Here is a 72,089-nt window from a genome sequence, read left to right on the forward strand (position 1 = left end):
AAGTATGTTAAAGATTGGACACCATTATTGAACACGTGAAATCTTGAATGCCATTGTTAAATGTATCAAGGCTTATTTACTCAAGCATATTCCAATCAATGATTAATACATTAGGCCATCCACAAATCCTAAATAGCAAGTTCATGGTTTTTTTATTCAACATAAAAATGAATGAATTTGTTTTCCATTTTATGTAGGGTTTTACAAGTGATAAGCATTTTTTGTTCTTAATTTTAAATATAAGTATTAAACATTAGATGTCATTGTTGAAGATGTTGAATCCTAAACATCATTTTTAAAGGCATCAATGTGTCTAATCAATGACCAAATATTTTCAATTCATTAATGAACAATAAATAGTAAGATCAAGACACTTTGTATGACCAAGTACTACCATTAGATCATCAAGTTTTAGGGTAGATGGTGATGCTTTATCTAATCCTCTACAAGTTTGTTGTAAAACTTCAGTGATGTAAAAAAATTGCAATAAATCACAATGTAGGGTAACTGGTAAAGAAATCATCACTATTTAGGTGTTTAATTCTTGAAGCTACATTTTGAACTATTGATGAAATTTTTATTCATGTTCCCATGAGAATACTCTTGCCAACAATCCTTTGACTCTACCAATATGATTGCTTCAATCTAAGTATTCCATAGAAATTCCTTAGTGAAATCCACCCCCTTTCGAATTTGTAACAATGTCATAGTATTTCTTGATCATGTCTAGGGTTTCTTGTTCACATGATTTGTAATCAAAATATAGTTTAGAAACTCTTCATCCAAATTTATCAAATAAAAAATTCATTTTATTCAAAAGAGTATCAATGTTTTACCATAAGAAACTAGCCAAATAATAATATCATCACCTTAGATTATTTATTTTTTCTCAAGGATCTAATAATAAGATCAAAATAATTTTGAATTATATAAGAGTCCATTATTTTCAATTCATATGGATTCATAACATAATAATGAACTTTTGCATTGGGAAGATTGAGCAAACCCAGGCAACATATGCACATTTTATTGTTGATCCAAAGATCTTGTAATAAGGTCAAACTAAAGCTCAAAGGTTAGTAATGTATATTGTAATGGTGATGTGAAACACTTGTAAGGGCATATTTCTTGATATATATTATTTATTCTTAAAATGTAAAACAAATGATATGTAAATTAAATTTATATTGTTTCACATTTTATTTTACAACATGATTACTCGAATTAGTGGAAGAACAATTGATCAAGTTTAAAAACTAATGTTCACATGACACCAAAAAACCATCCAAATTTTAATATTATATACAATACCTTGATATTAACTAAAAATAATATATACAAAATAATATCTTATTTTAGAAGATTTCTATTATTCACCAATCTTAAATTTTACTTTTAACACACCAAAATTCTACACCCAAATTTCATACAATACATCCAATAAAACAATATAATCATTATCACTTGAAGAAAACGAATATTTATATCTAAATTTTAGCTCAATATTTTTAAATTTTTTATTTTATTATTATTTAGCATGCTAATGTCTAGCCCTTAGAGATAATTGTTTATGGTTAAAACACAGCTTGTGCTAAGAAATTTACATCTTGTATAAAAATATGATTATCAAAACTATGATAGAAAGTATGTGAAGGAAAATGAAACACTGAAATTCTAAATTTAAAATACACTAAAATAATGAATGGTGGATAACTTTTAAATTGTCACCCACCATTCATAAAATTTTCCTTGCATCCCAATAGAAAACACTTTTTGTTAATTCTTACATTTTTTAGAATTTTATATTTATTCCATATTTCGATTCTCAGTGTATATTTATAGGAAAAAAAGGTAATATTGATGGGCTTTTAAAAATCAGATATGCAAAATTAATTTTATACTCCTAAAAACTTGATAGTAGTTATGGAGCTATTTTAGCAAATTTTTCAATTTGGATTTGAAAATTGAGTAGTGGATAATCTTTAATGTTATTGGTGGGTTTCATATAGGTTGAACGATGATATTGGATGCTTACATTAGGATATGGATCATTATGGAGTTACAAGTCAAAGATGTCATCTATTATTAGTATGGAGGTTATTTTTTGCTATTCATGACTCATTGGAAGTTTCATTTCTATTCTTGGAAAATCCTTCATATTGTGAACATTGGGTTTTTGTATTTTAACGTGGTTTGATGATACATTATTTTCATGAACCATTTTGGGTATTACAAATGCATCTCTTCTTTGAAGATGGATGCACCTTTATCCTCTTTATTGTGTGGATTTTTTTCTCAAAAGTGTTTCTTAACATAAATTTAATGTTGATATGGTTTGTTGATTTATTTTTCATTGTTTATTTATTTTAATTAATTAATTGCTTATGGGGCTGCAACCTGTATATTATGTCAAAAAAATTTACATTGTTGGATATGACATAATATACCTTTTTCACCAATTTAGTCCAAACCCTAACCACTCTGTCATTAAAGAGAAAATGTGGCACCCTCACTCCCAAAATGGTGCCTACAGGAGACCAAAGTATGTTTATTTCTCATTATTAATTTGTGTAAACTCTTTAATAATCTTATGGGGTAATACTTGTTTAAAGACACAAATTTTAGATTTGCATCGACTCATAGAAGTTTCACCTCGTTTCTCAACACTTGTAGCAATAACTTTAAATAGTAGAAGATCTCAAAGAGTGTAGTCAATCTCATTGCAGGAGGTACTTAATCGAGAAGTACTTACACATGATTGGTAGGTTTGAAATTTGTCAACTAACCAATATCATATGAAGTATTACCTTCTATCCTATTTCTCTTGAGTACAACCATTGTAATTTTTGGAATATTTGTTATTATCTTTATGATAAGCTTCTCAAGGTTGTGTTTTCCAACCTACACTTAACCACCCCCCCCCCCCCAACCTCAAATGAAATTGTACTTTCTAAGGTTAAAAAGGATAAATAATACCTTTCAACATATATTTTGTTTATAATAAACATAACATTATCCCAAAAAAAAAGTGTGTAAGTTAACAACATTAACTTGCATTACTCTATATATTTAACCTATAGTTTTCCTATTTCTTTGGACTGGAATTTTGCATGTAAACTTATTTTCATTTCATATCATTTGTTTATTGTAAGAGGTTTTAGGATTAAAAAATAAATTTCAAGTCACCCACAAGTGTATAATATTGCCAAAAAATATATATTTTTTAAGTTGAGATGAGTAATTGGAAGCTTTACTATTTTGGAAGCTTTAATGAACTTGAAATAGTAAAGCTAAGAAATACTTCTTGCATTCAAATGAGTAATTAACAAGAAGGGTCTATTGTTTTAGGTGCACCAAAGAATTTTGATGTGGGTTTAGCTTCGATAAAGTTTCAATTTCTAATAATAATTGAACAAATTTCCAAACAAACGAGGATTCCACATAAGAGGTCTAGAAATGTGACAATATATAAGAGAAATATTATGAAGGACCTAATGGGTTTGTCCTTAGATGAAGAAAAGAAAAAAATAGTCCAAAGTATTAATAGATTTTCCAATGACAGAAAACAAAATAACAACTGAATGTCATAATAATTGTCTTCTATCTCAATAAAATAAAGAAAAAATAGTAGAAGAAGATGATTTTGTCGGTGACTCATTGGTTAAGTATGATCGTAGTAAGTGGTGGGACAAAAATAGTGGTAATGATAGTATCTTAGAAGTTGAGGTAGACATGGGTCTAATATCTCTTAAAACAAATTTTTTTTGCACATCAAATGATGTATCTATTCCATATGCTATATGCATTGTGATATTCATCAAACATTATTGCATGCAAGTGAAAATTTCTCAGGAGCCTACAATTAATGGTATTTATGTTTGGTGTGTCGTTATACATGTGTAATATGTCGATGCTTTTTATGTAATAGTTTATTACTAATGCAATTACTTCTTTTGTTGAGATTGTTTGAACATAGAGATTCTATGAAGCCTCAATATGATGTTGAACATATTATTGATCTTTACTTTATCTTCAAACCTCTATAAAATTTGTGGGATATTGGATGCATGTATCAACAATAAATCTTTTCAATATATACAAAAATTATAAATTCATATGGGAACTCTATAAGATCTATGGTATGTTGAATAGTTGGATGGATTGAGTAGTATGAAATCTTTGATTGATGTAATTAATGATGCGAAATATAGTTATTTGATTCTTTTTATTTAATACATGTTAGTTTGGTATATTATGTTTTTTTTTTAATGTAACAAATAAGCATATTTTTTGAGAAAAATGGATGATACTATTTGAGAGGCCATAGACATGGTACAAACTATGTAATGCACAATTATTGGTTGTTGGCATTATATGAAGCCATATATAAGATAAAAATCAATAATTTGTAATAATTTGAAGATGCATATAAATATTTAATCTTTGTAAATGTAATAGTTTTCTATACATTGAAGTATTTCCAACCATTTTGGTCACACATGCTTTGAAATGTAAATGTTATGGCATTTCTAAATAGAACATTGAAGTAAGGAGGACCTCACCTCAAGTGAGAAGTACAATGAAAATTGAGGCAACAACCTATCTAATAGTGAGATGTTAACTTCTAGTTATTATTTTGTTGTAACATGTCAATGTTTTTAATTTATAATTACTTCACTAAATATATGAATCATGTATGACACAAAATAATATATAGAATCATAGGTTTTCTTGAGCATAGGAGGTCAAATGACCTCAAGATGGCAATTGGGGTTTAGGAATAGGCTTTTGGTGAGGTCGATGAGGAGGTTGATGTGGCAATAGATTTATATATTTGTGTGACTGGTCCATATGACATTATAGGGAGTGTTAATTTCTGGGAACTGCAAAAGTCAAAACATCCATTAAATTCTTAAGCTCAACATGTATTTTGTGTCACCACAAAAGTAAGGCCAAAAGTATCAAGGAAAATATCCACCTCCTTCGTTTGTAAGAAAAAATCTATTGAAAAAAGGTAAAGTAACATTAACCATGTCTTTAAAAACTCATAAATTCCTAGGGTCTAGAGTTGGGAATCAAAAGGGTTGTTTTCCAATTAACTAGAAACCCTCATAAACTCCTTAGTGATGTCATTGTCAACTAGAAACCCCCATAAATTCCTTAGTGGTGCCATTGTCAATGCTCTTGCAAGTTTTAGTACAAGTTTGGAAAATGGTAGTAGAAAAGTTGTAGCATGAGCAATCACAAAATTCCACCACGTAATCCAACTAATAACCATTGGTAGGTGTGGCTCAAGGTTTGAGATCTACGTGATGTATTACGCATCTAATTTATGAGAAAGGAGTAGCATAGAAAAGTTGTAGCATGAGCAATCACAAAATTCCACCACTTAATCCAACTAATAACCATTGGTAGGTGTGGCTCAAGGTTTGAGATCTACGTGATGTATTACGCATCTAATTTATGAGAAAGGAGTAGCATGTTCATAATGAATTATGTACTCAAAATTTTGAAGCGTAACTTGTCTTGCACAATTTGAAAAGGTGATGGGACTATGGTCAAACATAATGATTTTTGCATACACTTTTCGTTCATCTCCCATTATTCTTGAGAATATGGAACGTGTTGCTTAGAAATCATGGTACAATCAAGGTGTTTGATAGCATAGGTTGAAATCAATTGGAGATTAGAATGTGTAAATTAAGGATTTGACATTGTGAACCATTGTTGAAACTTCAAGTTGAATACTCTATTTCTTTAAATAAAACCAAGCTTCATGCTCACCAACATAGTGACGCATTGGCAAAATACCCTCCTTGTCCTCAAGAAATTCCATATTAAAGTCACTACATGTGAGCCAATTGGAAAAAGTAAAATTCTTAATGAGCCATCCTCATACCACCCTTGTTTTCGTGGCATCAAATTAGGAAGATAAACATTTATAATGTCGACAAAGAAACCATTAATGCCAATCGTAATCCAAATGACTTGTAGGGTGGGCTTTTCTCTAGAGTAAGTGAAAGAGAGACTTACATGTGTCAAAATTAATATACATACATAACCATGCCCATCCTTATGTGAGCCAACAAACTAAGCAACATGAAATCTAATTGTACGTAGCAATGTTTATAGCAAAAAAAAATGATTTTTGCTCCTTGTAAAGAAAAAACATCAAATGGATCAAGTTGTTGGCACACAAATTGAACAACAAAAATTCTACGAGGATTCTATAAGAACGTGTTCATCTCATGCAATGATGTTCATATAAAGAGGTTCTCCATAAAAATAAAATTGGTTGTCCATTCTCGTAAGTTAAATCCACAAACTTATTACCTAAAACTAGATTCTAGTTTGGCAAAAGATAGTCATCAAGTGAGATAGAGTGAAGTTTACTCCCACAATCTCCCCTTAGTGATGCATTATTTTAGAGTGATTGGCTTTAAAAATGCTTAGAGTGTTGAGTCTTGTGGCTAAATTCCCTATTGAAAATTGGCAACTAGGAGCCATGACCAATTGGGAAGACTTGTCAAGGTTTGTGCCTTTGACAATAAGAATGAGGTGACACTTTCACACATTGTGTTGGTTTTTTATCATAGGAGTCTGTTCATTGATTTTGACTAGCTCAAAGATGGTTATTATTTTACCATCCAAGATACTCTAACCAACATATTTATTTGTGCAAGTTAAAATGTCAATAAAGGGATTAGTCGGATCACATAAGGCACTAGAAAACAATCCTTGATCTTGTGGTTAGAGGATTGAAACTAAAAATAAGTGTTTGAGAGATTCATGTAGGTAACCATCTAAGTAAAACAACATCCTAAATCTCTAGGGGCTTTAAGGTCAAAGGTGAGGTCCACACTTACAAAACCTCATCTACAAAGTTGGGTTGAAACAAACTTTTTAGGCTCATGGAAAATAAAGCACCCTAGCAATTGAGTAATCTACTTAACAAAAGCACATAAAGGGACTAGGAAACCTAGAAGCTCAACCCAAATAGGAACTTTAATTGAAGGTTGCCTTGAAACTTTAAGCATCCTAGTTTAGTGAGACAACACCATCAAAGTGTTTCTCATATCCTAGCAATTAGCTTGATTGAGGAGCATGAGGACCTATTATGGGTTATTAAAAAAACATAAAAAAAGTCCTTGGTGAGATTTTAGACTCCAGTGAACTTGATGCCATGTGGCTCCTAGAATTGCTTAACCTAAGTAATAAAGGACTACTCTAATAAGATACAACCAAAAAAGTGCATAATAAGGTTGTAATTTTCATATCAAATACAAACAAAATCTACATCTACAATCAAAGTAACATCAATTGCAATTTCAAAAACATTACCTTGTAATCAAATTTTGAATCAAATTTCTAGGCCCCTTTTGGTTTTGTGCTTCTTGTCATTTGCAACAATCATTGTAGTAGGCACAATTTGGGCCATTTAAAAAAGCCCTATTTGGCCCTAAGGCGTGATCTAGGGTGAAATAAATGCAAGAAGCCTTGAGATAATCCTACATAAGCGATAAGGGTGAAAGATATGCAAGGAGCCTCAAGATAATCCAACATGAGTGATTTGAGAAAGTGGGTAGGGCTAAATAAGAAACCATGGGCCATATGCACAAAAACCATAAGTTCACACATGCAAGACTAAAGCTCTTAGTCCTTAAGAATTTTTTTCCAACGATCCAGGGCATTGTTACTCTTTACAGGGAAAATCCCCTGTAACTTCTCGAGCAATGCATAATGAGCATTTATCCACACTGTAGGCAAATTAGAAATTGTACTCATGACTTAGACCACCTGAAGTGGCAGCCAAGACTGCCTAAGTAACCCTAGAGTCCAATTCTCAAGTTTTTATCATCGAGAATGTTTGGTTTGATACTAAGTTTATTACAATGTTAAAACATTTTTAATTGGTTTTGGAAAATTGTAATATAAATGTTCAGCACTAAATTTTTTTAAATCGATCTTATAAAATTTAATTTAATATATGCAAAAGTCTAAAACCTTGAGTAGTGGTGTAACTATCAAAATGTTATTGATTAACAAAATTTAAAATCATTTCAAATCAAAAGCATTAGAAAATTAATTCACAATACAAAAGCAGTCTGAGTAGCTAGGAAAAAAAAAAATTGAATTCTAAGAAGCATAAAGCTCTTACTGTACAACACACTACAGTTTTGATCTTTTTATAAAAATATACTATATGAATAGTTAAAAAGCATAAAGCTCTTGCTACAACATACTACAGTTTTGATCTGTTTTTTAAGTAACAATGCACATTGTATGGAAGCATGTCTATAACTCCATAAATTATGAGACTTTGAGTATCTTACATCTATGCATTATGATAAAGTTTAGTTGGTGATTCTCAATTTCTAGTTGTCATTAGAAATTTCTAATTTTTTTATCAGGGCCAACCCACCTACATTTCGAGTATGAAATGCAGACATGGCAATATTTGATAGTTGGAGTTTTGGAAAAACTGTGAAATATGATCTAAAACATTAATGTATATAATACACAATTTTCCAAGTAATTCTTACTATCACACTTGTGAACTGTGATCCAAAACACTGATGTAAGGAAAACTGTGTTCCAAAAGCTCTTACTGTCATTCTTGTTACTATCATGCTTATTAACTGTGAAAATCTAGCGTACACTATGAATTAGTGTTAAAGAATTCAAATTGTCACCATTCTTGATCGCAATGCTTAGTCTATGGGCACCATAAGATTTCATGAAAGAGGATAATTCATGATATTCAATACAGTGCAATGTAGAATCTGTGTTTGAAGCACCATACTCCCATATACCCAAAGTATTATGACCACCATTTGTGCTGTATTTACAAATGCAAGATGAGATTTTTGGTTTAACCTTACTTGGTCATGATTTTCTACTATACCTTTGCATTGTAAACATTAACATTACTATAATGAGTAGTGATGCCTTTTCATTAAGACAGAAAGACGATTGAATCTAAATTCTTAAGAACTTTAAGCATTTTACCTCAAATTTCATTGGGAAAAGACTGTTCTAAAGAGCGAGCAACCTTTGATTTGACGTCATTGAGATATCTTTCGGCTATAGCAACATGCATTGCAGCACCAAGTGGGAGAACGTTTTCATCAATAGTAAAGAATGGAGAGTGCCCTGCATGAGTAGATCCAACTGTCTCATTTTTCATTCCAATGAAAAAGAAAGCTCCAGGTATAGTCTCTGAATAGAAAGAGAAGTCTTCTGCACCCATGCGAGGGGCCATGACTTCCAGATTATCTGCACCCACTAAATCAGCTGCAACTTTACGCCAATGATCATACATATTTCTGTCATTGACAGTAGGTGGATAAAATGGATATTCTTTTTCTAAGAAATCCACACTTGAGGTGCACCTGTGGACAAGGGATTGACCTACAATTATCTGTGATAACAAAATATGTCAGGTCACACTTAAACAATGGGGGAATAGCAGCCTTTAATTTCCATTTGATTATATATTGTAAACAAACATTGATTGACATCTAAATTGTTGATTTTTTTTTAAATTTATGCTGCTATACATACTTCATCTATTCTCTGCTTGAGTCTGTAAAGACTCTCATTTGAATTGGCACGGAATGTGCCACCAATTGTAACTGAGTCCGGAATTACATTAAAGGCATCACCCCCATCGAATGTAGCTACTGTTACCACCTGTAAAAATCGAATACCAACAATAACAAAAACGAAAGCAAATCTCCCAAACACTTTCAAAAGTACATCAACTTTCCAAAGGTGTCAAGGTGGGGAAAGTTTCTTATTATGAAGATTGTTACACATCCATGCCCCTCACAGCAACTTCACCAAAACCCCTCTATGAAAATCAAATTGTAACCATCATATAATATACACGACGTGTGAAAACATTGCATCATACTATCACATAATGTTACCTGCTGAAACACAAATGCATTATTTCATGAATATACAACTTCAAATGTCCTTTTGCATATAGGTACTAAAAGAAGAATTATTATAACTGGTTCTCTTGAATGTGTTGAATGCAATGTCCCTATTTGACCAGCCACAGATTAATATTATCGCAACAGCTACCACACCCAATCCTCTCGAAACCAAATTTTTAACTCTTAAGTTTGGATGAGATTGTGAGCACATTCCCATCAGTGTGCACCTGCTTTATCTGTATCTCAGGATATATGTTCCTAGCTTTCAATACAGACCTTGGAGATTTGACGAATTTCCACTGTTTATAGTGAACTGACATAATAGTATTCTGCCCAAACACCCATAAGCTTGAAATAAAAAGCTAAGAATGTGGTCCCATGAAAGGGTTTGGACTCCTATTTTTACCGTGAAGACAGTCTTCTGGAATCTATAAAATGTAGCTACAAGATTCAAATGATTCTTTCCCTTTAAAAGAGGAGCACCACACATCAGCTATAAGCTAATGAGGAAAAGAAATGAACAACTTAAACTAAACATGCATAGTATTCATTCACCCAATAATCTGATTTTCATTAAAATAACAACAGTGATAATTTTCTTTCAGATTTAACTGGATAAATGAAATGTTAAGTTGACTTTGAACGAGAAACAAGCAAAGAATAGCATACGGGATATAGAATGTGTGTTGAAAATGGCCGCAAGGACTGGAGAAGGCTGTGAAGGATGGAAAAGTTCAATGTAAGGGGTGTTTGCGCCTAGGGCATGTTTATGAGCTTTCCCCAGTCAAACGCCTATTCTACATGTTTCAGCTTGAAAGTAGGGAGGATTTTGGAGTGTGCAGTCCTAGGTGCAGCGGTTGTAGCAATGGTGATGTATGCCATAGTAGATATAACTGGGAAAATCCTGCAGTTACATGTGAGTGCCCGGCGCAGTCTTTCCATGCTGGTTCTGACCGGCATGCCCAGTTCGTTCAAAAAGAAGTCAATCCCTGGTCAAAACCTCGAAAACAAAACACAGTCAAAAAACTGTGTACAGGCGAAAAAACTGCAGTTCAAACATGGGTAATCGATAAATGGTGTTTTTCTCAGGTTTTTCAGTTTTGGCATGAAATAACAATGGCAGTTTTGTTGGTGTATTTTATGAGATTTCAGCCTGTTAATTTGTTGTATTTTTTTCATTTTAAACCATTGTAATTGAATTCCATTTATTCATTAGTATGCTACGCTATTGCTGTGTAAATGTGTTGATGTGTATTTTGTACACGACCAAACACAGAATAAAATACCCAGAGGTATCTTATCCTCTCTTGAATAAAGTCTCTGAATGCTGAAGATGTCGCGAAAAGGATCAATCGGGATGACTTCAAGGTTCTTTGTTCTAGGATCTCTACATGTGGATAAGCACCAGTGGTCATTGTGTATGCTGTTTCTTCAAGGGGCCTTACGTACTTTCAAAGAAAGCTTGTCCGTGTTACTTTCTTTCCAAATGCAGGAACAGGATTTTCCTAATACTAACAGATTTCAAAAAAATGTCAAAAGATAAGGGTTTCAAGGAAAGAATACTTGAACTAATCCTAGGAATGACTCAATGAAGACTAGATAAGATTCTACCAATTTCAGTATCGCCAAGAAATTACAACTCTACTGGAATTGATGCAATCTTCTAAGGGGATTCAATAACTTTCAACTCATCAAGGATATAGATACTATCATAGAGATACATATCAATACTTCCAAGAATGATTGAATTCTTAATCAATCTCAATGTTTCCAGTTGACCACACAAGGCGTTCTTACAATCAGTAAGAAGCTCGTGGTTTGGAATGTGAATCTTATCAAAGATCAAGCTCAACACTTTGTCCTTCGAACTTAAAATTTAAATGCTATTTCAACTGAGAGTGATTCAAGAAGATAAACAATCATGAAGACAGCCACAAGTATTGCAATAAAACACCATAACTTCAATATTTTATTGATCTCATAGCCAAATGGACAACAATTGTTCAAAATTGTTTCTTCACTACTCAATCTTGCTACAAGAATAACTCTCTAACTTTCTTCTATCTAAGCTCTCTCTCTTTTCTCTAACCTTTTCTAACTCTTTAAAATGAAATGAGTGAGGGTATATATAGCATCCTCAAATACAATGAATGGCCCGGATCAAAAGAAGATCAACGGCCGAGATTTTGACACCTAAACCCTAATTAGGGTTTGTTACAAAAAAGTCCCCATTTAGATAAACATCACTAATCCATAGCCAATAAATAATTGGCACAAATACCGAGGAGACATAGACCAATAAGAATTAAGTTGCCACATCATCCTATAACAACTTTTCATCTAAAATTTTGTTCTCTTTCCTATGCTCTTTCTTAGCATATTCAATGAATCTAGACACAATTCCCTCAATCTCAGCAATGGGATTCTCAGGAAGATTCTTCATTCGTTCTTCCAAGTGAAGGACTTGATCAAAAGTAGTGAGAAGAGTTGTCTCCCATCCAGGTTCAAGTTCTTTGGTCTTCTCAATCAGGAACATAGTAGTGTACATTTGATTTCGTTGCTTATCTGTGATGATATTCTCCTCTTTGCAAAAGATGACCTTGATTCTATCCTCCAACTCTTGGATGTCCACATCTGTCTCGATCTCGATTCGCCTGTCAAGAATGGTACACAACACCTCAAACACCTTATCTTGAATTGGATGAATGATACCTTCAACTCGGCTGCATCTGGTGTTGACGTCTTCAAAAAGGACCTCCTTCATCTGGAGCAGAGCTGACCATTGTAGGAGGTTATGGGTTCCTCCATCCATTATCTTTTCTTGTGCCAAAATCCGTCTTGTTGTTTCTCTTATCACTTGTAAGACTGGGATGATAACATCTCTAGTGTGAGTGAATGCAGCTACAGTTATCATTAGATTATGGATAATCTCAAGGACCTGGATAGCTCGATGAACTGTCTTCATCATTTTTGTTGCAAATTCAACGGCTACCTTGTGGGATTTATCAAATCCAAGAACTCATAAGTTGAACCAAACTCTTCACCCTTTCTACCTCACCTACTGATTCAAGAGGGAGTGCTTGTAAAGGAGATACTGCTGGATCCTGACATCTCAAGGGCTGATTAAGATGACTAAAATAGTTCCTCCAAGCACTGACCTCCCTCTCAAGCTTCTTGTTCTTTTCCATTTCTTCTTTAAGTTTGTCTTTAAGTGCTTCAAATGAATCAATTGCTTCTTCCATCGCTTGCTCGGAGGTAAGTGGACCAAGCTCAAATGTATCTAAGTCATACTCTTCTGCAAGAATCTCATCCTCATATTTGTCCACCACTGGTGTAGCTACCTGCACTTTCCTGGATCCTGTCTCATCTCTAATTACCTTAGACAGCTTTGTGGCCTTCTTCTTCTCCATTACCTCATGAGAATTTCCTATAAGGCTTTCCAAGTCAAACACATCTTCTTCTTCTTCAACCACAACTACCCTTGTCAGTCTCTCTTTTAGCCAATCAGGAATGGCAGATCTTGTTTCCCTCACTTGTATTTCTTTAGGTAGTGGTCTATCTTCTCGGAAAGGAGATGTTGCTTCATCATCATTCTTTTCTTCGTGTTGCTCATTAGCACCAACTTGGGGAGATTGACTTGATGAATGCTGAGGTGTCTGTCCTTTCTCTTGTTTATCATTCTGTACCATGGATTCCATAGACTCATCAACTTCATATACTATCTGCCTCTGATCTTCCCCTTGACTCGCCTCCTTTTCATGCCTAGAAGATGTGCTTGGTGGGTGATCAGAATTTGTTTTCTGCTTCTTCTTGGAAGGTTCTCTCTTCTCGGGTCCTTCTTTCCTCTTTGAGCCTTTGGAATGAGAAGTATTTTCACTCACACTTGCTTCTCCTTCTTCTGGTCTTGCCTCCAAAGTGAATGTCATTGATACATTCTGCTCCTTCAACTTTTGATGTTGTACATCCACCCATCTGCGAGTGCAGGATAAAACAGGAGCCATCAAAGCTCTCAAGTCTAAAACCTCGAGCTCATTCCAATCTATCTTCACTTCTTTGTCTTCTTTCTCATAGGATGACTGGAGGTATCTACCATTATCCTGGGCTTGATCGGCTACTCTATAAACTTTACATATCCTGATGAGATCTAAGGGTAGCTTGGAATGCATCTTTCTTTTGACCTCTAAATCACCTGGGAGATTCATCCAAAAGTCCACCTGAAACTCATGCTTGTACTTCCTGCCGACTGTCTCCTCCATATAACCATGAGGATCAAAATTCTCTCGCGAGGCAAAGGATGTGAATGAGTATAAAGATAATTCCTTTTCTGCATCTTCCGCGGCTTGAGTATTAGGACACACTTCAACTGAATTCCCTAGTATGATGGGCAAGGGAATTCCATTTCCATGCTTGTGTCTGGATGCCTTCACATAAGCTGCCAGCTGTCTAGTCACCTCAAGTAGTACTATCCTGTTTGTTGGATATCTTGGCAAAATGTAGGGAGGTGAAGGACACCCATGAACTCTGATGTATGTGAATTTTTGAAACTGAATGAACCATGCACCATGCTTCTTCACAAGCTCTTGTGCATCCAGAGACAGTCGATTGCGAATCCCACCTTGCAATATCCTGGTAATTTCATTGTGAAGGTGTCATTGGCTAACTTGTAGTCACTTCTAGGCGGATGATGCAGTTGAACATAAGAATCACAAACTCTTATTTCTCCGGGTCCTCTTCCAATCACTCCTCTGTGAGGTAGCCCTGCATACTCGAAACTCCTGATCAAGGCATATATAACATATGAGCTCATGTGGAATGATTTGGTGGGTCTTAGCCTTCTCAACTGCACGTCCAGACAATTGCTAATGATTCTGGCCCAATGAAGCATCCCTTTTCCTTGGACTATCACTTGTATGAAGAAGAACATCCACTTGTCGAAGAAGAAGGCTTGAGAAGCACCTCTAACTCGATTGAGCAAAGTTATCAAGTCTCTGTATTCCTCCTGGAAGTCAATCCTATGTGGTGTATTGGGAATCTTGTTCAGGCGAGGCCGACTTTTGAGCAACCAATTCTTATTGATGAAGTTCAAACAAGACTCAAGATCATCTTCATAGATCGACCATGCTCCTTCCAAGCTCTTGTAGATCATGTCTTTATGGTCCGGAAGATGAAGAGCTTCGCCTATAGCTTCCTCTGAAAGTTAGGCTAAGATGTTCCCGTCTTTGGTTACGATCGTCCTTGATTGTGAGTCATAGTGGCGAGCACACTCGATCATCAGCTCATGACACTTGACTGCGGGAGGGAAACCTACAGCCTTGATGATGCCACTCTCAATTATCCTCCTCGCAACAGGTGATGACTTGCCAATGTAGGGGACCTCTCGAAACTTCTTCACATTGAAGTTTCCTAAGTTGGTGTCTCCAATATTATTCCACTTGGACACGATCCTGGTCTCCAATTCGTCGCTCCTCTGATCTTCCTTGATGAGAGCCTGCCGACTAGTAGATCCTCCGGCTTTGGGGGTCGTCATTTGATGCCTACACAAAAATTTAAAATTAGTCTTTAGCATCATACCTTAAAGCATAGAATTTAAGACCTTTCAAGGGAATAATTCAAAACATTAATTTGAGAATGACAAATCCAAGAATTATAAACTTTCAAATTAATTATGAATGGAAATTAGATTTTTTCAAGACTTAGACTTTAAAAGATTGCTATGAAATCAAAATAAGTCTTGAATGAGAACTTCAAAAATTTGATTCCTCATACCTCCTCTTGAATGCTTAACTATCAACCTTGGAAAATGGAAGGAAAAAGATCAGATCTTGCTGGATAAGGATTGGATTTTGATCTCCCTTTAGATGAATTATGTCTTGATTAACCTTCAAAAGAAGTTCGCCTTCCACCAACCTCCAACCACTTGGCAAATTCTGGAAATTTAGCCTCCAACTTAGTAAGAATTAGCCTCCAATCTGCTAGATTTCGCTCCTCCAATCTGCTCCTCAAGATCGCATTTAGAACAATGAATGAATGGTTTGGATTCACCACAAAGCATCTCCCTTAAATAGGGCGCTCACCCTAATCCTCATGAGGCCGACTTAGGTATTTAGCAATAAAATAAGATAAAATCCCACTTAAAAGGAGGCTGACTTGCTTGTAAAAGCAAATAAATGTATTTTAAGCGCTCTCATTTTATTTTTTAAATTTTAAAATTAATTTCAAGGCCTCCAAGGTGGATTTTATATTTGCTTTAAGGCTTTAAAAATTAATTAATTCAATTATAAAGGCCTCAAATTATGCGAACTTAATTTAACCTCCCAAATGTCTTGAATTTGGCAAATTTGGTGAAAATTTAGGAATACGAAGGTTTGATTGAGGCTTAATGAAATTTCCTTTCTCCTTAAGTTTTGAAATATTCCAAGTGATGAAGGTCTAGATTCACTTCAAGACTTGTTTGAACCCCTTATCCACGCTTGTTCTCTTGATGAAATTGAAATTTTCTCAACCTACATTTGCAAATTTCCATGTCTTTGTCTTTACAATCTTGCAATTTGCCCTAAACTTAATCAATCAAGGTTGAATGATAGGTTTTTGATGATTTCGCCCTGGACCCTTTGGAAGGGTCAGGAGCGATTTTTCAAATTAGGTCTTGAATACCTTATTCCCTTCATTCCAAAATCTCCCAGGAGGCGAGTTCATGTTTGTTTTGCCCAGATCAAAGTCTTGCATTTCAATTTTTAGTCTTTCACATGAGGAAATTAGGTGAAAATGTGAATTTCGCCCTGGACCCTCTGGAAGGGTTAGGAGCGATTTTTACATTTTAGGCCAAAATTCACCTTAGTTTGATCATTGAACTCCTCCAAGGCAATCTCCAGGGTTCATTTATCTCCATCACTGGGTTAGTTCATCAAAACTTTGAAGGAAATATTGTATTTTTGGGAATTTCGCTCTGGACCCTCTAGAAGAGTCAGGAGTGAAATTCTCTCCTAAGCTCAAAATTCTTATTTTTGAAGGTCCAAAACCTCTTCAAGGCATTCCAAATAGGTTCTTTCATTGTAGTCCAGGCCTAGTCTCACTCAAATCAGGAAGAAAAAGGTGATTTTAGGGTTTTTCACCCTGGACCCTCTGGAAGGGTCAGGAGCGATTTTTCTTGCTTAGGCTTACTCCTTCATCATTTTGTCTTGAATCCTTCACTCAAAGCTAGGCAATGGTCTTCTTCATTCACTCCACCCAAGCTTGGTTTGTTCTTGCAAGGCAAAATAGGGGATTTTGAGATTTTCGCCCTAGACCCTCTGGAAGGATCAGGAGCGATTTTCTTCTTCTGACGTAGAAGCATCATTTTTTGGAACAAACATCCACTCAAAGGTGGTCTCAAAGGCATCTTTCACCTTGGCCTAGGCATGGTTTAGCATAAATTTGAAAGGAATATGTAAATTTTAGGATTTTCGCCCTGGACCCTTTTGAAGGGTCAGGAGCGATTTTTAGGTTTTAGGGCAATTCCTTCATCCTTTCAACTTCAAATCATTTCCAAGGCATAGAACATCATGCCTTACTCCTCTTTGAGTCCTAAAAACCAAAGTCTTATCTTGAACTGCAAGGAAAATAGGAGGATTTGGAAATTTCGCCTTGGACCCTTTTGGAAGGGTCAGGAGCGAATTTCCCTCTTGGCTTCAAAATTTGCATTCTTAGCAGTCCAATTTCACTTCAAGGCAATTCAAATGTCTTCTCACACCCATGTCTAAGCTTAACTTTGCCCAAACTTTGGAAGAAAGGATAGTTTTGAGGATTTTCGCTCTGGACCCTTTGGAAGGGTCAGGAGCGAAAATCATGTTCTAGGCTTAAATGCTTCCTCTTGACAATCTCAATCATCTTCAAAAGGCAAAACACACTTCCTCACACCCATTCAAGCCATAAAAACTAAAAAGTTGCCTTGACCTTGCAAGAAAATAGGTGTTTTTGGGAATTTCGCTCTGGACCCTCTGGAAGGGTCAAGAGCGAAATTCACCATTTGGCTCAATTCCTTCACTTTTTGATGATTTCTTGCAACCTCAATTCACTCCCAGGGGTAATTCCTTCTATGTTTCACCTTATCCCATACTTGACTTAGCAAAATTTGATAGCAATAGGCGATTTTGAGAAAATTCGCTCTGGACCCTTTCGAAGGGTTAGGAGCGAAATTCTCAATCTTGACCAAAAATCTTCATTTTTTCACCTTAAAACTTCTTTGCCAAGTGGGATTTCATGTTTCATCATGCTAGGATTAAGGTTTCATATCCAAGAAAGGCTAAAAAATGTGTTTATAAGGAATTTCGCTCTGGACCCTTTGGAAGGGTCAAGAGCGAAATTGCCTTTCCTAGCCAGAATCCTTCATTTTCTTCATTTCTAAACATGCCCCAGGTTTTCAACATGCTCATTCTTCCTTTCATCATGCCTTTGACCCTTCAATTCGACCAAACTGAGCAAGAAATGTCTCCTATAGAGATTTTCGCCCTGGAACCTCTGGAAGGGTCAGGAGCGAATTTCTTAATTCAGGCTCAATTCATCATCATTTCAAGTTGATTTCACCTCTCAAGGAAAAGGACACTACTCTCCTCTCATCCAAGCCATAAAAACCAAAGAGTGACTTGATTTTGCAAGAAAAATAGGTGATTGAAGAATTTTCGCCCTGGACCCTCTGGAAGGGTCAGGAGCGAAAATTCTCCTTTTGGGCAAAATCCTTCACTTTCCAAGTTGAAACATCTTCAGGAGGCAAAAGCAAGTTATTCTCATTTCATTCATGCCCAAAACTTGACCTTCTTCACTACATAATAAGAGCTTTTGGGAATTTCGCTCTGGACCCTTTGGAAGGGTCAGGAGCGAAATTTCCCTTCCTATCCAAAAATCTTTCATTTTGCAAGCTTCCAAATCTTCAAATGTGACAAGAACGTTCAATCCTCCCTCCAAGATACCCTGCACATCAAAACTTAGCCAAAGTTAGTGAAAAATAAGCTCTAATAAGATTTTCGCTCTGGACCCTCTGGAAGGGTTAGGAGCGAAATCTCCATTCTAGGCCAAATTGCTCAGTCTTCAAGTTTCAAACCACCTCACAAGGCAAAGTTAGATCATTTTCTAAGCTAGGAACAGGATTGCAAGTCTATCCAAGGCAAGAAATAGTGTTTAGGATGAAATTCGCTCTAGACCCTTTGGAAGGGTCAGGAGCGAAAATCCTCTTTCAGGCATAATCTTGCTCTTCAAAAAACAATCAAATCCCTCTCCAGGCAAGAACATATCAATTCTCCTCCAAACATGCCCCAGGAAGATTAACTTAGTCAAAAATGAGGAGAAAAAGAGATTTACAATGATTTTCGCCCTGGACCCTCTGGAAGGGTCAGGAGCGATTTTGACATTTCCAGGCTAGATGTTACCTTGATTCGCTTCATCCTCCATCAAACTTAATCAAACCACCTCCTTTTCTTCACTAGTTTTGTCCAACTGACTTAGACAGGGAAACAAACAGGACCCTGACAAGAAAAACCCTCTTTCAATCTAGACCTGACCTAAGACCTATTCTCCCTGTTCCTTGATCTAACCAACTTGACTCTCCTGAAAGGCATGCTTCATTCTGGCAATCTTGAGGCTTCAGGCAGACTAGACTTAGCTTGAAAGAAACCCTAAAACGAGCTTCCAAGGTTTAGCCCTAATCTAGCCAGCCCAGGCAGACCACTCACTCACTCAAAACCCTAAAAGCAGAGAGAAAAACAAGCAAAGAGAAAGCAAAACCTAAGGCAAAAAGAGGGGGTCCCCATTCTAATGGGGCGATGTGTGAAATGGTCACAACAAAATGCAATGCTAATATGGTGTGTGCAGCAAGATATATGGTGGCTTTTCCAATAAAGTTTGTGAAGGTAAAAAATGGAGGGAGGCATGGATGGAAAAGATCTCTTTCCAAAATGAATAGTTTCCTTAAGTCTAGTGCAATCTGAGAGTTGAAAATGCATAAGGGTCAGGTTTTAGGGAAAAGCAATCCCTTGAGTGTGAAAATGGAGTTCGAATTGTGGGGACACTGACATGGGGATGTGTTGATGTGTTTTTTATGCACAAAACATTTCAGAATAAAGTACCAAGGTAGTTTACCCTCTCTTGAACAAAATCACCTCAGATGCTAAGAATGAGATCAACTAAAATGATTCCAAGGTTTCTAAATGTCAGGTCTTGACGAGTGGGTAAGTTCAGTGGTTGATGTGAATTGCTGTGTTTCACTTGGGGGCTTACGCAAATGTTTGGATTATCATGGATGATGCGGAATAGGTGTGCTGACAACTTAAGATTTATCAATATGGCTCTGGATTTACTTCTTACTAAAAAAGGGGGAAAAAGAATACGGTTCAGGAAATCTATTCTAAAACTAGGAATGTAGGAAATGATGAATGGATCTAGTGGAATCAAACCAGGCAAGGTCTCACAATCAGGTATTGACACAAGCTTAGTGCAATCGTCTAAGGTATACTTAAATATTTTCAGGCTATCACCATCAAAGGTAGACACCATCAAGTTGATGCTTGTCAATGGACGCGTAATAGCTGAAGTTATGCTTACTCAAGTTCCAGTTGACCACACAAGGCGCACTTACCAGTGGCAAGAAGCTAGTGGTATGGATTAAGGATTCCACACAAATAAATTCAACAAATCTTTCACTCAATCTAACATACATGGAAATAAATTCTAATCTAACTTGGAGGAATTGAGAACCATGAATGCAAATACAACACTTGAAGAGCAAAATCACCAACAATTGAACAATGATTAGGATTCAAATAGCTGCAGCATATACCAACAATTCTACAAAAACTCTCCCTTACAAATGAGAGACAATGAGGCATATATAGAGCCTCTTACAAAAATGGATGGCCCAGATTGATCTAAGATCAACGGTTGAGATCATGCCAACAAAACCCTAGAATTGCCCTAATTAGGGTTACATAAAAAATGGCGCCACCAACATATGGCCCAATGAAAAGATACCTAGTCATCATATAGGGAATCTTCTAGAAGATTCCTTCCTGCATCTCTCTCTCTCCTAGCATACTCCAAGAATCTAGCCAATACTGAATCTAACTCCTCCATGGAAATGCTAGGCAAGGTATCCTATTGTAAATCAATCACGTCCAATGAATCCGAGCAAGCATTCAAAGTGTTCTCCCATTCTGGCATGAGCTTCTGCGAACTATGAACATGAATCAACAAAGAGACCAAGTCATCAATCTGACTCTTCTTCAAAGAGTCCAACTGGCAAAAATACATAAATTTCATCTTGTCTCTTAATTCGGCTAAGTGTAAACCACTAGCATCACTAACATCAACACCCAATAATTCCTCAATCGAGGCAAGGATCTTCATCTGAATGTCTTGAATTAATCCTTCCATCTCCATGCAACTCGATTGGGCGTTCTCATAAGCTGATTTCTTCAAGGCTAATGCACAATACCAGCCATGGAAATCGTATATGTCTCCACTGTGCACAATGTTTTCGCTGACCAGGGTGAAATTAGGAACCTTCTTCAATGCCAGGAGGCGTGGAATAGTCTTGTCTTGAATAGGCCGGAATTCTTCCCAAACTCCCTCCAAATACTGGATTCTGAATACGAGTGATATTGTCTTATCATATGCATGGACAAACTGAGTAAGGAAATCATCTGCCTGCTTTCTTGTGCTTTCAATCCACTTTTCCACTTCTGAGTGTGTACCTCTCGCTACCTCGCAGTGTGAATGTATTCCATGGTCAACTGCAATAGGGGAAATAAGGGTGGGATTCTCACGCCTTGTCCCTGCAATATACTCTTTGAGTCTAATATTTTCTTCTCTGTACCCTTCATTCTCTTCAACTGCTCTGCCTAACCTTGCATTGATTGCTTGGAGGTTGTCACCAATCTCCTGAAATTCCTGTTTACTAGATGTACGACCAAGGGCAACTGAAGTGATGTGGAAATCCATAGGAGTAGCAATGTCCGCTGTCACGCCGGCTCTAGGAACAACAATCTACGCAATCCGCATTCCTGTCTCATCTCTAGCTATGTGCGATTAAATCTCCGCTCTCTTGGGCTCCTTCTCCTTAGCACTCCTAGCTAGGTAGTCATCAATATCATGAAAAGGCTGTACCTCTATCATCTATTTACTTTTCTCCATACTCTTCTTCAACCATTCAGGAATAGCGGCCATCTCCATACCATCATCGAGATGTATTTCGTGATCAAGTCCTTTCAATGCCGAGATAACTTCATCATTATCATCAGGATTATTCCTGGTCCAATCATATACTTCATTTCCCAAGCTAACTTCCAAAAGGACAGTAGGGGATCCCGGTTGGTCATCATTCTCCTCAGGAGGTGCAGATGTCGCTGTGGCATGAAATTCTTGAGTATTCTCTGGTAGTATCACTGTGTTGGAACACTGCTGAGTCTCCTTATTCTGTTCTGTTACTTCAATCACTTCGATTGATGAGACACTAGGAGGGGGTGAAGGAATGATAGGCGGGATGATAGTCTTTTGTTTCTTCTTCACCTCCTCAATCTTCTTCCCTCTGGCTTTGACTTCTCCAGGCGTGTTCTTCCTTCTCTTAAGAGCTTGACTCTCTTCGTCTGCATGAATCCTGACATCACTGACAGTCCTCTGATCATCCTCGGAAGTAGACTCTTCCGGCTTCATCCTTTCATAAGTGAAGGGAACACCCATGTCAACTACTATGTTCATCTGTATATCCATCCATGCGCGGGAGAAATTCAAAACCTCTCTCATCAATGCATTCAGGTCAGTCTCTTCTGACTCTGACCAATTTGGCAATAGGATTGCCTTCTTCATTTCATTCTCATAATGTGGGTGTGTATGATCTCTATCATCTAATACCTGATCAGGAATGAGGAAAAGTCCACACTTCCTCATGAAATCCACTGGCATTCTGGACCACATTCTTCTCTTCACTGCTTGTTCATCCATCAGGTTAGCCCAATAATCTTCTATGTCAATCTTATGAGTGAACTTCTCCCCCCTGATCCTTCCGACCTTCTTGTCTGGATCAAATCTTTCTCTTTTCTTGTATGTAGCAAATCGGTAGAATGCGAGCTCCTCACCTGCAGTGCTGGCAGCTATGGCGGATTGGCAAACCTCTGACGTCTTCCCAACTGAAATAGGGAATGTCATTCCTGTCTTGTGCTTCTCTCTCTGGATAACGTCGAACTCTAGAAGCTGTCTCACCACTTCCAACAATATCATTTTGTCGGTAGGAGACCTAGGAAGTCTGTAGGGTTCAGATTGAAACCCATGAATCCTCAGGTATGTGAAAGTGGGAAACTGTATATACCACGATCCATATTTCTCTATTAACTCTGTTGCCTCTTTGGACAATCTTCTGTGGATTCCGCCTTGCAGCATCTGTGTGATGTACATAGTGAATGCATCATTCACTCTTTTGTAGTCTTCAATTCTATGCATGCTCAGTTGGGGGTAGCATTCATAACTCTTGAATTGTCCTTGCCCATTCCCGACTTCACCTTTGCATATTAATCCTCTGTATGAAACAAATCGTGCAAGCAAGTACACCAGGTAAAAAGTCATGGCGAATGACTTGGACCGCTCTACATTCCTCAGCTGGAAATCCAGGTTGTCACTTATGATCTTGGACCAATTCACTAGTGTTCCCCTAAGACAATCCTGAATGAAGTAGAACATCCATCCATGAAATATTGCTCCCTGCGGCATCCCCATCACTCTGTTGAGTAGAAATATCAAATCACTACATTCCTCCTTAAAATCTATGCACATAAGTGTCTTGGGAGCCTTTGAATGATGAGACCTAGGCTCAATCATCCACTCTTTGTTAATTAAATTCTTGCATACACCCATCTTCTTCATGTATCTGTCTGCATAATCCTCCTTGGTCACATCCTTAATGTCTGTTCCGCGTGGAATTCCGAACACCTCAACAATGGCATCCTCAGCAAGGTAGGCGAGGACAACGCCTTTAGGACTCTTGATCATTCTCGTGAGCGGATCGTAACATCGTGCACATTCCAGGATAAGCTCACTGCAATGTATGGACTGTGGAAACCCAGCGGCATGGAAAATGCCACTCTTCATAATATTCGCATATGCTGGGGAAGGAATTTGATCTCTGACTCCGAACATCCGACGCTGCCTCTGGTCGAAGTCTAGGGAATGCATGTTTGTATTAGTGATCTCCTTCCATCTGGATGAAATCTTAAACTCTGGATAAAATCCAATCTCCAGCGTCTTCAATGGTTCTTTTCTTTCCTTATATCCCGACTTTGACATCGCACCTGTACGAAGCTCGAAGTTAGACTTAGGAAAATATCTGTAATAAAATTCCTAACTTTCTAAAGATTTAGTTAATTCAGAGCATGGAGTCAGGAAAATAATCCATACACTTGGTAAATTTTAGCAATTATGTTCAAAGTGTGACAACACTAAGGCATGGAAGTCTTCCATAAAATTCATTTAATACCTCCCTATGCTTAGAAAATATGCAAGCAAAAATGCAAAGGAGTATATCGGATGAGTGATGACTAAGGAAAGGTGTGAAAGGTTTGTGTTTTCACACAATGAATGTCTGAAGACACCTTCTGCAGTCAACAATGGAGGTCAAAATTTCTGAAGACAACTTGAAAAATCAAACCTTTAAAACATGTTGTAGTCTTCAAAATGTGCACAAAATCAGTTTTATTGATGAAAACAATCATTTTCTGGAATGTAAGTATGGTTGGTAAAAATTTAGTTTTCTGAGGACAAGTCTGAAAATCGGATACTTCAGACTTACCAGCACCTTGCAAAGTGGTTTAAATCCCTGAAAATGATGAAAAATGGCTAAGGAAACAGCCCCAAGCAAATTCGCCAAAATTGGTTAGGTGGCTGAAAATGAAAATTTCTGAGGACAACCGCCTAACAATGGAGTTTAAGACCTACAACAGCGATAAAATGGTCTAAAAAATGCACAGAAAACTCCATAAAACACCTCTGAATGCTAAATATTTAAGTTGGAATTGGCTGGGCAATAAAAACTGAAGTCTGAAAATTAATGGCAGCCATTAATGGAGGTCAAAATCTGAAGCAAACCTCAAATCTGAAGCGAATCAGCAGGCTGGAAATGATGGCAGCCACCAAACATGCATGAAAATCATCAAAATATGGCACCAAATCACCTTCCAAGCAAAATCGAAATTTTCCCAAGTCTAGCGTTGAACTTAAAAAATCTGCAAATTGGTGCCAATGGCAGCCTTGATCTACAACAGCAAGGAGGACAACGATCTGGAAAAAAATCGCCCAAGTTGGGATTGGATACCCCAAACACAAAAAATTTCCTTCCTTAGCAAAAATCGAAGTTTTCAGAATTCTGAAAAATGTTGTTAATGGCAGCAATCTGCAGCAATGAAGGTCTGAACAGCAAGCAAAAATGGTGGAGGAAAAATCGCCCAAGTCTCCAAACATGAAATTGCCAACTTTCACAAAAAAATGCCAAATTTGGAAAAAATCGCCAAACTTAGCAAAATTGAAAATCTGAAACTGGTCTTTAATGGCAGCCAAGGAGGATAGATCAGCAAGCTGGAAAAAATGGAGGAAAATAAATCCTCAATCCCACACTTCACAAAAACATCTTGCTAAAAATTCGCCCAACTTGGAGAAAAATCGCTTTCATGGAGACACCTGGCAGAAATAATAATAAAATAATGTTGAAGTTCCTCTCATATACTTGCTTTGCTTTCACCTCTCACTTTCACCACACAAGCAATGTGGGATAAAACACTTGTATAAATACTTGCTTGGTGAAACCCTAACTTGCTTCTAGAAGGTTCAAACATTTAATAATTATTGCAAGTTAATTAATTTTGCTTTTAAATTTTAAATAATCATTAATAATTATTTAAAAGCAATTAAAATGGGGCTTATCTATTAAAATATTTCAATTTAAATCCAAAATAAAGCCTCCAGGGGAAAATCGCTATCAGTTGGGATTGAGAAATCCCTTTAAAAATCACTTAAGTGTCAAAATTTGCCCCATAAGGGAAATTCGACCCATGCTTGGACAAAAATCCATGCTCAATTTCATCAAAATGCACATAAAAACCCTCCCAGGGGAAATTCGATGTGAGTTTGGACAAAAATCCAGACAAAAATGCACTCAATTTGTAAAAAATCACCCCCAGGGGAAATTCGATATGTGTCTGGACAGAAATCCACACTCAAAACTCACTTAGCTTGGAAAAATATCTCCCTGGTGGAAATTCGACCTTAGTTTGGATGAAAATCCGGACAAAAAACTCTTCATAATGTTCCCAGTGGAAAATCGATCCCTGTCTGGATGAAAATCCGGACAAAAATCCTTACAAAAATGCTCAGGGGAAAATCGATCCGTCTGGATAAAAATCCGGACAAAAATCCTCACTTAGTCGTCACAAAAATCCTGGTGAAAAATCGACCCAGGCATGGAATTACCCTTGCACTCCAGTCCGCACTCCTAGGGGAAATTCGATGGCAGTCTGGATAAATCCTGACACTTAGCCAAATTTTAGCACTTCCAGGGGAAATTCGACCCAGGTGTGGATAAACAGTGGGGGAAATTAGTAGCCAGTATGGATTTCAGGGGAAACCCATGTGTAGTATGGATTTTGAGTGGGGGAATGGGTTGGGTAGTCTAGAATGTGAGGGGAAAAACACCTCTAGCATGGATTTTGACCCTTCAACCCTTGGAATAAGGATTTCCCTTAAGATTTTAACATTTTAACCCCTCAAAATCACTCAGTGACTTTAAATTTAACTGGACTTAGACTAATTTTTCAAAAATATGAGCGAAATGCTAGGAAAATATTGGAATAAAGTGCAAAACCAACTTAAATATTACCTTAGAAGCGAGAAAACAACTCCAAAAGGTCTGTGAATACCTTGGCACATTAAAATCCCTGATGCGCGTGTTTAGAAACACGTTAACGCTCGATAGGTCAAACACTTAGCAAAAACTTAGGATCATTAAAATATCAATGTTTGCAACTTGATCCTAACACTTCAAAAACCCTAGACGACACTAGGCATGATCAAAACTCCGAGACTCGGGCACGAGAAACGCAAAATTGCCCACTAAGCAGCCAAAACCCTAACCTAACAACGCAAGAAGCTGGTAAAGAGGGGGTCCCCGTTAGCAATGGGGCGAAGTGTGAAAAGGTCACAATGGGATGTAATAAGGTTGGAAGAAAATGCTAACAGCAAAAGAGGTCAGGGGACACTAGCATGGAGTGTGCTAGTGTGCTAACAGCAGAATTGGTCAGGTTTTGGTGAAATGTTGTGATTTTGTGTGTTTCAGGCTTGAGAATGGTCAAGATGAAGTTAAGCTATGTTTATTGGTGATGAACGCTACAATAGGTCCAATACATGAAAGGAAAAGTGCGAAGTATGCAATCCAACTCTACAACAACTCCTACAATTCAATTTCCTCATGCCGCACAATTCACCCCTAACCTAACTCACAAATTTTCATATTCCCAACTCCGAAGTACATTTAGGAGTATGTAAGTACTACAATATACATGCGATTAATTACCCCCAACACAAAATACATTGCCAAATGGATCTCAATGCACATACTTCTATTGCCCTATGATGCTTAGTAGGTGGATTCACAAGGTTTGGTTTACTTCCCAGTTTAGTTATAAGGTAGAAACTCGGTGGCAACCTTACGATTTCCAGAATAATTGGAAAAGAACAGGATATATCAGGCAAACTTGGACAAGGATGCAGAAGATAACAGGAATTCTGATTTTGGTCAACATGCATATCCCGTTGAAACTTGAACTTAAACCAGTCTACTCTGAATGCTAAGGGAAAACATATTCAGTACCTGACATATTGGTAAGAGAACATAGACTGATCTGCTTCATAAGCAGTTGGCATTCAATAAGTATGCCAACTACTAACTACTAGGAATGAACTAAAGATATTTGGCATGGGATTTGTTTCTTTACAGTTAAAGTGTACTCATGTCATCTCCATTTGACTAATACTTATCTAGGTGCATATCTCATGTAAAAGGTATGTAAAATACCTGCGAGTCCAAGGGGTTAGCTTCCCGGGAAATAAGTTGCTGAAGACTAACAATAGAAGCAGAAGCTGCCAGAATAGGATCAATTGCATGTTGAGGAATTCCTGAATGTCCTCCCTTTCCAGTTATGACTGCCTTGAAGGAACCACACCCTGCCAATAAAGGCCCAGGCTTGGAAGCAATAACACCAGTTGGATAATGGCTGGCGACATGCATTCCGAACATAGCTTCTACATTCTCTAATGCCCCATCTTCTATCATTCTTTTTGCACCACCACGTCCCTCCTCTGCTGGTTGAAAGATTAGGACAACAGTTCCCTGAAACACCCAACAGAATAGTTACAATCAAAGAAGCTCATGAACAATGTTCAAACAAGAAATACAATTGTAGAATTATAACTACCTGGCCAAAAAACTGATCCATTCTAAGAAACGAGTATATTTAAGTGAGAAAGAGGGACAAAGTGAGCATGTCAGAGTATAAGACCGTACTAGCATGCTCATCCATTGACTGATATAAACTACTAGGCAGAGGTATAGAGCACAGTATAAACCTGCAACATCTGCCATCGCTCCTGTAATATCTTTGCAGCACCCAGAAGCATGGTCACATGTGCATCGTGCCCACAGGCATGCATTTTTCCCGGAATTTTGCTTTTGTGCTCCCACTCAACTGCCTCCTGCATGTACCCCAACTAATTGTAAACCATGCAAAATAGCTTATCAAAGAAAGAACAACTTTAAGCAATGGAAAATACGGTGTAATTGTGTTTGCAAATTCTGAAAGTTGGCTAACTATGAAGAAACAGTGTACAGTGGTTTTTCACTTTTTGGGTTTTATTGTTTGTTACTGTCACAGGTTTGCAAGGTGCGCTGCAAGCATTCCAGTCTTTGAGGGATGCACGTTTACCATGCTCTTTCACTGTATTGGTATGGTAGAACTTCAGGTGAGTTTAGGTGCAGGAACTAGGAAGAGATACAAATTTAACTTCTAGTAATTTACAAATGTTATGACAGTACTAATAGGACTGTTCAGGACATGAAGTGCTGTATATCCCTATGGACTAGGATAGTTGGAGTGGATACGCTAAAGACTGTCTGATTATTTACCAATACGAAAACTTCAAATGATGAGAGTTTTAAGGTTTCCATAATTATTAGCAAAAGGTTTTTTGAGAAGGCCTGTGATTAATTTCAAAATCATTGATATTTGTCACACATTACTTGACCCAGCCAGCCAGAATCAGGATGGGTATGTTTTCTACATGATGGACGATGGAGTGTGATTTGAAAAGATGGTTTCACAATTGATCACAAATCTTTTACAGAAACCTTTAGCTACATTAGAAGCTCTCCAGCTCTGAACAACAGACAGATCTAGAAACTTTCATGTTTAAAATTTCTGTTTTTGAGTAGTATAAATTTGATTTTTATTTTTATATAAAAATCCCTTATCTCATTGAATTGAGTAAGTTTAAACATTCAGTAAGTGTAACATAGCTGAGAAATCTTTTTGATCTCTCATGATAGCTGAGAAGTCCTTTTGATCTCTTATGACTCGTTTTATAAATAAATTGTGTCTCAAATTTTACAGGCTAGTATTACAACGCTTGCTCAGAAAAAATTGCTAGTTTGAACTTTTTGATTTTTCCATTTATGAAAAAATAATGAACTGGAAAATATAGCCAACAAAATTTCACCTGGCTCCAATAGCTCTAAATGTTAAACGACCATTCATTGATAACCAGAAATACAACAAATAACTGGCCCATATCAGGATCCTTAAATTAAAAAGAAATTTGGAAACCGGGCAATCCATGGACCAAGTAGACAAACCCCAATAGCAGTAAATGTTAAACAGCCATTCATTGATAGCCAGAAATACAACAAATAACTGGCTCATATCAGGATCCTCAAATTTGAAGGAATTTGTAAACTGATATGGCAATCCATGGACCAAGTAGAGACCTATGTCCCAATTTAAGTGCTATTACAATACTCTTGAATGAAGGCTTTAAATAGAAACTTTAACACAGGCCTTGAAATAATTCTCATTTCTACCTGTGGTATCAGAAGAGGATGGACTTGCAGTAGCCTACGAACCATTACATTCAAGTAATGGATCAATAGGCCATTTATGTTACAAACAATGAAATCCTACATTAACAAGTGGTGGTAGAGTCACCCAACAGTTTAAGGTAGGTTAATTTGAGTCCCAGCTAACATGGTATTAGGGCCAAGTTAGGAGACCGAATCTCAGAAATGTAGCTTGCGAGAATTAAGAAGATGTTGGAAACAATCTACATTTTTTACTTAAGGCAATTAGTGGCTCAGTGGCAGAGTAAGCCAGCACCTTTGGTCCATGGAAAGAGGTAACATGGTAAGTCAGTGTAGAAATCGCAAGTACCAAATGTAGCTTGTGAGGAGGTGTTGAAATAGGGACTAGCTGGGTAATAGAGCAACCCAGCAGTCTATGGGAAGCCTTAGGTTTACCTTCTAGTCTTAGGTTTACCTTCTAGCCAGGCCATTAAATAATCTAATAACTTATGGGCTAAAATTAATCAGTTAGTGAGGGGTCGCATAATAGTTCACAAATTGTCTTCAATTTGATAGCTCCAAATGTTAATAAAAAGATTCTAAACTTTCCTATTTCCGTTATTCATGGAGCCACTCAGTGAAAATAGGAGTGCTACACAAATGCACGGAACCCCTCCCCAACTGAGATATCTCGATGGGCCCCTCAATGGAACTTCTAAGTTAGCTTTCCATTACCTACTAGTCCCATGAAGGATACAATCTGAAATCTAATCAGCTAGTGTCATAGATTTTAAAAAAAAGAGTAATAGCCGATTGCATGAAACCCCTCCCCAACTGAATATAATTCCAAGACCCCCTCAATGGGACTACTAAGTTAGCTTTCCATTGCCTACCGGTCCCACTGAGGTTACAATCTGCAATCTAATCAGCTACTGCCACACAAAAAGAAATAGTAGTGATAGCCAATTGCATGGAGCACCTCCCCAACAGATATTTTCATGGCCCCTCTCTATGGGGCTACTAAGTTAGCTAACTGGAATCTAACTATCTTGTGCCCCACACAAAAAACAATTGAAAGAAGCTATCCCATGAAATGGCTTCACGACTACTAAATACTTGTTTTGCTGCAATATTTTTTGGAAACAGAATTGAAAAGAAAAGAGGTTCAGATGATCCGGCAAAAATCATCAGACCGCACAGAGTTGCCACTGGGCACAAATTTCATATAAAACGTGAAGTGGGCATAACAAAGTTTCGGCCTCTGACCTTTAGCAATTTTGTTTTCGGTGTTCTATTTTTATTTTACAATTTTAAGCTGATTACTTGGGAGTCGAGACTGCCTGCAGCAAAAATATAATTGTCATAGCCCTCGCCATGAATCCTTGATTCCCCTTTTAACATCTTTTAGGTTAAATTCGTCTGTGGGAACTATTAAAATCTATCCATGACAATTTTAAATAAAAATTCATGTGTTGTGTCACACGCAACAGTTAAAAAAATTCAATCTAAAAAGAAAATGCAAATACCTACTCCCAATAACAATCTTTAAAAAGGGGAAATCTGAAATCAACACAATTTTTTAATAGCACTGCAAATTGGGCACCTGAATAGGGAGAGCATCCATATCAGCTCTGATACCCACAAAAGGGGGACCTCCAGAGCCTATGGAGGCTACCACACCTGTTTCTGCAAGAGGCCACCTATACTTTATGCCCAATTGATCCAGCTCACTTCGTATGAGTGCACTGGTTTCGAACTCTTGATATGCAAGTTCAGGGTTCTCGTGTATCCTTCTGCGTATGCCTGTAAGCCAATTGAAGATCTCTGGTCTTTTTGCAGCCCTCAAAATCTCTTGCATACTCACTTCATCATCTTCTTGATATGAGATGCCGAAGCCATTTGTGGCTGAGGGATATGCATCGTCTGAATTTTCACAATCGAGAAGATCCAAGTTCAAACCCCACGCAACACTACCCACCCATATAAAAACAATGGCAATCCACCAACAGGTAGCCATGTGATTGATCACTTGCATTGAGGAGTATATGAAGTAAAATGAAAGGTCGGATCTTTCTCAGGTTCAACATGCCTGGTGCAATAAGCAGTTTATAAAAGGAAATAGAAAGACCAGATTTTTTTCAGGTTCGCCATGCCTGGTGCCCTGAGAAGTTGATGAAAGGAAAGCAAAGATCAGGCCTTTTCCAGGTGAACCATGCCTGGTGCCCTGGTAACCTCTATGTACTCGGATTACAGTTCGTTGGCTTCGAATTATTAGAAAAACAAAATGTAAACCAGGCAAAATTTCAAATAGGATGTCTCAAATTTAGCTCAGTTGCTTTAATTCCTAGTAGTAGCAGCCAGCCAACATAACTACAATTGTGTATCAACAATTCAATAGTTCTTTAATTATTTGCTTATTCTAGTAAGCGGATTAATTAATATATTCTACGGTTCTAATAATTGTGCATTGTTATTTTTGATATGAGAAAACTTTCATTCCTCGTTCAAGATGGAGTCTATTTTGAGGATGAAACCTACATACCTAGCTATATAGAAATATACTACCTCCCAAAAAATTCAAATGGTGTTCAAAAATTTATCCAAAAAACACCAAAACATCAGTATATCCAAGGACTAACACAGTCCAAACATGACACTTCAATACTTGTCATGAGATAATCTGCCCGAGTAAGCCATTCCGAGACCATAATAAACACCACCAGATAATCAATGTTTTTTGCACAATGTGCATATACAAATATCAACTCCCCTTTATCAGACAAAACTTCTTTATCAGTAATTACTCACCTTTATCAAAAGCAGAACATCAACGAATAAACAATTATCTTTTAAGCTATCAACCGAATTACCTCCTTCATAATTAACAAAATGAGGCTGCCGAGCAAAGCCAAGCCAGGAATAGAGAAAGGGGGCATAAAATATTAGCGCAAAATTCTCTGTGAAATGAAACCAAATTTACTCCTCCATTGGCTGTGAGCTCGAATAAGAGCATTCTCCAACACTTAAAGCAGCAAAAGAAATTACCAGTCCTTCAACAGGTGATTGGTGAAGCTCATTGACATGGTTGAGAGTAAGCCTCTCAAGTGGAGAGTCTCGGTTAACCTGCATTGCAACCTCATTACCCACTTGCAATGGCGGACGAAGAACAAAGGATCCCGATTGCCCATGTTCATGGCCTAATTTAGCTAATATAGCATGTATCTTCGAAAAGATTCAGCTCTTCAAATCTGAACTCAAAACTTTACCCACATTGCAGACAACTAACTAGAAGGGTCTCACATTTTGAAGAGACAAAGACCGCTTGATATTGTTAAAGATTAGGGGAAATTCCTCATGATTCAGCAAGAAATGCCTAGGAAATAGACCTCCAACTTTAGCTTGACCGTTCCAGAGATCATAGTGACGAATAGCTTCTAGAAGTTGATTATCGTCTAAAATATCTGCCCTAACAGTTTTATGGACGATATTTTTTAAAGGAACCCATGACTGCAACACATCAACTATGTTGGACAGGAAAATTGAAACTAGTTGGGAGGGAAAAATAAACCTCTTTTCCTGTCGGTAAAGAATTTCCTCACCAATTATCCTTTGAATGCTACATTTGCAATGTTGGCAGGTGATGTTGAAGGCAATTCCCAAATGCTCATATGTGATATGATCCTCGAACGACATCTCCCAAGCAGCAACCCTCAAGGGAACTCTGTAATTTCGTGGGGAGAACTCCATTATGCACCAAAACAAAGCAAGCGAGAGAGGAGATATGCAACTGAAGCAATGACACTCAGGCAATAAAACAGTCGCTAGCTTTATGCATATAAAGGAAGAAATAAATAATAATAATATTCCCCATCAAAAATCATTACCAATTATTTCCATATGATGTCAAATAATTAATCGGTTTGAATTACATGCGTGAACTGAATCGTGTAATTATAATAAGAACTGGCCAGTAGTGTCTCATGTGTGAGATCAAATGAGGAAATAACGTCGATCTCATGCTTCTCAAAGGTTAGGCCGCCATCGTACTACCAGCAAGGATGGAGGAATAATAGATCAAGCAACCCGAGATAATAAAAGCGAGTATGGAATGTATCTGTTAGCTCGTAAGGTGCAATGCAAACCTTCAAATCAACAGGCTGCAGATTGAAGGTAATCATTATCTAATCTCTTGAAATAAAACAAGAAGCTACTCCATCATGAAGAGTGTGAGATTTTGCCAAGATCAAGAGGCAATGGAAAGCACAAATAAGAGAGAACAAAATAGATGATAGGAATAAATTGTATTCTATCAAGATGCAAAATATGATCAACTGGATCATCAATCGTTGTTCAATAGTTACATGCAATGAATATGAGTCTGCATATATAGGCAAGGCTATATGGATATGTGAGCATACAAACATGACATGTGGCTCAATAAGAAACAAGGGTAGGTAGGAAATAGGTGTGGTAGATAGGAGAAACAATAAAATATTCCACATGAGGTGGATCACCCACCGAAGGTGGAATTATCACTCCACAATAAGTGGATATGATAGAGTAGTAACAAGATCAACACCATAAAAGGTGAAAATTCTTTTACACACACTATCCCAATGTGGCACAAACACCCAAGTGTCTCATACCCAAACTACTATGAAATGCATTTCCTAAGTAAACTTAAGTAAGGTGTAATAATATCCAAGATGAATAATTATTTACACCAACAAAGAGACCTAGGATAATGAGAATGAAGAATCTGACATCCAATTAAAAATTTGTTTTTTCAGAATTGATAATGTTTGCTAGTTGATGAAAATTTTCTATATTAAAGTTTGAAAGTGAAGAATCCACTTCCAACTTGTCACAATCCAGATTAGCTACAGCATATGTTGCTCTATTGTCTTCCCTGAATACATGAGAGATGCAACATTCATAAAACGAGTCTAGCATCAACCAAGCTTGATTTAAAATATAAGAAATTTTCCAATTAAATGAAAATCTGGAAATGCAAGCTTTAACTATGATGGAAGAATCTCCTTCTACATGGATCTTAGAGAACCTTAATTTTTTTGCCAATGTCAATCCAGATAATAGGGCAAGAGCTTCTGCCAAATTATTTGTTCCAGGAGGAATCGGAGAAGATTTAACTGTGAGGAGAAGACCTAAATGATCTCTAATACAAACTCCAATCCTCGAGTCACCAGGATTTCCTCTAGAGGAACCATCAAAATTTAATTTCACAAAGCCAAGTGGAGGAGGTTGCCATTTAATTAGTTCTTTGTTGATTGAATGATTTCCATGACCAAATGTAGCACAGAAAGAAGGGATAGTTAAACCTTTCCAAACCTTGATAATGCGACCATCCCTAGAGGAAAAATTAAAGTTGTTATTTGTGTTCTTGGCATTAACCTGTTCTGAGGTATATTTCTCAAATCCCTCTAGAATCAATTGAATTGGAGAATCTACCGGTCTAAAAATTCTCCTATTCCTTTCCCACCAGATTGACCATATGACTGTTGTCGGGATACATTTCCAAATGCTTGTAAATAAAGAATTAGTGAATTATAGAGATGGCCAAGATTGGAATAGCTCCCATAAAGTATAGGGCATCGACATAGAGAGATTTAACTTTTCCAAAACATGAGTCCAACATTGATGAGCAAAGGGGCACCTTAGGAGTAGTGATCCATTGTTTCAGTTTCAACTTTGCATAATACACAACTGAAAGAGTTAACAATATGTAATCTTTTCAATTTATCATTTGTTAAGATCCTCTTTTTCAAAGCTAACCAGGCAAAACAACCTACTTTAGGAAGAACCACACTATTCCAACAAAATGAAAAGGCTCTACTATTAACTTGTTGGTTTTCTATATGTCGGGCAGCCACATAACCATCTTTAACTGAGTATTTACCATCATGCGTTGGAGCCCAGATCAACTTATCTTCTTGATTTGAAATGTACACTCCTCTTTTTGTCAATAGCTCCTGAAAGCAAATCCTTTGATCATCTCTAATAGGTAAATCCAAAGGATCTTTCCAAATGACTTTCCTTGGAAAAAGTTCTACTCCAGTAACATAATCTATCAAGAATGAACCCCAACATTTTTTTATAATTGGAATAGCATCCAGTAGAAGCTTTGAGAGCTTTAAAGGAGGCAGACCATTCCACGAGTCCTCCCAAAATTGAATGCTCTCACCATTGTGAACCTCCCAAGATACATATCTTGTAATAACCTGTCTACAAGACATCATGAAGTTCCAAATAGCTAATCCCTTTGGAGGGTCAAGAATAGTTATGACACGAGAAGGATTTAGAGAATCCAAGTACTTTTCCTACATGATTCTGCACCACTTAGTGTCTGGTTTGGAAACCATTTTCCACACAAGTTTACCCCCAAAGGCAATGTTCCTTTTAGATAAGTCATGTAGACCTACTCCCCCTCCCCCCTTGTCATGTGCCATTTCCTGAATTGAGATAAGCGGGATCTTTTTTTCTTCTGACATATTGTCCCTCCATAAGAAACCTCTAATAAGTTTCTCAATCTGTTGAATGACTCTAGGAGGCACTTTAAGAACTGACATGTAGTAATTAGGAATAACAGACAAGACTATTTTTATTAGGAGTAATCTACATGACAAAGACAACCAACGAGCCTTCCATGTGGAGATGGCATTCTTAATTCTATCAATAATAGCTTTCCAATAAGCTGACATATTAGCACCCACAAAAAAAGGAATGCCTAAGTATGTAGAAGGAAGGCATTCTTGTGAGAAACCTAAAGTGTCAACAATTTTCCTCGTGACAACATCATTTATGTTAAAAACATAGATCTTTGATTTCTGAGCTTTAATTCTTTGTCCCGAGACTGCCATGTAAAGATCCAAAGTTTGTCTGATCTGTTTTGTCTCCTGAACATTTGACTTACCAAATAAAAGTGTGTCATCAACAAATAAAGAGTGTGTAACTGAGACAGATGTTCCTTCAATATGAGCTCCCCTCCAAAGCCCTTGATCATGTTTAGACTTAATAATTCTGCTGAAAGTTTCCGCCATGATTATAAATAAAGATGGGGATAAAGGATCTCCTTGTCTCACACCTTGTGAGGCAACAAAAACCCCAGCAGGAGCACCATTAATTAACACTGAAAAGTAAGCTCCCAAGACACAAGCCCTAATCCACTTACACCATTTCTCAGCAAACCCAAATTTGCACAAGACTTTAAACAAAAAAGACCAATTAAGTTTTTTCGTAAGCTTTCATCATATCCAATTTCACTACAAAAGAAGAAGCTTTGTTGGAATGGATAGAATGCAACACTTCATGAGCCACTAATGCATCTTTCGTAGTCTCTCTCCCTGGCACAAAACCACCCTGTTTAGGAGATATGATTTTAATGATCAATTTTTTTAGTCTCAAATAAATGGCTTTGGTAAGAATCTTATATATTGTATTGCATAATGAAATGGGCCTAAAATTTGCAAAAGTTTTAGGCTCTTTAATTTTGGAAATAATAGCAATGTTAGTGACATTAAAATTTTGAAGAATAGATGAACTCTTTCTCGATTCCTCCAGCACTGCCAACAATTCAGAACCCAAAAACATCCCAACATTTTTGGAAAAAAAGAGCAGTAAACCCATTTGGACCCATTGCCTTGTCCGGAGGGAAAGAAAATACTACTTTACGAATCTCTTCAATTTTGAAAGGAGCCAATAATTGTTGATTATCAAGGGGACCAACGATATGGGGGATAACATCCATTATCTTTTGTTCTTGAACATCAAGTGGAAGGACTGAAGAAGCAGGGACAAGTAAGTTCTTAAAGTAATTTACTTCTTCATCCTGAATTTCTTGTGCATCTCAAAGTATTTTGCCTAAGGAAGCTTCCTTAATGGAAAAAATAGCATTGGCTGCTCTCTTTTGTTTAGCTGACATCTGAAAAAAAATTGTGTTTTTATCCCCTTCTCTTAACCATAGCTCACGAGATTTATGTCTCCAATATTCCTCTTCTCTCTTACAAATTTCTTCCCATTCCTCTTTAAATTGCTAGCCCTTTAGAGACGATCTGCTCATTAATCTGTTGCAACTGATTTTCAAAAAATTCTTTTTGAGCAAATATGTTTTTGAAGACTTCCTTATTCCATAGTTTAATTTGAGCTTTAACATGCTGCATTTTTTTATGAAACTTAAACATTTTGGTGCCCAACACCAGAGGAGCACTTACCCACCACTGTCTAAGCAAGGAATGAAAGTGGGGGTGTCGGAACCATATCCTTTCAAACTTGAAAGAAGGTCTATGGTTATATTTTGGCAAGGCTACCGCTTTATCAATGCTCAATAGGATAGGGAAATGGTCTGAACCTGATAAAGCTAGAATCTGAGATTGCAGTGAATAGTTTTGAGCCCTCCACTCATGTGAAAAGAGGAATCTATCTAATCTCTTTGCAATTTGTAAGAAGTCAGGCCTCCTATTAGTCCATGTCAAAAAACCATTTTGTGGAAGAATATCAAACAAGTCATTATCATTTATAAATTCATTAAATATTCTTATAAGTAATAAAAAAATATAATTTTCTTATTAGTTCCTGAGGAAATTAAATCTATTAAATGTCAAAACATCAACCAATTAGTATTAAGAATTAAAATAGGTTGACCAAATTTTCTAATGTTTATAATTTTTGAGATTTATTTTAAAATATACAAATTGATTTATCTATTGATAATAGTCTTATTGAGATAATGTGAGAGCTTTGTATTGTTCTATCAATGTTTTTACATTTTTATAGTACTATTGATATAATATTCATGCCGATAATACTACTATTATAAAATAGTACTTAAATATTGAATTTGTTATTTTATTGGAATAGTGTGAGTTTTGTATTGTTTTATATTTTTTTTGTATTTTTATAGTACTATTGATATAATATCCATAGTTGGACAATACTACTATTATTACAAAATAGCGTTTGAATAGTGAATTTGTTATTTAATGAAATTCTTTTTCATCTTTTCTTTTACTATGCAATAATGATAGGTGGACCTATTTGATGTTTATGTAATCAATATTTATATTACACACAATGTAAATAAATAACTATTAAAATTGATAATAATAGACACATATATATCATCATTCATTACATATTTAATACTATTAATTAATTAACTCTAAAATATTTTAGTAAAGTATCTTTTATTTTTCTTCTCTCAAAATAGTTTCTAATTTTAAGCAACAAAATAATTTAAAAATACATAAAATTATAAATATCAAATATATAAAAAAGTTAAATGTGTAGCTTTATTTTATTTATTTATATACTAATGAGATAATAATATAATATAAATAATATATATTATATTATTATCTCATATATATATAACTAATACGTATAATTATATGTAATCATTAATAATAAATAAAATAATAATAATTATAAATAATAATAGAAGCTATTAATGATTTATATCATAATAAATAATAATTATATATATTATTATAATATAGATTAATTTTTACACATATTTATACATGATACTAGTTATCACAATTATCATTATATTTAATTAATTATTAATAATAAATGTATAACTATTCAAACTCGTTCATGGGTTCCCTAGGGTTAATCCAGCTAACGACCGTCTAGATAGAGAGACGATTAAATGGTCAAAACCAGAGAAGGGGTGGGTGAAAATAAATTTTGACAAAGCTTCAAAAAGTAATCCAGGAATCTCAGGAGCGGGATGTGTGGCTTGTGATGAAGAAGGAAAGGTCCCGTGTAAAGGGGCTAGAAGACTTCAAGATGACATGAATAACGAGGCAGAAATCCAGGCAGCTTTACTTGCAGTTGATTTAGCAGCTAATCTGAAGGTGGCGAATTTACATTTAGAAGGTGATTCCCAAATTGAGGTCCAGGCTTTGGTTAAAGGACACACCTTGTGCTGGAAATCAGACAAGTATATAAAGATAATAAGTGAAAAAATCAAGTTGTTTAAGAATTATTGCATCTCACACATGAAAAGAGAGGGAAACACTCTTGTAGATGAGTTGTCAAATGAAGCGTGTGGCCTCAAGCCAGGGGAGTTGAGGTGGCAGAACGACATAAACGAAATTGTTGAATGGAGTTAAGATGTACTGCCAAGTTGGTATGACATTAAATTCAAATCCCTTGTCAGAAGCTGGTTTTTTCCTGCGCAAGTGTGTGTTACTAAGTAGTCAATGCGATATGCTCTGAAATGGCGGCAATGGTGGAGAGATATGCATTCAATGCCAATTTCGTAATGGCCGCATGGATTATGAATAGACCTGGCGAGTTGATGAAACCAGTTTTGAATCTAGTTTTATCAGAAACCTTTGTTTTTCTTTTGCAAGCTCAGTTATGGAAGCTAATTTCACCTTGGAGTCTTCCAAACTGATGCTGACATTTCGTGGTCCTGTTCGGCCAAAGAAACTCGAGAGGATGTTTCTCGCTAAAGACCCGCTGCTTATAAAAGCGGTTCAGTTGGTTTTAGGTGAAGAGGTGGCTGTCATTGGTCATCGCTACAGATGCAGAGCAGACATCTATTCGTTGATCTTGGCATGGGGGTTAGAGATGGGACACACAGTGGATGAGGTGTGAAAGGTGACGTAGAGACTAATCCCAGGGGAATATCTATAAAACTTGGACTCTTTGCTGGAGTGGGTAGTGTCGAGATGGGGATTTGATCTTGCATAAGGTATCCCAGAGGCAAATGAGGAAATAAAGGAGTGCCACTCGCGCATTCAGAATCTTTGACGACGTGAGGAAGTTAAACTGCAGTTTAAGGATGATGCGGAAAGAGGGTGGGAAGGGCTTTTAATCTTCGTCCAGATCATGGAAATAGAAGATGTGATCAAATAGGAGGGTGTCGAGAGAGCGACGGAGACTGTGATCCCTATGAGGAGAATAACAAGGAGACTATCCACAGAACAAGCTAAACAAGCGGGAGATTTTGCAGATGATGAAGGGGATGGCGGGGTTTTTTCTCCAAGCCGACGAGGTGCAGCGAGCATGAAGGCAAGAGGAAGAAGGAGGCGACAACATGTCGAAAGTGGAGACCCCCGCCATAATTGGATGACTGGTGAATTGAGTGCCTTGGCTGTAAGAGGCATCAAGGAGGAACCATGAATAGCTCACTACAGGCACGGTACCCATAGGTGCCAATTATCTCTATTTTTTTATCAGTTAATTTCTCAGTTGAACTTTAATTTTCAGTTTGAAACGCCTATTTTTAACAGGCAAGATGTAATAAGTTTCTTCATACTCTTAAGTTTGGGGAGGGGATGGATGGGTGCTGGTTACTGGTTTTGAATTCCAGTTTTTGGGAGGGCAGTGATGGCAATCATGTCTTGTTTTGGGAGAATTTTGATAGTTCGTTATCTTTGAAGTTGTAATACTTTAAGTTTAATTAAATAAAATATATATTTTACCGATCAAACAAATAAATAAATGTATAACTATTATAATTATATATTAATTAATTTTAATTTAATGACTACAAATTATATACACACAAAGGGATAGCACCCATTTCATTGATCATTAAAAAAAGAGTACATTCAGCAGAAGACAAATAGAGTCCCAATGGCCTCTATCACCTCTTGAGCCCTACTCAATTGCTTAGAATGGAACATATCCCTATTAACACTCATCATATACTCACATGTCTCCAAATTATTCCTGCTAGGTCATCTCTCAAAATTATTATAGTATCATGCATATCCTTGTTCTCCAAAACCTCCTCTATAACAAAAGCATCAACCACCAAACCCTTGAAGGCTTTAGACTTGATCCTCTTAAGGGCCTTCACAGTTGGGCCCTGAAGGTGAGGAACAACCATCCTTCTGATGGCCCTCTCCACAACCTTGCAGTTCCTCATGATCCGTACTAGGATGTACACTAACTTTATAGGAGTTCAACACTATGAACATGCCCATGGGATAGGGGAGCATCTCCCAGCACCTTCTTCACTACATCCTTTGCCTCGTCCCCATCCAACATGAAAAATCTCCTTCAATTGAGTGTCCATTGATGCCTGTCTGTAATCACACTCACATTTTGGAATCAACACAATATCAAGATCTGTCAACCCCGACCCCTCCATCCTTTTTTTTTTGTTTGATGGTTATCTGTAGCCATGACTTTATTGATAGAACTGATAACACTTGTTATGTGAGGATTCATATCCATTTGGTAATCTTGATAGGATCTATACAAAGATCTAAATAAATTCCATCAAGATCTCTGCTCGATCCACCTTTGCATTGCATATCTTGGTGGATGTATCCTCATCAACCTACTATATACACTATCAAAAGGGACACCATCACTGGAGATTAAAGCCAATCCAGGCCATTATATCATTTGAGATGATTGCCTCGATATCCTGATTGATAGCATAGTTGGAGAGAAAATTTGCATCCTTATTAACTTTGTGGAAAATGTGTCTTAATGAGAAGTCCATTCCTTCTTAAATTTCCCATATGCCACTAACCCACATTTTGGATTTCCAACTAGGAGTATCTCCAAAACTTACAGTTTGGATACCATTTAAGGAATTGCCCTCGATATCAATACTGAGGAGATTTTGTTTCTTGCACATTCTTACGCTACCAAGAAGGGCTGCAAATTCAACATCATTATTGTATCCATCAAGAAGATTAATTGATCCTCCCCATACAAAATCACCCTGGTATCACTTCTCATAATAAAACCAACTCCAGATGGGTCAGGGTTTCCCTTGGAATTACCGTCGAAGTTCTATTTCAGACACCCCTTTGGCGGGAGCATCCACTTTGCTACCTTGCGATCTTTATCATTGCCATCAACCTCTACCTTTGGGGGTATTAAATGGGGCCAAGACTTAGACACGTGTTCATCCCAACCTATGAACCATCTCACCTTCCTATTTAACACTTTGTGTTGATATTTTCATAGATTCTAATCTCAATTCTATTGATAAGAGACCGTAGGGGGACACTTTGTTGTTAAACAACTAGTCATTTCTCTTGCACTAGATATGCCAAATCACCATGTCTGGGACTGCAGGCCACAATCCGCTCCACATCAATCCTTTGTTTAAAACCAGCCATCCCTTGAAAATTTCCTTTAGAGAGTATGGTAGAGGACCCTACCAATTTAATTTATTCTGAAATGGGCCCAACATGCCTAGTTGACGAGGCATTGTACAAAAAGATGATCAACATCCTCCTCATCTTTTCGCACAATGGTCACCAAAAGGGTCCCATAAATCTTATCTTCATCAACCAATTCCCTATGAGAATTATATTTTGAACAACAAGCCATGTGAAAGCACCTGCTTTGGGGAGAATATGTGGATTCCAACACAGATGTTACCATTCACACAATTCACCCTCCCGAACTATCAACGCATAACCCAACTTAGGGGAGTAATTACTTGATTTCTCAGCACACCAGATAATCCCATCTTCACTTCTCCCAAAAATATTATCTCTTGTTTAGTTTTAATATTAATGCTTGTTTACAAACATTGGTAAGCAAATCAAAATATTTCTACACCACCCATCTATCTACATAGGATACAATGTAGTTAGCAATTGAATCTCCATAGATCCTTATGGCAGCTTCTATTACCTTTGCCATATTTGGTAGCTCCATTAGTGGCATGTAACTCTTCCATGAGTCAAACCAAAAGGAAGCCTTCTTCCCATTGTCAATTTTCTAGAAGATATGATTTGTAATTTGATCCTGACAATTCAACATAAATTTCCAAATTACTGATACATTTGGTGGGTTGGTTACGATGATAATTCTTTCTCTCGAATCATTATCCAAGTATTTCTTCCTTAGTGCCTAACTTCAAAGTGCTTTTGGTTCTAAGTACATCCTCCAAATCAGTTAAGCCCCTAACACCCTATTTTGAATAAACATATCCCTCACGCCAAACCCATTAGATTCCTTTGGATGCTTCATTGTCTCGCAAACAAGAAGTGGGATACGATGTTTATCGTTTGCCCCACTGCACATAAATTTCCTTTGCAGACATGCAATCTCTTTTGCGGATTGTTTGGTTATCTCCATTTTCTAGAGAAGATGAATTGGAATTACAGACAAAATTGATTTTATCATGGTTATTCATCCAACAAGTTTAACCCAACATCCCTTCCAATTATTTGTTTTCTTCCCAAGTTTTTCTATGGTATCCTTCCATAAATTGTTCCTCACCACACCATCAAAAAAAGGGGACTCCCAAGTATGTTGAGGGAATTTTACTGATAACAAACCCCAATAAATGACTAATTCTCTTTTGTACTATCAATCTAGTGTTGAAGAAAAAATATTAGACTTATCTTTGTTGATTTTGTGTCCTAAAATAGAACAATACTCTTTCGAAAGGTTCGTGATATTTATGGCTTCCTCGATTGTTTCTTGACCATACATCAGTGTTTCATATGCAAATAATTGATGTAAAAAAGGCCTCATATTCAGTATAGCACTTATACCAAACTATTTCCATGTTGCAGCATAAGTTTAATCATGTGACTTAAGGAGTCCACCATTAACATGAATAGTAGGGGAACACGGGATCCGCCTACCTTAGCCCTTTGGCCCCACAAAAGAATGCATAGGGAATTTTGTTGATAACAATAGAGTATTGAGGGGATGAAATACATCCCCAAACCCAATTTATCCATTTATTACAAAACCCATATTTTTTCAAAACAAGTAACATAAATCTCCACTAGACATGATTGTATGCTTTTTGAACATCAAGTTTTAGAGTCATACCTTTATGATTTTCCTTTTTTATTGAGTTCAGAATTTTGTAAATAATCACCACTCCATCAACAATATTCCTATCAAGGACAAATCTAGTTTGCTCAGTTGTGATCAATTTTAGCAATAAAAATTTCAATCTGCTTGCCGTTACCTTCAAAATAATCTTATATATTGTGTTGCATAGAGAAATTAGCCAAAAATATGCAAAGGAGGAAATGTGTAATTTCTTGGGAATTAATACAATATCTGTATTGTTAAGCTCCTTCAAAATCACGCCTTTCTTCCTTGCCTCCACCATGCCAAGACTATTTGGACCCAAGAAATCCCAACATTTTTAGAAAGTCAAGGCAGTAAAACCATCAAGGCTAGGGGCCTTATCTGGTCCAAGTTGGAAGGTTGCCTCTTTGACTTCCTCTAGAGATCATGCCACACTAAGCATATGGTTATCTTTGAATTTGTTACTAATTGTCGAATGTCGCTCAAGAAATCACAATTGATCTATTCTGTTGCACCTTCCCCGCCAAGAAGTTGCATGAAAATTTTTGTCCTTGCTTTCTCTATTCCAGGAGTATTAGATATGACATGGCCATCACCGTCCTGAATTTGATCAATTCTATTCCAATTTCTTCTCATTTTAGGGTATGTGTAGGATCATGAGGGGCCAAAAAGTGGCGATATGAAAAAAATTGTCTTCTCCAATCGCCTAAAAACACAAAAAAATTGTGTTGACTTTTTGCTTGGCTTCGATGTCAGTACATCTGGCCATGGCAAAAACCCAACCAAATCGGATATCTGATACTAATAAAATATTATATTAAAAATATATATATTATATTATATATTAAGTTTTAGGAATCGGATATTCGATTCTTGTGGGTATTTTTATACCCACTGTGACAACCCGTGGGTCATTTTTTACCCACGGTCTATGCGAAAGGTTTGAAATCCGATATCGGATTTCAACGAATATCCGATTTGGGGGCCATTTTTTTGTGAATTTGTTATCTAAGGTATGATTTTATTGCACTTTTGTTGTTTTTTGTCAATTTTTTTACATTTTACATTTATTTATTTTTTATTTTCTTGATAGAAACTAATTTTTTTCATTTGAAATACATTGTTCTTTCAAATTTGTTGATTACATTTAAAATTTTGAATTCAATCAGGTATGGGGGATAACAATGATAATCCTAAACAACCACAACCACCAAACCCTCCGTTAGCGAACCCTCCATTACCAAACCCCCTGTCAATTCAAGATTTAATTGGTCAAAATTTGAACCAATTGAGGGGCATTGCAAATGTCTACAATAGAATCCCTCGTCTAACCCCAATGTTATATGCTCTGAATGTCATAATAAACAATGTAGAAACCATGACCGCGAAGCACAATGCCGCTCTTTTGTGGTGAGATTCCATGAGGGCTAGATATGCGGATGGATTGACCTATGATTAGGTCAAGGAGCTTGAGATATCGAAAGTTGATATTACTGCATTGTTTGTCAATCCTCGCACTAGACAACCCATAGATGTGAAAAAATAAAACTTTCCATCAAATGGTGTACAAACGATGACATTGTAAATAACTTTTAGGATCATTGGTGGATGGTTTTTGATAGACCACCCAACAACAATCTTGATGTCTCATTTTATTTCATTTAAAAATTGTATGCTGAGTTTATTTTGGGCAAGCAAGTCAACTAATTTGGCATCAAGCCTTTCCAAAGTGTGGGTTTAGGTATGCCTCAAGATAGACCTGGGACAGTTTGAGTATTGCAGGGCCTGTATGTTCCCCCTCCTCCCATTGATCCCCCAGCTCCAGTACAACATTCAGATATCATTGTCGAGGCAACGTCACAAACTATTTCAGCTACTCACTCTTTGAGTAGCCTTTTGGTTTCTCAGGCTTGGGCACTAGCTCAGCCTTTTAGTGATACTAGCAGTGGATTTGGCGTCATTGACACATCCTCTTCAGCTCCACATATTTGTGTGCCACATACTTGTTCTATGTGTGGGCAACCATGCTTAGATCCTATTGGAGAGCCTGTTGAACCTCCTGCAAACACTACTGATTAGTTTTCTATGACCCATAAGGGGTCATATGGTGTCCTAAGGGGTCATATGGTGTTCTATGACCCCTTAAGACACCATATGACCCCTTTTAACATCATAGTACATGACATGACCCCTTTTGACACCATATGACACCTTAGGGCACCATATGGTGTTGTTAGAGGTCATATTATGTCCTAAGGGGTCATATGGTGCCATATGACCATATGACCCCTTAGGACACCATATGACCCCTTTTAACATCCTAGTACACGACATGACCCCTTGTGACACATATGATATCCTAAGGGGTCATATGGTGTTCTATGACCCCTTAGGACACCATATGGCCCCTTTTAACATCCTACTACACGATATGGCCCCTTAGGACACCATATGGTGTCGTTAGGAGTCATATGGTGTCCTAAGGGGCCATATGGTGTCTGATGACACCTTAGGTCACCATATGACCCCTTTTAACATCCTAGTACATGATATGACCCCTTGCGACACCATATGACCCCTTAGGACACCATATCCATATGGTGTCCTAAGGGGTCATATGGTGTCTAAGGGGTCATATGGTGTCCTAAGGGGTCATATGGTGTTCTATGACCCCTTAGGACACCATATGACCCCTTTTAACATCCTAGTACACAAGATGACCCCTTATGACACCATTTGACCCCTTAGGACAATACGATGTTCTGAGGGGTCATATGGTGTCCTAAGGGGTTGAATATGGTGTTCTAACATGTTTGGACCCTTAGGACCACTAACGACACCGTATGACCCCTTAGGGCACCATATGACCCCTACCTTCATCCTAGTACACAACTCGACCCCTTATGACAACACATGACCTGTTAGGACAATATGATGTCCTAATGGGTCATATGGTGTCCTAAGGGGTCATATGGTGTCCTAACACATGTGTGGGCCCTTAGGACCCCATATGAACCCTTATGATCTCATATGACCCCTAACGATATCGTATGACCCCTTAGGACACCATTGTTGGCCAATTGGTCAGCACCCCGTAGGGTTCACGACATGACTTCCTCCTACCTCCTGTGGATCCTTAATTATGATTGTTGTAGCATTCGTTGATAGCTCGAGCTTTTGACATAATGGCAACGGTGATTCCAACAAGTGGTATCAGAGCGCTAGGTTGTGGGTTTGAATCCCAGGAGGTCACCTTGTGGTCTCCTTAAAAGAAGTTTGTGGAACCCTCAGTCAATGTTGAGGGGGGGATTGTTGGCCAGTCAGTCAACACCTCCTTGGGGTTCGTGACATGGCTTCCTCCCGCTTCATGTGGATCCTTAACTCTAGTTGCAGTGGCGTTCGTTGACAGCTCAAGCTTTTTGCATAACGACATCGGTGATTCCAACAACCATATGACCCCTTTTAACATCCTAGTACACAACATGACCCCTTATGACACCATATGACCCCTTAGGAAAATATGATGTCCTAATGGCCCCTTAGAACACCATATGACCCCTTTTAACATTCTAGTACATGCAATGACCACTTATGACACCATACAACCCCTTAGCACAATATGATATCCTAATGCGTCATATGGTGTCCTAAGGGGTCATATGGTGTTCTAACACGTGTGGGCCCTTAGGACTCCATATGACCCATAACGACATCGTATGACCCCTTAGGACACCATATGACCCCTTTGAACAACCTTGTACATGACATGACCCCTTATGACAACATATGACCCCTTAGAACAATAGGATGCCCTAATGAGGCATATGGTGTCCTAAGGGGTCATATGGTGTTATAATACATGTGTGGGCCTTTAGGACACCACATGACCCCTTAAGACACCATATGACCCCCTTTAACATCCTAGTACATGACATGACCTTGGTCATATGGTGTCCTAAGGGGTCATATGTTGTTCTAACACATGTGTGTGTCCTTATGGCACCATATGACCCCTAACGACACCATATGACCCCTTAGGACACCATATGACCCCTTTTAACATCCTAATACATGACATGACCCTGGTCATATGGTGTCCTAAGGGGCCATATGTTGTTCTAACACATGTGTGGGCCCTTAGGACATCATATGACCCCTAACAACACCATATGACCCCTTAGAACACCATATGGCCCCTTAGAACACCATATGACCCTTTAGGACAATATGATGTCCATATGGTGTCCTAAGGGTTCATATATTGTTCTAACACATGTGTTTCCCCTTACGACCCCATATGACACCTAACGACACCATGTCACCCCTCAAAACACCATATGACCCCTTATGACACCATATGAGCCCTCAAAACACCATATGACCCCATACGACACCATATGACCCCTAACAAAAATATTATTAATATATTTTTATATATAGATTTATATATTATAGTATTAATAGATCTTGTTTATTATATATTAATATATAATAGCGTACAAAATATTATTAATTTTATTCATAATAAAAACTTATTAAAATTGGATATCCAATTTCTCTGACAAAAAATTGAAAATTTGAAATTTAGCTTGGGATTGCTTTGGGATTTGGCTAGGAAATGCCAAGCCTGGAAAGTCAACAGAAAAAACGTGTTTTTGAGTATTCCTTGTTTTTTCAGACTTCGCCTTGGTGGCTGATGACTTTTTTTTTAGCCGAAATTGATAAAACAAAAAGGGATTTTTAAGGACATTCTCAGCTTTCCAAAAATATAAGGTTTGCCTTATTTTGACTTTAATAAATAATTATTATTTATTTTTTAATTGAATTTTGACTAAAGTTCTGATTGATAGGCTAATTGAAAAACACCCATAACTTTCAAACAGTATCACATTTTGTGAATCCGAAACATGCGTCACATTCTATGCTTCGTCTACTATAGGATAAAAAAAAATTTGAATTTCATAAAGTATAGACCAAGTTAAGGTGGTCAAACGTACACATTTTTGAAATTCTGAAAAAGTTGTAGTAAAAAATTCATAATTAATTATTTACTTCAAAAAATTATAAAAAAATATTATGATTTGATTATGGTTAGGGTGGTCAGACATACACCTACTTTTTATCTTTTTCTTGAAATTTTAGTACTACTGCATTGAAATTAAAAAATTTCGTCAAATAGAATTTTTTTTCTTTCAAAAAATAACTATTAGTTTAGAAACTACATTCAATTTGCTACAGATTCTCTTCTTACATATTTTTAAAATAATGTTCATAACTTATTCAAATTTTCATGTCAATTTGCATAACTCTGATTTTCTGAAATTTCATTGCCACTTAAGGGCATGTTTTGGCCCACCATGATCCTGCACATACCCTTTAGTGGAATTGTGAAAAATATTAGTGTTGCGATCCCCTTCCTTTAGCCAATCATCCCAAGATTTTGATCTCCAATAAAACTCTTCCCGGGCCAATATCTCATCATACTATATGATCAACTCCTTTTCTTTCACAAATTATGATTCTGACATCCGATTCTTAATAACATATGAACTCAAATTTTCCATTTTTGCTTCTACCGTTGTCTTCTCTTCAAAGTTATTCTTAAAGGTGTTCTTGTTATAGTCTTTCAATTTCTCTTTTAGAGCATGTAGTCTTTTATAAAAAAACAAACATTATAGTCCCCATTATGTCCCTCAACTCTAGCCACCAGGATCTCATTAAATCAACCAATCTTGGCTAGCACAACCACAAATTTTTGAATTTAAACTGACATTTGGTGGGCATCATCCCTTTAGGACAAATTTAATTCAACTAGAAAAGTGGTTGAAAATGGGAATGGATACAAAAGAGTTTCTCAACATAATATCTAAATCGACCAAATTGTTAGATATGAGAAATCAATCTAACCTCTCCATAATGTTAGAATGCCCTTCCTTCTATTGGTCTAGGTGTACTTTCCATTTGATGGGATGACATCTAATAGGCCACACTATCTGGCAAAATCTACAAATTCAACTTGGGCTCAATCCATTCTTCCTAAACCTCCACTTTTATCACTAGGATATAATACTGCATTAAAATCCCTACCCAAAATTACCTTATCTACTTGCCCTTGCAAGTCCCCTCTTATCTTCAGCCATAATTATGTTGGCTTATTGGCATTTTCATGTAAAAAACAAGATTAGTACATGATAACTCTACATGATATTGGAGTCAAAGTTTTGATATTGGATAATGCTTTAGTATGATAATGGATGTTTTGATATATGTCCATACTTTGAAGTAGGTAATGTTAGTGTTTGGAGAGATATTGGAATCAAAGTTTTGGTCTATACTTTGTAAATGTATTGGCTCCATTTTTTACTACAATACAACCTACTATCTAGTCTATATTTTGTCTCTCTTGCTATATTATATTCACTCCTGTGTACAATATAATGAATATGCTATGTTCTTCTCTGTTCAAGTTCATGAGAATTTATTCATGTTTCTTCTCAAACAACAAGGGTAGACATGTTTAGTTCCCACCATATAGTTATTCAAGAAGTGCAGTGGTCAGCATTTGCGGTTGATTTATTTGGTTGACATACTAAAACCTTTTTTGCAACCTTATCCAAAGGGGTTTTTGATTGTTCCTTCTATGTTGACAAACAAACTTTGGTTTTAATAAAAAAATTTATATTTATTTCCATTTGTACGTTCCTTTAACGAGGGTGGAAAACGTTAACAAATGTTTGATCTCTGCAAGGGTTGATGTGGTTGAAGACAGTTAATCAATTTTGACAATTGATGAATGCGGTTGCAAAACAGAGACCATTGTGGTTGTGGTGTTAAGTGTGCTCTGCTGAAAGAGTAGGGTTGGTTTGTGTATTGAAATAAAACAAGATAAAAAAGTATTATTGATCGAGCAAAATACAATCCTGTGTATTTTTTAAGTTGTAGTGAAAAGGAAACAATGATTCTAATGTTTGAATTGATGTTGTAGTAGTGATTTTGTTCACTATGAGAAGGGAAGATTTGATCTGAGTGGAAAACAAAGGTTCATCTCTATAAATGTTTTGTTTCTTGTGAACTTAAGATGTATCTTGTAAGTCAATGAGACTTGCTCATTTGAAGTGTCAGTAAGGCATCTTGTAATCAGTGAGATTCAACTTATAGTGAATAAGTTTAAGTGGTTTTTAACCCTTTTAGGGTTTTCCACTTTCAAAATTGTGTCTCTATCTATTATCACTGTGTTTTCTTGTATTGATCAGTTTTTGTTTATATACCATGTCTGATGTATTAAAAGGAAACACTGGATTTTGATCCTTTTTTCTTTTGGTGACTTAAAGTTTACATTTAAAAAAAATTAGTTAACCTTGTCACTGATTCACCCCCCCTCTCAGTGACACAAGTTTTCCATCAAATTTTGCCTTCTCCTTTGACTTGACTGGCCCATAAATGTTATATATAATGAACTGTAAATTTCATGATAAACTTGTGACATTGGATTTCAGCCAATCATGTTCCCCTTTGCTTTCTTGAATCTTAACTTTGTTTGTCTTCCAAAGAATGCATAATCCCTTGGATGCATCAGTTGCTTTAACAATTATACCTTCCCTTCCATAGTAGTATTTAACAAGTTTACTGACCTCATCCTTTGACAATTTAGTTTCTTGTAGCTAAACAATATCGATCAGTTGACATTCTAGTTGGTGCTTGATCATGCGCCTTCTATTAGGGGCATTAAGGCCCCTAACATTCCATGTAACGACTCTCATTGCCTCCCAAGGGAGGCCCCTACTCCCTTGGATATAGTCATGTAGGTTTTGATAGGGTTTTATTTTGAGAGTAAACCATCCTCCTGTCGCTTCTTACTGTTAGTTTTCCTCCATGTTTTTGACCTTGTAACTACCATTCTTGGTGGATTGGCCATAGTCTAACTAATGATTTTGTTATCCATAATATCTAAACCATCACCTTCCTCCTCCTAGGATAGCCCTCTCAGATTGTTTGAGGGCAGGGCTTCCTTCAAGTCCAAACTGACAAAGTCTGGGGGAGGGGACATTTTCTTATATACAAGAGGGGAAACACAATAGAAAATTATCCATGTTCCAACATTGACACATTGATTTTCAGGGATCTTTCCTACCATACTCAAATCCACATTCGTCTTAAAAGGTGATGAAGAAACTATTTTTATTGTGGCCCCTTTGTCTTCTTGCTTCTATTTCCATTTCTTTTGAGACAAAACTCTATAGTTTTCCACATTATGGTTCCTTCTATGACATTTAATACAAAAAAAATTATCTTTCTTTTCAATTTTTTTATTCCTAGTACTCGACCAAAATCTGAAGTATCACCTTCCCTAACAAAGCAGAAATTTTTAAAAATATGTATCCGTGCATACATGATTTTGTCATCATCCCCCATATCTTTTTCTAGGGTTTTTCCCAAATTCTCACCAATTCTCCTAAGACGTACTCCACTTTGCTTTCCAAAGGGGAGATTATACAGTCGTATCCATAATGATTTTCTTTTGGATTGAGAGTAGAGGGGTTGAAATTTAGAACCCATCTCTGCAAATATAGATAGTGATTTCCCCATCTCCATGGAGCTTTTTCTAGAATTTTATTTCCCTCTCCTTCATTGTCGAATTCGATTATGAGGAATTGTTTGGGCATGAATTAAATATCTTTGACGTTTTGTCAATTCTCATAGATCTAACTGCTTATTTCTCCTCAACTACTTTTTGTACCAATTAAATACCCAATTATGGCCAGATGTCTATATGCAAATATGTCTCTGTCAACAATATCTGATAGATCAACATCCCATGCATCTACATTAGTTTTAGTGCTAGGGTTTCTACGGTTATTCTAGTTTTCGCCACCCTGGGTCATTTTGCCTTTCTCTCTCCACTTCATCATCTTTAATTGTTTACACACACACACATACATATACATGTATGCATATATATGTATACATGTATATACATATATACATATATATGTATACATGTATATACATATATACATATATATGTATATATGTATATATGTATATACATATATACATATACATATACATATATACACATATATATACACATACATGTATGTATGTATGTATATACACATGTATGTATGTATATACATACATACATGTATGTGTATATATGTATATATACATGTATATATATATACATGTATATATATATACATGTATATATATATACATGTATGTATACATACATGTATACATATATATACATACATGTATATATGCACACACACACACACACATACATATACATATATATATACATACATATATATATACATACATACATACATACATACATACATATATATATATATACACACACATACATACATATATATATACATACATACACACACACACACACACACACACACACACACACACACATATATATGTGTGTGTGTGTACATATATATGTATATGTACATATATGTACATTATGTACATATATATATATGTATATGTATATACACATGTGTATACATATATACATGTATATATATAGATATACATATGCATATTTATATATGTATATGCATATGTATATATGTATATACATATTTATCTATGTATACATATTTACATGTATGCATATATATATACATATATACATAGATATATATATATATAGATATATGTACATATATCTATATATATGTACATATATATCTATATATATGTACATATATATATCTATATATTTATATATATATGTGTATCTATCTATCTATCTATATATATATATATATATATGTATATTTATATATGTATATATGTATATACATATATGTATGTATGTATGTATGTATGTATGTATGTATATACATACATACATATATGTGTGTGTGTACATGCACATACATACATATATATATACACACATACATACATATATATGTGTGTGTGTGTATGTATATATATACATATACATATACATTTACATATACATATACATATGTACACACATACACACACATACACACATACATACATACATACATACATACTGTTGGCATTCTACACTCTAATGAGAATATGGTTGATGTTGTCATTGATGGCAACCAACTGGTATTTGGTTTCTACACATGCACTGACATCACATATATCATACATCGACAGGCGCTTACACCAACATTCAGATATCACCGACAACAAAACATACCGACACTCAGGCCGACATGGGATAAAGTGTAATGCCCCGCCAGGAACCCCGATGAAAAACCCACAACAAGGGTGAAACAATTTTTTTTTTAAAGTATAAACATCATAAGTGCATTTACATAACATGCACGATAACACAAGTGAAAGACTTACACCAGAATTCCTTAAGGGTTACCAACGAAGAATTAAAACCAAAAGATAAATTCCACAATTACCATTAATCCAAATGTTTATCATTAACTCAATGATCACAAGAAGCCATAAGCAATAATAGATACACCATTGAAAGATTGAAATGATACAATATAATTCCACTTCAATAAGAATTTACACATATCATAAAGGAAACTGATAAAAACCTCCCAAACATAGGATTGCATTGCTCTTCCAATACATAGCTTCTCAATATACATATAAGGATACAACTTAACCAAATACAAGGTTACAAAAGATCAATGATACAATGACCACAAGGGTCTCCAAATAACAATAATCTCCAAACATGAGATGAAGCATGAGCCACGAACCACAAAAACACCTGCAAAGCCAATCCTCGCATGAAGGTACAAATACAAACATCCGATGGGAAGTGGCACTACCACCCGACCATGTAATTCTCAAAATGGAATCACCCCACAGTGCTAGGAGATAGTTGAGGACCCTCAAGCAAGCAAAAGCATGACATGGTCGACAAAACAATACGACACCATGATAGCGCAAAGAGACTCCACAATAATCCAGGTGACTCAACATCACAAATACACAAGTGACTCGATAACACAGACACAAGTGAACCAACATCACACACACAAGTGAACCTAAAGAGAAAGTGTCATCACATAGCTTGACGGTTACCTCGATAGGCCCTCATAGGTCCCGACTCTTTGTCCTGGTAACCTCTCCCGAACCTCCGGCTCCAACTAAGTCTCATGTGGGCCCTTCCAGCCTTTCGTGAAGACAAGGTGGTTAGTTTACCATTCCAGGCCTTCTCACTACATTATGAGCCTCAATATAGGCACTCACCTATGCGCGAGGTACAATATCTTTATTAATGTTATGAACTACCCACCTAATCAATTAATTAGATTATCACTTATTATCTGACTTTCGCAGGGTCGTAATACCTACCACTTTGGGTGCAGACCTTGCTCGAAAGACACTCTCTCAAAGGACACTAAATAGACAAGGTCACTCCCCGAGGACCCTATGGCGAAGCAGACAACCATTACACCACTTTTAGAAACAAGTGGTCAAACCAGGACATACTAACTTTTGGCTAACCATAAGGAAAAGACACTACATGGTTAAGACAATGGAGCCAACATATATCGCTTGGTCAAAGGTACCAAATACGCCACCATAGGATGACTGAACCATAGACCAAAAATAACACAATATACTCTTGCAAGGAAAACTAATTCACTAAGTCCACACTCAGACAATCTTTGAGGAAATCAACATCATAAACACTTGCAACATCATTGATTGAAAATTAAATAAAATACTCTTTTCCAGCATTCACATCTAATCAATTTCCAAATCAATATTCCATCAAGAAGGAAGTCCACATTAAACATTCAACCGGTTATAACATGAATTCCGTACATGCATTTAATTAATTTCCAGAATATATCCAAATCTACCAAATTGAATCTCTAATTCGTGCCTTGACTTCCATTGATAAATTTATTAAACTACATAATAAAAATCACATGGAAAATCACCATTTTCATTTAACAGTAAATCCACTTAAAAATATATTTTATTTTATAAAAATTAACTTTATTGCACTAACCGGTTTATATCGGTAAGGGTACATGGTTACGCGGGGGTCAAGACCAACCCATAGCAGTTTCATTGTCGGAGCCGCAGGCACTACCTGGCGGTAGTACTGATGCCGACCGGTAGCAGGCCTACCGACCGTTAGTACTGCTACCGTTGGTAGCAACCGTTATCGACCGGTAGCAGTCTTATCAACCGATAGTACTGCTACCAAATGGTAACGGTCCTACCGACTGGTAGTACTGCTACCGCGTAGCAGTACTACCGACTGATAGTACTGATACCTACGGGCAACAGACACTACTGACCCGCATGGTGGGACTAGCCCACCACGGGGTAAGGTAAAGCCCAAAAATGAAATAAAATTCTTACTCCTAAGCATTTAAAAACCAATAAGTCACAAAATCGTTTAATCACAAGAAGCGATTCATCTCCAGGTTATTCCACGGGCACACACATACGGTGCCAAATCCAAAATCCAAAGGGATATTTACCAGCAAGGTAAATGGTGAAATAAACACACTGGAAGTAATATCTAACCAATTCTTGGCAATTTAGATACTAGGATGCACACAACAAACCAAATCTAATTCATTCTTTTCCAAAAAGAAGAGATAAAACAAGAAATTGATTTTCAAGAATAGAACATACAACAAATGGAGAAATGAACCATTTCTTTCTTAAATGCAACCATATGATAAGAGCTTCACAAAATCAACAATATCAGGCATTCTTTCTTCCAATCCAAACATCCCACAAGAATCTACAGGCAAATTTGCATTTTTAAACACACAGGAAGAAACTGAAATATTCAAAAATCAAATTTCAAAAAAAGAAGAGAACCTCCAACCTTGAAGCAATAGCAAGCAAAGAGATGAAGAATTTCCAGTCTTGCAAACCAAGTCAAATTTCCAGTTCCTCCGTGAAGTTTTTCCATAATTTCTCTTCAAAAATTCCCTTCTTCCTTCTTCCCGTGAATCTTAGGAATAGCATGAAAATTCTCTTTTAACCTAAACTTTCTAGGTTAAAAAGTTACTCCATCCAATCGGATTTAAATATTTTTAAAGTAAAAACAATCAGATTTACCTTTTTCCAAAAACAATTCTTTTCCAACAATTAAAATGAAAAAATTAAATGGAAAGGTAAAAATAAAAGCTTTTTATTTTATTTTCTATTTTTCAAAATACTTTCTTTCAACATAAGCATATATCATTTAAATGGCTAGGCAATTATTTATTTTCTTCCACAAAATATATCAATGCCACTTTACACAATAAAATAAGCCATTTAACCATTTAATCTAGAAATTCATCAATTTAATAAATCAATAATCACAAAGCATAATAATTAACTTATTACGCCAACATAAGATAGCATCATCCATTCAATTAAATAACCATTTAAATAAACGGAAGCACGCAAAACAAAGGATGATCAAATGACGACTCACAAATGACCAAACCAAAGCACTATGACTCACATAACAACCAGATGGGAAAAGACAACCGTCTGACAACACTCACACGAGTGTAACTGTGGGTAAAGATAGGGTACAACAACTATCTCCTCCACTCCCATCGGATATATAAGGCATGCTCAGACCTGTGAAACTAGGTGGAGTCGATACCCTATACCTACCTGGTACTAGTACCTGCAATGTCCCACACCAAAAAAATCCATACGTGCATATAGACAAAAAATATATATATATATATATACACACACACACACACATGACACACACACCAATGAAGGAGAATCGTGGTGTTCCCTATCTCACCGGAGTGAGTGAAGGGAAAATCATCCCCTCGCATCTCAATACACTTGCAAACACGCAACATATAAATAGTGCATCACAACATAAAGTAAAAGTGTTAGTCCATGATAATGATCCATAAAATAACATTAAACATAAGCACTGAAATACTGCATAAAAGCATACACCATACATCCAGATAAAGCATGAAATAACATCGTATATACAATATACAATAATGTTCCACTAAATAGTCACCAAAGTAAATCCAAATATACAAAAAGAGGTTGATCAAGGAGGGGTAATACATCCTCCCTTCCAAGCCTAGGCTTACTCCTGGAAGCCTAAAACAGATAAGAATAAAGCTCTCTCATCTTTACTGCATCTTCCCAAGTCACTGAGGTCTCATCACTTGGGTCCCATAGGACCCTTACCTGCTCGATGGTATGACCCCTGAGGATCAAATCCCAATGCTGAAGGATGTGCACGGGCTCCATGGAAAGCTGCCCATCCTCGACCTGCAAAGCATTCCAATCAAGAACATAGGTCACATCAAGACGATAATGTTGAAGAACAGAAACATGAAAAACATCGTGGATGCGGGATAGACTCGACGACAAGGCAAGACGGTAGGCAACTGGTCCTATCCTCTCAAGGATCTCAAAAGGGCCAACAAAACAAGGCGCCAACTTAGAACCCTTTCCATAACGAATCAGACTCTTCCCGAACACACTATCAAAAACACACAGTCGCCAACAGAAAACTGACGGTTGACTCTATGGGCATCAAAAAACTTCTTCTGCCTATCCTGAGTAGCAACCAAATGCCCACGAATCTGCTTAACCTGCTACTCCATCTCACGAAGAAAATCCAGGCCTAAACACACCCTATCCTCTAATCGATCCCAATTCAAAGGAGTACGGCAAGGATGACCATACAAATCCTAGAAGGGAGACATGCCTATAGAGATGTGATATCCATTGTTATAAGCAAACTCCACAAGGCAAATATATTCCTTCCAATGTGACTGTTGGTCCATAACATACATGCGAAGCATGTCCTCCAAAATCTGATTCACACGCTCAGTCTGACCATTGGTCTTTGGGTGATAAACTGAACTAAAGTTCAACTGGGTTCCCAAACCATGCTGAAGTGAGGTCCACAAGGCTGATGTAAAGGCCGAGTCTCTATCAGAAATGATCCACCTTGGGATCCCATGCAACCTCAATATGTCTTCCAAGAAGACTCGTGCCACCACTGTTGCTGTATAAGAAGATTGAATAGGAACAAAATGAGCAACTTTGGTCAATCTATCAACAATGACCATGATGGCATCATGACGACGTGAAGAAACAGGCAACCCTACAATGAAATCCATGGAAATGATATCCCATTTCCAATCTGGTATCAAATTAGGTTGTAAAAGCCCTACAGGTGCTGATGCTCCACCTTCACTCACTGACATTCTAAGCACTTTGACACAAAATAAACAATATCACGTTTCATACCAGCCCAATGATATATCTGTCTAAGATCTGTGTGCATCTTCTTGACACCAGGGTGTGCCAAATAAGGTGCATGATGGGCCTCAGTCATGATCAAAATGTGAAGACCCTCCAAAGGAGGTACATAGATCCGTCCAAGATGTCAAATAAGACCATCTGGATTAAGAGTATATCCAGAATATCTACCCTTCAATGGTCCTCCAGAATCCTCCACGGTTCTAACATCCTGATACCAGGTGTCCTGAGGAAGAACTCCAAGAATTCTCTCACTCAAGTCCACACCCAGGGACAATGCCGCAACCTCATGCCGCCTACGGCTCAAAGCATCTACCACTACATTCTCTTTCCCTTGAATATAACGAACCTCAAAATCATACTTGCAGAGGAATTCCATCCATCTTTTTTGTCGAGAATTCAAGTTCGGCTGTGTGAAAATATACTGCAAACTGTAGTGATCACTATGCAGCTCAAACCGACGCCCCAACAGGAAATGTCTCCATCTAACCAATTTATGCACTACAATTGCCAACTCCAAGTCATGAACTGGATAGTTCAACTTGTGATCCTTGAGTTTGTGAGACTCATACGCAACCACATGTCCATCTTGCATAAGCACTGCACCTATACCTTCTAAAGAGGCATCTATGCATACCATGAAATCTTTGGATGGGTGAGGGACTGCCAAAAGCGAAGCACTAACAAGGAGTTCCTTAAAGGTACGAAAAGCCAATTCGCACTACTCTGACCAAACAAACTTCTTCCCTTTCCTCTGAAGAGAAGTAATCGAATTTCCTATCCAAGAAAAGCTCTGCACAAAGTGACAGTAATCGAATGTCCTATCCAAGAAAAGCTCTGCACAAAGTGACAGTAATCGAATGTCCTATCCAAGAAAAGCTCTGCACAAAGTGACTGTAATATCCAACTAAACCCATGAAAATTCAAACTTCAGAAACATTGGTCGGCGCTGGCCAATCAACAATGCTTGGATCTTAGAAGAATCCACGGATACACCTTCTCCCAAAACTATATGACCAAGATAGCTCACCTCTGACTGGAAGAAATCACACTTCGCCAAATTTACGAAAAGATGATTCTCCTCAAGCACTGCAATACCTGACACAAGTGACCCTCATGCTCTTCCATAGATCTAGAATAAATCAATATGTCATCCAAGAACACAAGGACAAAGTGGTCAAGGTAGGTGCGAAAAACCCCGTTCATAAGACTCATGAATACTGAAGGCGCGTTCATCAACCCAAATGGCACCACTATGAACTCATAGTGACCATAACGAGTACGAAACATCATCCTATGAATGTTTGCATCATGCATGTGCGACTGATGATACCTAGATTTCAGATCTATCTTAGAGAACACCTTGGATCCCTTTACCTGATCAAAAAGATAATCTATTCAAGGCAATGGATATCAATTCCAGATGGTTACCTTATTCAACTTTCAATAATCAACGCATAACCGAAGAGAACCATCCTTCTTCTTAAAGAAGATAACCGGCGCACCCCAAGGAGAAACACTAGGATGAATGAACCCCTTGGCCAACAACTCCTCAACCTGCAAATTCAACTCACTCAACTCCTGAGTAGTTATCCGATATGGTGCTCTCGAAATAGGTTCCACACTAGGAACCAAGCTAATGCGAAAGTCTATGTCTCGCTTTGGAGGCATACTGAGAATATCCAAAGGAAACACATCAACATACTCTTGAAGAATAGGGTGACCATCAAGAGTGATTTCTTGACTCTCTTCCTCATCCACATCCTCAAGAGCAATTGCAAAAAGTTGACACCCTTGACGCATGCACCGCCTAAGTTGCATAGCGGAAATCATACGTAAGGATATCGATCGCTGAACTCCGACGATCCCCACTCTCCTGCCATGGTCATCTAAACACTCTACTATCTTCATATGACAGTCTACATGGGCATTGTGAGATGATAACCAATCCATCCCCAACACAACTCCATAGAACCCCAAAGGAATGACTCGAAGGTCAACTAAAGTGACAAAGGGTCCTAGGTCCAACTCACAACTGGGAATGAAGGCATCTACAAACACTCGCACACTGATAGCCAACTCTACTTGCCACCTATCCACTTGCTTAGCAGACACGAGCCCACACCACTCCACAATGGATGAAGAAATAAAATAATCTGAAGCACCAAAATCAAAAAGTACAAAGATAGGAATACCACACAACACACCTGTGATCTCAATCACAGTACTCTGATGCTTAGTTTGGTGGTCATCCAACGCTGCAAATACTCTATGGGATCTACTTGCATCCCCCACTGTCAGCTTTGATGCAGCTGGCCTCTGGCTACTCGTCTGGTGAGGATGCTGAGGACACTGAGCGGCCTTGTGGCTAAACTAACCATAGGTGAAGCAAGCTCCACTACCAGGTCCTCTACCTCCAGATGGTCCACTGTACTACTGAAAACTCTCCCCACTAGGGGCCTGAGATGCTCCCTAAGAAGATTGCCCTAGAAAGATCTGCCTACCCTTCTTCCAGAACCTGCCCTTTCAAACCTAAGAGTTGCCACCCTGCTGGCCCTGATACTGTTTCAGTCTCGACGGCTGCTGCTACTACTGACCACCCTTAGCAGGTGCCTGAGGACCCCTAAAAGGTGCAACACTTTGGGACTGATTCCCTCTCCCTCTAGACCCACTAAAAGGATCACTCCCAATCTGAACTCCAGGCTGGCCGCCATGAGCACGGCTAAGGTTTTTCTCCACCAACCTAGCTTTCACCATGGCTACCTCTACTGAAGCAGGCTCAAAAACTCTCACTCCTCCACTGATACGGTCATTAAGACCTCAAGAAGTGTTGAACAAGCATAGCCTCATCATTTCCAATCTTGACATACTGTTTGAGCTCATAGAACCTATGCTCAAACTGATCCACTAACAACCCGAACTGGCGTAGAGCATAGAAATCGTTTGCTCACGACTGCCTCCAATGGGGTGAGAGAAATCATTCCTTGAATCTCTCTAGAAAGATCTGCCAAGATGCAGTGTTAATGTTCACACTGATCCTCTCCTCCTCTAACCTCCACCAGATAGATGTGAAGCTCTCGAGACGCATGATAGCGCATCTTGCCTTGGTGTTGCTACCATATGGATACATGAGGAAACGCCAATCTAAACTGATAAGCCAAGTCTCTGCCTCAAGACCGATACATTTACCATCAAAGAAAGGAGGGTTGGACCTCATCAAGTCCCTCATGTGCCCCATGATAGCTGGATCTTGGTCCACTAGGACCTCTCTCATTTAAGGAGATCTCTCTCTCTCTCTCTCTCTCTGGAACCTGCTGAAGTAGCTCCTCTACCCGACCATGGATGGGCTGATCCGCCTCAGGTCTAGGGCCTAGTCTAGCTAGCACCTCCTGAAACATCTGCCAAAGCTATTACCTTTCGGGAACCTGCTCTCCTGAATGCGGTCCGTTCTAATGAACCGACTGATCTCTATCCACACTCACATGAGTGGGTGGTGGCGAAGGACTATGGCAGTTAGAACCTCGACCCCATCCTCTTCCTCTGCCTTTGCTGCAGCCACCAACAAGGCCACCTCCCTTGGCTTTCCTAGCGATGACCTAACACTGCACAGGAGAGAAAAGTTCAGATCCAAGGCAAGGAAAGAAACAAAGAAGTCACACCACAAGATCTACACAAAAGGTCAAGGCAAATAGGCTCACTACAAACCCAGAGTACCCAATGTTGAAACATGGTTTCTGATACCATGTAATGCCCCGCTAGGAACCCCAAAGGAAAACCCACAACAAGGGTGAAACAATTTTTTTTTAAAGTATAAACATCATAAGTGCATTTACACAACTTGCACGATAGCACAAGCATAAGACTTACACCAGACTTCCTTAAGGGTTACCAACGAAGAATTAAAACCAAAAGATAAATTCCACAATTACCATTAATCCAAATATTTATCATTAACTCAATGATCACAAGAAGCCATAAGCAATAATAGATACACCATTGAAAGATTGAAAGGATACAATATAACTCCACTTCAATAAGCATTTACACCTATCATAAAGGAAACTGATAAAAACCTCCCAAACATAGGATTACATTGCTCTTCCAATACATAGCTTCTCAATATACATATAACGATACAACTTAACCAAATACAAGGTTACAAAAGATCAATGATACAATGACCACAAGGGTTTCCAAATAACAATAATCTCCAAACATGAGATGAAGCATGAGCCACGAACCACAGAAACACCTGCGAAGCCAATCCTTGCATGAAGGTACAAATCCAAACATCCGATGGGAAGTGGCACTACCACCCGACCATGTAATTCCCAAAATGGAATCACCCCACCATGCTAGGAGATAGTTGAGGACCCTCAAGAAAGCAAAATAATGACATGGTCAACAAAACAATATGACACTATGATAGCGCAAAGAGACTCCACAATAATCTAGGTGACTCAACATCACAAATACACAAGTGACTCGATAACACAGACACAAGTGAACTAACATCACACACACAAGTGAACCTAAATAGAGAGTGCCATCACATAGCTTGATGGTTACCTCGGTAGGCCCTCATAAGTCCCGATTCTCTATCTTGGTAACTTCTCTCGAACCTCCGACTCCATCTAAGTCTCATGCGGACCCTTCCAGCCTTTCATGAAGACAAGGTGGTCAGTTTACCATTCCAGGCCTTCTCACTACATTATGAGCCTTAATACAAGCACTCACCTATGCACAAGGTACAATATCTTTATTAATGTTATGAACTACCCACCTAATCAATTAATTAGATTATCACTTATTATGTGACTTTCACAGGGTCGTAATGCCTACCACTTTGGGCACAGACCTTGCTCGAAAGCCACTCTCTCAAAGGACACTAAACAGACAATGTCACTCCTCGAGGACCATATGGCGAAGCAGACATCTATTACACCAATTTCAAAAACAAGTGGTCAAACCAGGACATACTGACTTTTGGCTAACCATAAGGAAAAGACACTACATGGTTAAGACAACGAAGCCAACATATATCACTTGGTCAAAGGTACCAAATACGCCACCACAAGATGACTGAACCATAGACCAGAAATAATACAATAAACACTTGCAAGGACAACTAATTCACTAAGTCTGCACTGAGACAATCTTTGAGGAAATCAACATCATAAACACTTGCAACATCATTGATTGAAAATTAAATAAAACACTGTTTTCCATCATTCACATCTAATCAATTTCCAAATCAATATTCCATCAAGAAGGAAGTCCACATTAAACATTCAACCGGTTATAACATGAATTCTGTACAGGCATTTAATTCATTTCCAAAATATATCCAAATCTACCAATTTGAATCTCTAATTCGTGCCTTGACTTCCATTGATAAATTTGTTAAAAATCACATGGAAAATCACCATTTTCATTTAACACTAAATCCACTTAAAAATATATTTTATTTTATGAAAATTAACTTTATTGCACTAACCGCTTTATATCGGTAAGGGTACATGGTTACACGGGGGTTGAGACCAACCCGCAACAGTGCCGCTGCCGGAGCCGCAGGCACTACCTGCCGGTAGTACTATTGTCAACCGGTAGTAGGCCTACCGATTGGAAGTGCTACTACCGCCTGTAGAAGCCGCTATTGACTAAGAGCATTGCTACCAACCGGTAGTAGTCCTATCGATCGGTAGTACTGCTATCAAATGGTAACAGTCCTACCGACCGGTAGTACTGCTACGATCGGTAGTACTGTTACCGCGTAGCAGTACTGTCGACCGATAGTACTACTACCTACAGGCAATAGACACTACCGACCCACATGGTGGGACTAGCCCGCCATGGGGTAAGGTAAAGCCCAAAAATTAAATAAAATTCTAACTCCTAAGCATTTAAAAACCAATAAGTCACAAAATTGTTTAATCATAAGAAACGATTCATCTCCAGGTTATTTCATGGGCACACACACACGGTGCCAAATCCAAAATCCAAAGGGATATTTACCAGCAAGGTAAATGGTGAAATAAACACATTGGAAGTAATATCTAACCAATTCTTGGCAATTTAGATACTAGGATGCACACAACAAACCAAATCTAATTCATTCTTTTCCAAAAAGAAGAGATAAAACAAGAAAATGATTTTCAAGAACACAACATACAACAAATAGAGAAATGAACCATTTCTTTCTTAAATGCAACCATATGATAAGAGCTTCACAAAATCAACAATATCATACATTCTTTCTTCCAATCCAAACATTCCACAAGAATCTACAGGCAGATTTGCATTTTTAATCACAGGAAGAAACTAAAATATTCAAAAATGAAATTTCAAAACAAGAAGAGAACCTCCAACCTTGAAGCAATAGCAAGCAAAGAGATGAAGAATTTCTAGTCTTGCAAACTAGGTCAAATTTCTAGTTCCTCTAGAAAGTTTTTCTAGAATTTCTCTCCGAAAATTCGCTTCTTCCTTCTTCTTGTGAATCTTAGGAATAGCATGAAAATTCTCTTTTAACCTAAACTTTCTAGGTTAAAAAGTTATTCCATCCAATCAGATTTAAATATTTTTAAAGTAAAAACAATCAGATTTACCTTTTTCCAAAAACAATTCTTTTTTAACAATTAAAATGAAAAAGTTAAATGGAAAGGTAAAAAGAAAAGCTTTTATTTTATTTTCTATTTTCCAAAATACTTTCTTTCAACATAAGCATATATCATTTAAATGGCTAGGCAATTATTTATTTCCTTCCACAAAATATATCAATGCCACTTTACACAATAAAATAAGCCATTTAACCATTTAATCTAGCAATTCATCAATTTAGTAAATCAATAATCATAGAGCATAATAATTAACTAATTACACCAACATAAGAGAGCATCATCCATTCGATTAAATAATCATTTAAATAAATGGAAGCACACAAAACAAAGGATGATCAAATGACGACTCACAAATGACCAAACCGAAGCACTATGACTCGCATAACAACCAGACAGGAAAAGAAAACCGACTGACAACACTCACACGAGTGTAACTATGGGTCAAGATAGGGTACACCTACTATCTCCTCCACTCCCATCAGACATATAAGGCATGCTCAAACCTATGAAACGAGGTGGAGTTAATACCTCGTACCTACCCGGTACTAGTACCTGCAATGTACTGCACCAAAAGAATCCACACGTTCATATAGACAAATATATATACAGACAAGGCATGCACACCGATGAGTGACGTTCCCTGTCTCACCGGAGTGAGTGAAGGCAAATCATCCCCTCGCATCAAAATCGTCTCATTTTCCTCTATCTCCAAGGATCTTCAAGATTCAAGGTGGCCCTCACTTGGAAGAGAACTTGATCTTTAAGATGACAACCTAAAGAATGAGATTTAAATGATATGATCTAGGATCAAAATGGATGCAACTAAGATCCTATCTAGAAGATCAAATGATATGAAGAGATGAAATGCAAGATGGAATGCAAGATATGAAATTAAGATTGATTCCAAATTGAAAGCTTATGGTATGCTAATTAGACTAACATGGATATTGCTATGAAATTGATATACAATGTTATGAATTAAGCTAGCATGACAATGGGGTTAGCATGATACTATCAACATAATGAAAGCTAAACTAGCATGCAACTAAGAAGATCTAAGTGCTTGAAGACGAGAACTTGAGCTCCTTGATAACCTGCAAAATGACTATAAATTTGATGCACAAGATGATGTATGGATTGATTGAAGAAATGGGCTCTATTTATAGAGAAAATAGAGAAATGGATGGTTGAGATTGAGCAATATCAACAAGGGCTAGGATTGAAAGTAATCAATCCATGAGGGGGATTCAATCCAATCCCAAGTTGACAAATGTCACCTTGAGATGGTTTGAGAGAATGCTAAGCAAGCATTAGGGGTAACCTCAAGAGATGACATCATTGGATAATGCTAATCCAAGGGAGCATGCTATTGTCCAAGAGGTAAACTCTTGTGCAAAGTTGAGGGATGGCCAAAGGGACAACCATCATGGGCTAGGATGATGTCTTGTAAGAGGCATTAAATGCTCTTTGAAGACTTTGGAGGTTAACTTGTTGAAAGTTAGATAACCTTACACGTTTGAAAGATAACTTGTTGAAGAAGGTAGAGTCTTCAACACATTTAGAAGACTTTCTTCCAAATTTGGAGAAGTGCCTCCCCCAAATTTAGGGATGTGACATGATTAGAAAAATTAGGCTAATTAATGAGAGGTTAGAGAGGTTCTAGAGGAATATTAGCATGCTAATGGAAAATGTAGGAGAATGCAAGTGGAGAAAAATAGGTATTTTAGATCAAATAAAAGATTTATTTTAGCCAAAAGAGATGCAACTTGCATTTGTAGGATTTTGCAAGTGGGAGGACTATTCACAAATAAATAATTATTTATTTAAATGCAAAGGGATTTTTAAACAAATGTAAATTCAATTAAAAGGGAAACGAGATTTTTAGTTAAATAAATAAGATTTATTCAATTAAATGGCTAGAGGGGATTTAATCAAACCTTAGTTTAATTAATAGGTTAGGCTAGAAGAAATGGATTTTAATCAAGTGTTTAATTTGATTAATAGGCTGATAGGGATATTAATTAAACCTTAGTCTAATTAATATACAAATAAATGATGATTAAATGAACAAAATTTATTTTATTATTTGTGCAAGTTTAGGTGTCTACAGTGATAATTGGAGATGATGCTTGCTATCTCGTGAAAGGTGTTGGAGCCACCTCTGTTCATCTAGATTTTGGCATCCATCTTCATTTGAGTGATGTCTTGTTCGTACTAGGTATCAAGAGGAAACTTGTGTCAATTTCAGCTTTGGAGGACAAAGGATATCAAGTTGCATTCTCAGAAGTGAAAGTTCATGCTTGGCCGAAAAACTCTAGCATTAAAACAACTAAGGTGATTGGTGTTCACCAATGTAGTCTATATGGAATTTCTACTAGCCCAATTAAAACATTGATGCATGATTCTACCAGTTCGAGTGAGATATGGCATAGGAGACTTGCTCACCTTCACTTCAGAGCTCTTCCATCCATGGAGAAAATGGTTACCAGCTTTCCAAAACTCAATCAGGAACACAATGGTACTTGTAGAGGATGTGCAATGGGTAAGAATACTAAGGGTCCTTTTCATAGTAGTAAAAGTAGATCAAAATGTATTCTGATTTTTGTGGTCCAATGTCTGTGGCATCCTTAAGTGATTTTTGGTATTATGTAACCTTCATTGATGACTACTCTAGAAAGACTTGGATTTATTTTTTGAAGTCCAAGGAATCTGAAAAAGTACTTGAGAAATTTAAAGAATTTAAGGCTTAAGTAGAAAAATTGTCTAGGAAAAGGATCAAGCTTCCGAGATCTGATAATGGAGGAGAATACGCCTCTGGAAACTTCTGTAATTTCTATATTGAGGCAGGGATTAAGGGGGATTTTTGTGTTCCTTACAATCCCCAACAAAACGGAGTTGCAGAAAGGAAAAATAGATCTATAGTTGAGGCACCCAAAGCTATGATCCATGATCAAGAATTACAAACCTTCCTTTGGATAGAAGCATTCGGAACTATAGTGTATGTTCAGAATCAGAGCGCTCATCGAATATTGGAAAGTATGACTCCTGAAGAAGCATTTACAGGTATAAAGCCCGAGGCTAGTCATTTGAGAATCTTTGGTTGTCCTTTTTATATTCATGTGCCTAAAGATAAGAGATCTATGTTATAGAACCTTCTAACAAGAAAGGAACATTTGTGGGTTATAGTGAATCTTCAAAAGCCTATAGGATTTACATTCCAGGATAGAAACAGATAGAGATCAACAGGGATGTCACTTTTGAAGAAGATGTTGCATTTAAAATATCTAAAGGTTCATACATGGAGATAGATAATGAAGATCGAGAGACTCCCCAGGACATGGACATTGATCATACTCCCGAGATTCAGAGGGAGTCTACTGAACCTGAAAAGGCTATTGATCTAGTTGAGCCTTTGGAACCTATTGATAGTCCAAGAGATATTGCTATAGGTCGAAAGAGACCTCTATGGGCTAGATAGACTATGCAAGAGGCAGAAAAGTATGCAGCTCCTAAAGGCACATTTAGAGAAAGCAAGAGACCACAAAAGTTTCCTGGCTATGTGGCATTAATGAGTCACATCATCGAGTCTGAACCTTCCAGTGTTGAGGAGGCATCAACTCAACAAGTGTGGAAAGATGCTATGATAGAGGAATATCAATCGATTCTCAAGAATGATGTTTGGGATGTTGTACCTAGACCAAAAGGGAAATTAGTTGCATCTTCCAAGTGGTTTTTCAAGATCAAGCATGCAGCTGATGGGAGCATTGAAAAATACAAAGCAAGATTTGTGGCTAGAGGATTCTCTTAGAAAGAGGGGATATATTATGAGGAGACCTTTGCTCCAGTTGCTCGCTATACATCCATTAGGACTATTATTGCTATTGCATCAACTAAAGGATGGAAGCTACACCAAATCGACGTAAAGACAATTATGCTCTGCAAAAAGGGAAGGTTAGTCAATGATATCAAGACACAAACAAGAAGAAAAGACAAACCGTTAGTGTCAGAAATCACAAACAAAATACTTTCCTACACAAGCATATCAAAAGAGATATCAAAAGCATGATAAAATATCTAACTAAGAAGGTAAATATGATGAGGCATCTCCAAATGCTTCCTAACATGCTCTTGGTTTCTTTTCCCTTGTTCCTCTCCTCTCCAAGTTCCAAAATATTGTAGCTCTCAGTAGCTTTTTGCACTATGGATGCTTATGGAGGTTTGAGATTGAAGTATTTGCTCTAAATGTGAATAAAAAGCTTAATACTATGCTATTGATACTAAAATGATTTATTTTAACCAAAATGACAATATTATTAGTTGATTATGCTAAAATGCTCTCTCAAAATGCCTATAGCTTAAATGCATACAAGTTTTCAGGATGTGGATTATGAAGAAATGGGCTCTATTTATAGGAAAAATGGAGCAATGGATGGTTGAGATTGAGCAATCTCAACAAGGGTCAGGATTGAATGATTTGAGATCCATGTGAGGGCTTTCAACCCAATCCCAGGATGACAAGTGTCAATGTGAGATAGGTTGAGAGGAGAGGGAATAAGCATTAAATGCTTGACATGACTTTGAGAGTTAAGGTTAAGGTTAGTTGAATGAATAAACTCTTTATTCAAAGAATAAAACTTTTATCCAATGGATAAACTCTTGTGCAAAGGCAAGAGGGATAAATATGGTCAAAGCAATAAATGCTTGAGGAGACCCATGAGTGCAAGTTGAAATAACCATAAATGGTTATGTAAGAGCCATTAATGGTCATGTAAGAGCCATTAGTGGTTTTGGAAGACTTTGGAGGTTAAATTGTTGAACACACAAAGCATTTAATGCTTTTCAAAGACTTTGGAGTCTTTGAGAAGTGACTTAAAGTTGCTTAGGAATGTGACAATAATTAGGGAATGGATTAGGCTAATTAGGAAGGGGTTAGAAGAATCTAGAAGGGGTTTAGGAATGCAAGTGGGGGGGGGGGATAAATGATTTAAATAAATGTTTTATTTAATTTATTTAAAAGAAGAAAAGGGGGATTTAATTAAATAAATAGATTTTTTTTATTTAATTGATTTGAATTGGGTTCAATGAATGAATTAAAATAAATTGAATAATTTATTTAATTAATAGGAGAATGTTTGAAGATGAATTAATTAAATATTAATTTAATTAACTGATGGCTAGTGGATTTTTAATCAAATAAATAGCAATTATTTATTTAATTAAGCTGGACAGATTTGTGTGACTACATTTGCCCCTCTTTGAGACGGTCTGGTTTATCGCGTCGTTTCAAAGAAAGAAAAATAGGTGTGAAGAGATGCCCCATAAAATGTAAATTTAATGGGTGGTATGCCCCTCGAGAGATGGACCGATTTTTTT

The 72,089-nt window shown here is 37.0% G+C and overlaps 1 protein-coding gene across 1 annotated transcript; it reads right to left on the reverse strand.

Moving 5' to 3' along the window:
* Window positions 1-8,579: 8,579 nt before the first annotated feature.
* LOC131027454 (IAA-amino acid hydrolase ILR1-like 1) lies at window positions 8,580-32,432 on the reverse strand. The gene is made up of 6 exons (XM_057957531.2): window positions 31,658-32,432; window positions 28,572-28,697; window positions 28,021-28,335; window positions 9,565-9,693; window positions 9,010-9,421; window positions 8,580-8,839 (listed from the first exon to the last, which is right to left on the reverse strand). Exons 1-5 carry the CDS (start codon window positions 32,087-32,089, stop codon window positions 9,011-9,013), a joined length of 1,413 nt encoding a protein of 470 aa, XP_057813514.2. The 5' UTR covers window positions 32,090-32,432; the 3' UTR covers window positions 8,580-8,839; window position 9,010.
* Between the last annotated feature and the right edge of the window lie 39,657 nt (window positions 32,433-72,089).

The sequence above is a fragment of the Cryptomeria japonica genome, chromosome 4, assembly GCF_030272615.1.
Source record: "Cryptomeria japonica chromosome 4, Sugi_1.0, whole genome shotgun sequence".
NCBI lineage: Eukaryota > Viridiplantae > Streptophyta > Pinopsida > Cupressales > Cupressaceae > Cryptomeria > Cryptomeria japonica.

What these genes read in the sequence shown, in the direction of transcription:
- LOC131027454 (XM_057957531.2), bottom strand. Translation starts at nt 32,089, where the DNA reads ATGCAAGTGATCAATCACATGGCTACCTGTTGGTGGATTGCCATTGTT. An exon ending in AGCGATGGCAGATGTTGCAG is followed by an intron (nt 28,336 to 28,571) that starts GTTTATACTGTG and finishes TGGGTGTTTCAG; the next exon opens with GGAACTGTTGTCCTAATCTT. An exon ending in CTAACCCCTTGGACTCGCAG is followed by an intron (nt 9,694 to 28,020) that starts GTATTTTACATA and finishes CGATTTTTACAG; the next exon opens with GTGGTAACAGTAGCTACATT.